This window comes from Impatiens glandulifera, unplaced genomic scaffold (genome assembly GCF_907164915.1).
Source record: "Impatiens glandulifera unplaced genomic scaffold, dImpGla2.1, whole genome shotgun sequence".
Classification (NCBI taxonomy): Eukaryota; Viridiplantae; Streptophyta; class Magnoliopsida; order Ericales; family Balsaminaceae; genus Impatiens; species Impatiens glandulifera.
The window spans coordinates 23,272-95,360 of record NW_025919140.1 but is presented as its reverse complement, the minus strand read 5'-3'; the positions used below and the strand labels follow the sequence as shown (position 1 = coordinate 95,360).

The 72,089-nt window shown below is 33.8% G+C and overlaps 1 protein-coding gene across 1 annotated transcript; it reads left to right on the top strand.

Annotated features, from left to right (window-relative positions):
* The first annotated feature begins 47,874 nt into the window (after nt 1–47,874).
* Nucleotides 47,875–49,200, top strand: LOC124917572 (CASP-like protein 4D1). Its single transcript, XM_047457968.1, has 3 exons — nt 47,875–48,041; nt 48,136–48,268; nt 48,835–49,200. Exons 1-3 carry the CDS (start codon nt 47,875–47,877, stop codon nt 49,198–49,200), a joined length of 666 nt encoding a protein of 221 aa, XP_047313924.1.
* The last annotated feature ends 22,889 nt before the right edge of the window (nt 49,201–72,089 follow it).

Sequence of the window (72,089 nt, the reverse complement as noted above, 5' to 3'; positions counted from 1 at the left end):
AATGAATATTAAATTGAGACTTCAAATGAAAGTAATAAAGAATATTTAATTATCACGAGTATCATCTCGGGTAAAAAATGATTCTTAGAAAAATTACCCGCAGTTTCTTCTTGATTATATCTCATAAATATAAGTTTTGGCGAAGTACATGTGGTTATAAACTAAAAGTTTGTCAATCAAAATAATTTTATTACATGGAATGATAGATTAGGACATTCTAGAGCTATTATGATGCGAAGAATAATTAATCATTCATGTGGGCATTCACTGAAAAACCAAAAGATTTTTCTACCCAATAAATTTTCTTGTGCTACTTGTTCACAAGGGAAGTTAATAAAAAGGCCATCACCATCTAAAATCAGGGTTGAACCCTTAAAATTTGATGGAAGAATACAAGGTGATATATGTGGGCCTATCCACCCACCATGTGAACCATTCAGATATTTTATGGTATTAATTGACGCATCAACAAGTTGGTCACATGTGTGTTATTATAAACTCGTAATCAAGTATTTGCAAGACTGCTTGCTCAAATTATCAAATTACAAGCTCACTTCCCAGACTATTTAATTTAATCTATTCTTCTTGATAATGATGGAGGATTCACTTCCCAAACTTTTAATAATTATTGTATGTCAATTGGGATAAATATTGAACATCTAGTAGCGCATATTCACACATAAAATGGCCTTGCAGATGCATTGATAAAATGTTTTCAATTAATTGTAAGACCATTGCTTATAATACAGGCTCGGGGACATGATTTTATACATGCGAAAACATTAATTCGTATCAGACCCACAAATTATAATGAGGTCTCCCCTTTAGAAATGGTTTATTGTCAGTAACCAAATATTTCCCATCTAACAATTTTTAGATGTGTAGTATATGTGCCAATTACTTCACCACAACGCATAAAGATGGGACCTCAAAGGAGATTGAGAATGTATGTTGGATATGAATCACCGTCTATAATTAAATATCTTGAGCCATTGATATGTGATTTATTCACGAGAAGATTTGTCGATTATCATTTCGATGAAATGATATTTCCACCATTAAAAGGGGAAAATAAGTAGTTGGAAAAGGAAATAATCTAACGTGAGTTATCATTAGCTCATTATAATCCTCATACAAAGAAATCTGAACTTGAAGTTCAGAAAATTTTTCACTTGCAAAATTTAGCAAATCAATTGATAGATATTTTTACTGACCCTAAGAAAGTTACAAAGTCCTATATTCCAGCTTTAAATGCTCCAATTAGGATTGATGTCCCTGAAGGACAACACATTACTGCTAAATAGCCTAAAATGCAAGTGAAGTGTGATAGACCAGTCGGTTCGAAAGATAAAAATCATCGAAAAATAAAATAAGCTCAAATTGAGGAAACAATTACTCTAAGAGAGTATCCAGTCATCGAAAAATGATTCTGGAGGAATCACAGGTACCTAAAAATGAAGAAATATCTATAAACTATGTTTTGACTAGAAAAAGATGGAATCGAGATGAAATTGACATCAATGAAAATTTTTCATATGCTATAGTATGCGATATTGTTAATGAAGATGAGGATCTTGAACCAAAGTCTGTAGAAGAATGCAGACGGAGAAATGATTGGCCAAAATGGAAAGATGTGATTGAAGCTGAATTAAAATTGCTCGCAAAACATAAAGTTTTTGGACATGTCGTTTTGTACCCTCGAAGGTATTAAACCGATCAATTATAAATGAATATTTATAAGAAAAAGAAACATAAAAAATGAAATTGTTATATATAAGGCACGACTTGTAGCCCATGGATTCTCGCAAAGACCTGATATTGATTATGAGGAGACATATTCTCCTATGGTGGAAGCTACAATATTTAGATATTTGATAAGTTTATCAATACACGAGAAGTTGCAGATGATATTAATGGATGTTATTACAGCATATTTATATGGCTCCCTTGATAACAACATTTACATGAAACTCCCTGAAGGATTTAAAATGCCTGAAGCATGTAGTTCAGATCGTCGAGACTTTTACTTGGTTAAATTATGTTGATCTCTATATGGATTGAAACAATTTGAACGTATGTGGTATAAAAGTCTTAGTAAATATTTGTTAAAAATGAATTTCAAAATGATCCAATATATTAATGTGTGTTTATCAAGAGATCTGGATCACAATTTGTAATAATTATAATTTATGTGGACGATTTGAATATTATTGGAGCAGCAAATGTACTATTTGAAACAATTGATTACCTCAAGAAAGAATTTGAGATGAAAGATCTCGAGAAAACAAAGTTATGTATTGATTTTCAACTTGATCATAAAGAGAATGAAATTTGTGTCCATTGATCTGCTTATACATCAAAAGTACTAAAAAGAAAAAGATTTTTTATGGATAAAGCACATCCCTTGAGTATTCCAATGATCGTGAGAACGCTTGATATAAATAAAGATCCATTTCGACCACGTATGAGTGATGAAGAATTAATTGGTCCAGAAGTAGTGTATCCCAGTTCCATTGGAGCGTTAATGTATCTAACTAGTCATACTAGACCCGATATATCATTTGCAGTAAATTTACTAGCGAGATATAGTTCTTCACCAACAAAGAGATATTAGAATGAAATTAAACATATTTTTCGGTACCTTCAAGGAACTATGGACATGTGATTATATTATTCATATGTATGTGAAACTGAATTATTGGGTATGCAGATGTAGGATATTTATTTGATCCTCATAATGGTAGGTCTCAAACGGGTTACATTAAGCATGAAAATTTGACTTACCTTATTTTCAAAATAATATTATTATGTTTAATAATATTAAAATAATATTTTGGATTTTTATATTCAAAATAACTTGAAAGAAAGAATTAAAACCTAATTAAGGATTAATTATTGTGATAATTAATCCTTAATTAAGGAAACTTTCCAAAATTCCAAAATAATTTTAGGATAAAATATTTGTATATATTTTATCCAAATTAGACCATGGAAGGGATTAAAAATATTTAATTACGATTTATTCATGATTTATGTTTAATTAATGACTTAAACCAATTAATTAAAATATTTCAAATTTCCCAAAAAATCCCAAAAAATAAAACATGATCATAATTGTTATTATGAATCTAGAAATATGTTTTGTGAAATTTTTGGTGAAAAAATGGATATAAAAGGATTTAAATTTGATTTTAGATAACATTTTAAATAAAATTTAAAATTGGATAATCCTGTGTGGCTGATTTTATGTTTAAACTTTGCAACAGGATCCTGTACCATCAGATGAGCGCCCAGATCTCATCCGACAGCATAGAGTGTGCCAGAAACCCAACTATAGAGAAACCACGTGTGCGCGCCCATACCGGATCAACTAACGGGATGGACTAACCCCGTTAGTCAATACCGCTGACCGCGGACGGAACGTAGATGATGTAAGGCGAAACGACGTCGTTTTAGCCGTCTTATTCGTTGGAACACAGGGGTCGTTGGAATCGTGACTTCGCCGGTACGTTTGTTCCAAAAGCTCTAGCTTTGTACACAGACGATCAAATCCGTTGATTTTTTGCCCACGTGATTCCCTCGTCAGTGCATATATTAAACCTTATCTTCCCCGGGATAAGACTATCACGATTTGGGGATAAGAACATCAGCAATCAAAATCAAGTCGAATTGGCTTTCTACAGTCGACATTCGAGCACTATAAATATTCTCATACCCCTCTACTACCAATCCATCAAACAATAACTCCAAATTACACTTCTAATCACCCCAATCGAAGACCTGCAATTTCTGGCCAAGAACAGTTTTCTACAAAACTTTCTCTGGTGAGCCAAACTTCAATCCAGGCGTCTGGATCACTTCCAACACTGCCCAGGAATGTTTTCCAGTTGATGGTATGATTCCAGAAGCCTTGATTTTCGATTTGTAATTGAAAATTTTGAATGTTTTCAAATTTTCTTGTTTGATCGATTTGATTTTTTTATGAGAGTTGATTATGGAATTTCTTTGTTAAGAATAGTTCTATATATCATATATATGATTTATGTTGAAAGAAGATAGAATAAATCTCCATGATCAAAATTTTCAGAAAATTAGCTTGAAAAATGGATTTTTTGAAATCTTGTGTTCTTGAGTTAAACTCGATTTTTTTTGTTCAAGAAGTTTCTATACATGTTTGAATAATTTCCAAACATCTGTAATCAAGTTTTGATCATGTTTGATCAAACTAAAATTTGAGAAAAAAACTTGAAATTTTGGAATTTAAAAATTCTGTGTTCTTGCTTTTAATCTGATTTTGTTTGTTCAATTAGTTGTATTACAAGTTTATAAATATGTTGGGATGATTTCTATGTAACTGTAATCATGTTTGATCAAATTTAAATTTTGAAAAAGTTTTAAAAATTGGATTTTTGAAATTTCTTGTTCTTGCTTCTAAGTTGTATTTGTTGATTCAATTAGTAGCTATACATGATTCTTAACATGTAGGGATGAATCCAAGTTACTTTTTCATCCATTTGAACATGTTTAATCAAATTTGGTTTTTAAAAAAAGTTAGATTTTGATTCAGTCTTAAAAAATCATTTTAATGATGTTCTTGTTTTGGTATGGATTAACTATATTCATCATTTCAAAGCTAATGTAACAAAAATTAGGCCTTAAATTGGCCTAATTTAAAAAGATCACAAAATTTGACTTAGAAATGGTGTTTTGAAATTGATCCTTCTATTATCTTCAAAATCGTATTTTATATTAGGGCTTTTCTTCTTCATTATCAAATGAACCTACTGCAACTTATAGATAGTGATTGGACATTCCAATCAAAATTTATGGCCTTCTGAAGTTTTGGACCAAAACAAGAACACCCAGTCCTGGAATTTTGCCTTAGGACCGAGGAAATTGACCCAGGACCGAGGGAAACTGTCCAGAACCGTGAGCCTAGGACCGGGGGAATTGGCTTAGGACCGAAAAAATAACCTAGACCAAATTAACCTACAATTTACCTTGCCACTTGACCTAGGATTGACATTGACACCTAACCTAGAACAAACAATTAAGCCTAGCCTCATCTTAATCAAGGACCAACAAAGTCAAGCACTAGCCCTAGCCTAGAATCAAACCCCCATTCAGCCTAAGACCGTTATGCCTAACCCTAGCCCTAGGCCTAAGTCTGAACCCTCACTCAAGATTGAACCTTTAAAACCCTACTTAGCCCAGATTGACAAGATCAGACTCAAACCTAAAATTTAATCCAAAACTATTTTGGAACAAAACCCAATTTTCTAAAAAAAGGTATTGTGAAGGTCAAAAAGTAACTCTCAAGAATCTCCGGGATGTTTCCCAAAGCAAATTTTTTTGCTAAAGTCTTGTGTTGGGTCAAATTATTTTGACTAAGGGTCAAATCATTTTGACTAACGGAATTTTGATGATGAGTTTGTGTAAAACTTGAATAAGATAAAAACTAAGTCGTCTTATTGTTTTTGTGTAGGTGTATCAAAAATATTCTAAATTAGACTAAATCTAAATGAAGCTCATTAGACTTATTAGCTATTAGACGCATTAAGTTAGACGTGCAGTCTAACAGATACGTAGTTATACATACAGTCTAACAGATACATAGTTAGATGTGTAGTATAAAAGATACATAGTTAGACGTGTAGTCTAATAGATGCGTAGTTAGACGTGCAGTCTAACAGATGCGTAGTTAGACGTATAGTCTAACAGATTCGTAGTTAGATGTGTAGTCTAACAGATACGTAGTTAAACGTGCAGTCTAATAGATACGAATTTAGACGTGCAGTCTAATAGATACGTATTTAGACGTGTAGTGTAACAGATGCGTAGTTAGACGTGCAGTCTAACAGATACGTAGTTAGACGGGAAGTCTAACAAATACGTAGTTAGACGTGTAGTCTAACAGATGCGTAGTTAAATGTGTAGTTTAACAGACGTAGTTAGACGGATAGTCTAACAAATACATAGTTGGACGTGCAATCTAACAGATATGTAGTTATACGTGCAGTCTAACGGATGCGTAGTTAGACGTGCAGTCTAACGGATACGTAGTTAGACGTGCAGTCTAACGGATACGTAGTTAGACGTGCAGTCTAACGGATACGTAGTTAGACGTGCAGTCTAACGGATACGTAGTTAGACGTGCAGTCTAACGGATACGTAGTTAGACGTGCAGTCTAACGGATACGTAGTTAAACGTGCAGTCTAACGTATACGTAGTTAGACGTGCAGTCTAACGGATACGTAGTTAGACGTGCAGTCTAATGGATACGTAGTTAAACATGGAGTCTAACGGGCGTAGTTAGACGTGCAGTCTAACAGCTAAAAGTTCGACGTGTTGTCTAACAGCTGAAAGTTAGACGTGCAGTCTAACTCCTTCAGATTAGTCTGAAGGGACTCGTAGTTAGACGTGTCGTCTAACTCCATTAGACTTGGTGGTCTAATGGATCTTACTATTAGACGGGGGCGACTAACTTCATTAGACTTATCAGTCTAATTGGAGCACGACTAATGTCATGCTTCAGTAGTTGCTTGAAGCTAGCATCCGTCTACCCACGATCAACTAGATGTACTCTACTCCTGCTCCACTATTCCGTGAAGATCAGTACGATAGCCAGTTGCATCCAATGAATTAATTCCACGTATGCAAATATTCTTCCCACTACTTGATTCTTGAAGGACAATCCTAGAAGAATATTCGGCGCACTACCAGATTGGTACGGCCACGGTCATGGTGCTTAGAGTCTGCTGTACCTGTGTACTATGGACGGTTTCTAATGGGTGTTCGTCACATGTCATTATATAAGATTTGACCGTTGGACCTGCTCTCTATTTAAGAATCCTCAAGGACAACGGACGAAGAGAGACACGCGAACATAAAAGTTGATACAAGAACGAACTACTGAACTTACAATTTCACTAATTGCTTTCTTGCTTTACTATGTTTGTACATCAAGAGAGAGGTAGAATCAAAGTATTGTCTAGCTGAGTGATATTTTTCAATATATTTCCACCTTCATTGTTTAATATAATGGTACATTTGCTTGTGCACTTGGCATTTGAGGCTTTGTTAGGGGGATGTACAGTATAGATGGATGTATCCAATTGAACAATATATGGGTACCTTAAAAAATTACATTCAGAATAAAAACTTTCCTGAAGGGTCAATCAGTGAGACTTACCTTTTGCAGAAGAGTATGAGTTTATGTGCTCGATATTTAGAAGATCAAGAGTCAATAAAGACATCGATATAATCAACTTCAACACTTTCTATATTCTTGGCGTTGGAAGATTTACCGATTGTGACACTTCATATATACGAACTGGGTGATCGAGAGCGTGCTCACGTTTACATTTTGAGAAATTGTATCGAAATTGAAAAATATTTCAAGAGTTCATAAGCTAATTAATGACTAAGGGTGATTTTTTTAAATAACTAATTACAATTAAATTTCATTATATTCAGCGAATTCACGCAAATCTTGACCGATACAGGGCGACTCAATCTTTCTAGTCTTGAACGCGATAAACTTTACATCAGTTTTTTCAAGATGAAAGTGGATCAATTGAATGATGAATCGGATCGAACTTTGAGTCTGAAGATTCTTAGGAGAGGCCCAACAATTTATGCTAAGAAATATAAATCATGTAAAAAAACGGGTATAAGTTCAACACCGAGAAGCATGAAGAAGGGTTAACCATGCAAAATAGTCGTGTCTTTGTAGTTGGCAACAATGGGGCCAAAACGATAAATTATTACAGAGTACTCACTGATATCATAGAAGTTCAATATTTTGGTGGTGAATAAGTGTTTCTTTTAAAGTGTAGATGGTTTGATATACAATCCAAAGACCGTGGTATAAAAATAGATAAATATGGGTTTGTAAGTGTTAATGTGAATAGGACATTGAGAACTCAAAGTCATGATCCGTTTGTAATGGCAAATCAAGCACACCAGGTTTTTTATGCTACGGATATGGCATCTCGAGATGGATGGAAAATTGTCACAAAGATAAATCCCGTTATTTGAATATCAAGACAGGTTTTATTTGTGTGTATCAAAATATGATTACTTATTTCAAAAATTAACTTTATTTTTTTCAGATATCATGCCACCTAAACGGGATCTTAAACTATCGAGAATATCGAGAGAGTTGAATGCGCTACGAATGCGAAGACTATCGAGACATTTGGAGAACCTCTAAGCTCGTACATATAATGGATCTTCTACAGATGATGGAGCTCGTACATATGATGTAGAGTCCGATGATCCTATGCAATTTATGGGATCAGAGCTTCATGATATTGTGAGACTTGATAATCCATATTACACCATTCCTAAGGAGTCTCGTACCCCGGTGGAAGATTCTCCCATTCCCGAGACTTCAGGTAGTTAATAATATTCGTTATATCTAAATCATTATATAAATTTTAACAAATATCGGTTTAATATTATTTTGTAGTAGCGACTTCATCGAGAAGGGGACGAGGGAAGAACAAAAACACGGTTCTTGCAAGAATGGGACCTAGAGAGAAGATGAGGTTGGAGTTTAGGGACTTGGATGGAAGGCCTATGTTAGGATCTAGGTCGCGGCTGGAGGACCGGGGTTGGGCCGGTTAACGCGTCTCACTCAAAGGGTGGTGATTAATCCGGTTAAAGATTAACACCGGGGTTTCAATACTACACAAACTGTCACAAACCCTTGAACCAGGTTCAAGCGCAGAAGAGGTTTGTTTCAGGTTGAAGCGGCACACTCTTAGGATAGGCAGAACCGGTTTTGAGTAGGATAGGTTTGGAAGTTGCTGGGTCGGTTTTTGTAACTTGATGATTCGGTTTAAATAGTGTAGAGTCGGTCAAAATGGTGTAGGTCGGTTAGTACAGCTCGGTTATAAAGTAAATCAGGCGGAAAGTGAATAACAAGACAGGTTTTATGGATGTTCGGAGATAAAACTCCTACGTCACCCCTTCCTCTCGAAACCGCGAGAAGGATATTCACTAAGGAATACAAATACAATTCGATCGAGACTTATTTCCTGCTCGATAACACCCGTACAATTTACACCGAAATTGTAAATACACACTTTAACTTAGCACTTAAGCTTTTCTAGAGAGAGAACACACTTTTATCACTTGTAAATTAATTGTTCACTGTGTCCCATGTGTCTCATTTTTTGTTGTCCCCCTTTTACTCTTCTTCAGCTGCTCCTTTTATAGGTGAAATATGCCAACGGTCATATTTCACTTCCTTGAATTTGATTGGCTGAGCAAAGGTTCATTGATACAGACCTGTCGGTCAATTGTTCAGACCTGGCGGTCAACTTTACAGACTTGGCAGTCTGTTCTTCCGGTGTGTAAGACAAACCTGCTAGGTTTGTCTTTTACTCAATGCGGTAACTGTTGGTTAGACAGTTGTCTGTACTTGGAAGATTGCCTTTCTGATTTATCCTGAAGTGGAAAGATCTTGTAGGACTGTCTTCTGCAGCCTGCAGAATTTCCTCAGACTTGTATGAATATGGAAATGTTCAGTCTGTTCCTCTGGTATCATTCTCAACAGATACCCGAAGTATCTTCTTTTGCTGGTCGGTCATTTGACTTTTCACCGGATGGCTTCCGGTGTGATTGGTTTTAACCGGACAGCTTCCGGTTATTCCTTTGCCTTTTAGCTGATCGGCTGTCTGATGTTTTCGGATTTTGGTTTTGGCCGATCCTTTCTTTGTACGGTCATGTTCCGAATGTTCCTGGTCGGTTTAATAACTTCATCGGTGGAGCTTCTTAGCAGGTTGAGTGATCTGACCGGCCGGTTTTCTCAAACCGGTTGGATACTTTGATTGGTCCGGTTCTTTGTTTCTGCATGAAAGGTTTATGTGTTAAGTTCTGTGAACCGGTCTAATTTTATCTAACAGCCTATATGTGATAACGCCCGTTATTGGTCTCTCCATATTGGTAGTGTTTTCTGGAAAAGCGAGTTGGTGCCACATCGTCTAAAAAACTGGTCTGATCTCTCCCAATCTCAATTGAACCATATATTGCAGTTTATCTCCGTGAGTTTTATATTTTTTAATGTGTTATCTTATCATTTGAAACTTTTATATCCTAAAATATTATGTTATTTTTCAGGATTCTTTTGATAGTTCAACAGACATTCCCATTGAAGCCTATAGAGATAAGACGATGCCACAAGAAAAGAAGGCATGTGGTGGGTGGAGATATGCAAACAAGAAGACTTACATCAACCCGTATAATAACGACGAGGAAAGAATCAAAACAAAACCTCCTCGGGAATTTATCACGAAGATTGGAATTATTTTCTTGACAATCACTACTTTGCGTCTGAATTTAAGGTATAGTACATAGTCATTTATATTTCATTTTATATGTTTTTCGACTATTAACTAACAACTACTATCTTGTAATTGCAGAAAAAATGTAAGACCAGCGCTGACAACATAAAAAAATTGATGTACCCCACCACACCGGTAGTAAACCATTTTCACAGAAAAATAGAGATATGGTAATTTTTAATAAAAGTATTCAATTTATATAATATCTAACATATGATATATGTATGTTATTTATAAAGGAGAGGGAGATGGGACACCCCCTAGTCAAGTAGAGTTCTTTCTACAAACACCCACTAGGAGAGCGACTATCGATGATTCGACTCTCACGCCTTCTCCGCTCGTTGAACAGGCCGTCGTAAGTTGTTATCATTTCTATCGTTTTAGTTTGAATGTCTATGTTTAAAATTACTAACATTAATGTTGTAAATGATTGTAGATTGTGATGCGCGAGCGACTAGAAACAAATCTTAATATGTCGCCGCTTGAGGTGTTTGAGTATACTTTAGGACGATAGGGACACGAGAGGGTGACAGGGATGGGATCGAGAATACCATCCACTCACTTCAGACTTGGTCAAAGGGAAAGTTTTTCTTTAAGCATTAACTCGCGTGTGTCACAACAAACGCTGATGGAGGAGAAAAGGATTCTACAAAAAGAGTTGAATATGATACGCGCAAAACATGAATCACAAAAGGAGGCACATGATCAAAGGATTAACGATATACATGCGCAGGTGTGCGCATAATAGGAAGAGAACAAAAGGAGGCACAAGAGCAAAGGATTAACGATATTGAGGCACAAGTGCGCGCACAACACGAGGCTTTTGAGGTGTTCATGTCTAGGAATCCCCTCCCTCCCCCTAATCAATGATTCACATTACGATTTGATTTCAGATTTTTGTAATACTATTTTAAAATTTTGTCAAATTTGGATTTAATTTGATTTATGAGTTGTTTTTTTTTGTATTGTCTTTTTTTCGTAAAAATATTTGAAACAGGTTTTGTGAAAATCAAAAAGTAACCGCGGCTTTTAAATTTTTTAAATTATTAACCAGGACGTTCTTCCAAAGCCGTAGTTAATAATACAGTATTATTAACCACGGCGTTACTCATTGTCGTGGTTAATAATACAATATTATTAACCACAGCTTTGGGAGAACGACGTGGTTAATAATACTTTATTATTAACCACGGATTTGGGAGAACGTCATGGTTAATAATACAGTATTATTAACCACGACTTTGGGAGAATATCGTAGTTAATAATATAGTATTATTAACCAAACCGTTCTCCTAAAACCGTGATTAATAAAATTATTATTAACCATGACTTCCTCCCCCTAACGTCGTGGTTAATAATCAAAAAAAATTTAACGTCAGATTTTAGTGTCGTCGTACGACGACTTTACGACTTTGTTCGTCGACGTTAATAATAATTATTAACGTCAGCATTAACATTTTTAATGACAGTTTTTGCCATCTTTAATAGTCAATTTTCTACAAGTGAGTGAATGTATTAAAATTTGTATAAAATAAAATAAAATTACATTTAATAAAATTTAATTTTGTTCTAATAAAGTGAATTATAGTTAATATATTATAGTATTATAATTAAATAAAATTATATAGTTTAATATTTAAAAATAGCTAGTTAACTGCAAAATGATCAAAGTTTGGTTCAAATTATAAAAACATCCAATTTAATTATTTATAGGACAAAATAATAATTATTGACAGTATATGAAATAATAAAGTTAATTAAATATATAGGTGACATTAATTATATGAATGCAAATGAGTTTGAAAAAAAATGTAATCAATAAAAAATAGTTATTTAAAGCAAACATGCATAATGAATGATTCAAAATGCCAAAGACTTTCTATAACCCTAATTATAGGTTAATTCGATACTATATGCATTACTTGTATTCATCTCATGAAGTGACACCTATACACAAAAGTGAAGCATTACCTCTCTCATTTGTTGGTTTTTTCTCTTTGTACATGTGACGTTTTCTTAATGGATACATGCACTACATGTACTGATAGCATTGAACTAACCCTAATTATATTTTTTATTTTCTTCTCAAAAATGAATACCATATTTCTTTCTCGGTAAACTGAACAAGAATGTGTATGTATATTTTTTCTTTTGTTACTAGATCATCATCATCTCTTATTATATTTTATTTCTTGACTACTACTCAATCATCTTTATTATTGAACTTTATTATTGAAGAACATTCATTTGTGAGTTAATTAACAATTAATCTATTTTATTTTGGTTAGTAACAGATAGAGACGGAAAAGACCTCCAAGATCATCTATCTAATTATTCTCATTTTTAACATTACCTTTCCAACTACTATCCAACTACTAGTGAACCGTAATGGGTATGTTTAATTTCTTTCACCTTTCTTCACCAACTTTTACCATCTAATTCATTTCTAATATAATATTTTAAGAAGGGCCGTGATAGGGAGGCCGATGCTGGGCCTCCGACCATACAGCGAATCCTACGTGGCTGCCATGTGTGCTTTGCCAGCGTGTAAAAAAAAAGCCACATAGATTCGCTTTATGATCTGAGAAAGAAATATAACCGCACGGAACTACTTTCTCTCTTTTCTCTATCCTCTCCAAGACAACCTTTCTTGTAAACCCTAGAATAGATTCAGTTCTTCCGGAGAACCTTATCGACGGCGGCCGGGATATAACTCGATATAAATACATTTCGACGGTGGCTGCTCCGGAGAACCATATCGACAGTGGTCGGGTAACTCCATATGACTACTATATTTTGATACTGTGTTTTTTCATCGTTATCTTTAATCGTTATCCTCACTTTATCTTCAGATTAATACAACTTTATATTGACATTGTTCGGGTAATCCATATGACTACTATGTTTTGATATTGTGTTTTTTCATCGTTATCTTTAATCGTTATTCTCCCTTTATCTTCAGATCAATACAACTTTATATTGACATTGTTATATTGAGCTCAATACATCATTATATTGATCTCAATACACGAATATATTGAGCTCAATACACGGATATATTGAGCTAAATACACGGTTATATTGAGCTCAATACACATATATATTGATCTAAATACACTAAGGTTAGAGTGAGGGATCGAGGTAGGCCACCAACGAAACAAAAATTATCTGCCGTAGAAAAAGTAATTAACAGGTCCAAACATTCAACAAAGGTTAGTTTTACCTCATTGAGTCGTTATATTGTGTTAGTTACTTTGTTATATTGAGCTCATTTACTCGTTATATAGAGCTCATTGCCTAGTTATATTGATGTAATATATTTAACTAATTGCCTTGTTAAATTTTGTTATAGAAAAAAATGCGGGATGAACCAACATATGCGCAACAATTCAATGACCCAGCTACTATACCACAAACAATAGTCTTCATTCAATTCTCTTTTACCACATTATTGTAGTTATATTGTACTTGTTGCTTCGTTATATTGAGATCATTGACTCGTTATAATGTACTTGTTGCTTCGTTATATTGAGATCATTGACTCGTTATATTGTACTTGTTGCTTCGTTATATTGAGATCATTGACTCGTTATATTGTACTTGTTGCTTCGTTATATTGTACTTATTGCTTCGTTATATTGAGATCATTGACTCGTTATATTGTACTTGTTGCTTCGTTATATTGAGCTGATTGCCTCATTATATAGATCTCAAATAAATTATTTGACTATGATATCACAAACAATAAACTATAGAGCATAATTCAACATTATATTAAGTTTTTTTTAGCTTTACTCGTCAATAACCATATTTTGATGGTTGCTCAGACTCAGGGAACACGTTAGTTTATCGAAGTGTTCAAACAAATACATTGCAATTGAGGATGGCAATTTGGAGACACGTAAGGAAAGGAGAGAGCCGAAGCCGATGTCCTTGACAGCTTGCTTCTGGAGGTCCGACAGTCCATTCACGAGTTTACATAGGCCCTGAGGAGAAGTGCGGATGTTTGGAATCGTTGTTTTCGGCAATCTTCTTTTTTTTGACAATTTCGAACTGAAAAAATGACAAAGGTGAACGCTCCATATAACTATTTATTATGATCCATATATCTACCTATTATGCTAGCTCCATATAACTACATATTATACTCCATACAACCACTTATTACGCTTCATATAACTACTAATTACGCTTCATATAACTACTTAGTACGCTTCATATAACTATATTTTACGCTCAATATAACTAGTTATTACAAAATATAACACGCAAAAGATAACTTACCTTCTAAAATCTTGGTTGTCAACATCGTTGGTCTTCCTCTTTCGTGTCTTCGGGATGGTCTTCCTCTTTCGTGCATTCGGAGTCGTTACAATGTCGGAATTAGGGGGACGGTAGATGGAATGTTGATATCGGTAGCAGAATCCATTGATCTTAGAGAATAGATAGCAAGAAGCGATTGGATATTGGAGAATACGTACGGCGAGAATATAAGAGGAGGCGAGGGGCTTCCACAGCGAGACGGATAACAAGTGGCGGCAAGAAGAGATTGATGGAAATGGTTGAGCGCTTCCACGGCGAGACAGAAAATACTTCACGGCTCGACTAGGGTTTACACAGGAGGGAGCGAGAAGAGATAGTAATGAGAGAGAATCAATGGTTAGACTGACGGCTCGACTAGGGTTTACACAGGAGGGAGCAGAAGAGAGAGTAATGAGAGAGAAGGGCAGGCGAAAAGTCACGGATTAAAGCTATTTAATTTTTAATTTTTTTTTTTAATTCAAAAAATCCAGCGTGGCAATGCCACGTAGATTCGCTCTACGATCGGAGCCCCACCCTCGGCCCCTAAATCATTATTCTTTTAAGAATCCTAATGATCAAAAATAAATTTGTCATATGACTTATAAAAAGTAACAGTTAATTATTTTATTCACATTATAAGTTAAGAATATATATATATATTAAAGATATTTACTTTTCTTGAAGTTAATAGGAAGTTCACAATTACAAACATGAATATTGATTTTAGTTAGTGTCCTATTAAAAAAATAGAAAGAATGAGAATAATAGTGTATGTAGATTATTATTATTATTATAGTAACTGTTTTTATTTTTTATTATATAATATTATTGTACTAAAAGTGTTCACATTTTTTTTTTCATATAGAAGGTTTTAGAAGAAAGAATATTATGTTTATGGTATATGAGGTATGATATACTATTTAAAGAATATAATATAATTTTTCATTAAAATTATTTATTTAATTTCATTCATAATAAGTTTACTAAACATTTTTTTTAATAATATGTATTTGTTTAAAACATTTATTTTTAGAAATGTAATTAGATGGAGACTGAGAGAATATGATAAAAATTTTGTTACTTTTGTTCATGATAAAAAAAAGGAGCAAGTAAGTTTTTATTAATTTAATAATAACAATTTACTTAAAAATATAATAATATATTTTTTTAGATCGTTTCCAGATTGTCGTTGGATTATCGTTGCGACTGCTATCAAATCATACTACACCATCCTCTTTGCAAACAAACATGTTGTACTTTTATCTCCGCATGAGTTATTAAAGTTTTTGAAACATAATACTACATATAATTTATTTGACAATTTTGGTGGCTATGCAACCAAGAACAAATAAGTATTTACTTACTTTAAGAATTATCACATTTTTAAAAAAAGGATTATGTTTTTACCAGTATTAGACAACAGGTGAATATTGAAGACAATATAAATAAAAAAAAAAAGATAAAAAAAAGAAAGAAATTAATATAAAAAATATTAAAAAATTTTGAAATAAAATAATTTAAATGATTTAATTAATTACAAGAATGAAAAAAAATATATTAATTAATAAATATATAAATAAAAAAATAAAAGTTATGTATGCTTATTAAAAGAGGTTAAATTATTATTATATATATATATATATATATATATATATATATATATATATTTTGATAGTAGGTAGGTTTGAATGATTTATATATATATTATAAAAAATTTGAATGGTTACATTTATAAATATATATAACTTTTTTTCATTAATATTGTTTACTATATATATATATATTATAAATTAAAAGTTAAAGGGTTACATTTATATATGCAACACTTATAATAAATCAAAATAGATAAAAAAAATATGTGTAATTAATAATTTATTGCTAGCTCAGGCCCATTAGTTTTGAATTTTTATATTTTTATTGTAATGGTTCTGCTGGGTTTTGTATTATCTCGTTTGGATAGTGGCGATTTTGATTGATTTATTTATATATTCTTTATACCAGTTTTAATTATTTAATTATAAATATTTTAATTTTAATTTGTATTAAATTTTAAATTTTAAATAAATAAAAAAAATATTTTAAACAAATTTAAAATAATTTTTTTTACAATTACTTTGCATATGCGGTAAAATATCTTTTAATTTTAAGATTTTAAAACAAATGTGGCAATAAGAGTATTAAGCATATATATATCTCGCAAACAAACTTAATTATTTAATCAGGCGTAGAATTTGTCGTCTCATGATCTCGAACTCATGACTTCAAAAGTTGGTTGAGGATATTCACGTTTTGGTAACGCTAGGCTTAAAAAGGGAATAATTTTATGTGTCACGTTCAAAATGTCATTTTTCTAAAAAAAAATATTTATATTATTAACAATTGTTTTTTTAAAATTAAAAGAGAAATAGTATTAAACTTAATGTGTTTTCAGATAAAATGAACCCGTAACTTTTTGGTCTTTTAAGTCGACTTTTATCATTGGACTACCTTGGTGGTTGGTTAATACTATTAATTAAAATTTATTACAAAAATAAACATGTTCGATCACTTGCTTTTCAAGATTTGATTTAAACACTAATTATAATTTGACAATTTTTTATTATAACAAATCACTTTTTAAAAGAAATTAAAAGAAATTAAAAATCAAATTTTTTAATAACATTATTAGAAAAAATATAAAAATAAAAATAATAATTTATATATATATATATATATATATATATATATATTTTTGAAATGTTAAATATAATATTTATGAAAAATGATTGAAGGAGAGAATATGAGAAAATATTCCGTAGCGCAATCTTATTCGTTGAAAAAATATTAAATTTTATCTTCTTCTCTTTCTTTACCCTTTATTAATTTTACTGCTAGTGATGTGTTGACACATCATTCCTTTCCACATTTTCACCCACAAATTATCTCCCTTTATCACTTTTTATTATTTATTTACAAGTCTAAGTTAATATATGGTATGATTTAAAAAAACATAGTAAGAGTGTCCTCATGCCCTACTTATTATATAGGTGGTCATGAAAATAGCATAAAATCTAAAAATTATCATAATATATTTTTTTCTTAAACCCCTCCTCACAAATTTTATCGATGAGTTGAATACTATTACTTAATTAATTTGTTGTAATAAAGACCAATATAATGTTAATAAAATAAAAAAATAAAAAATATTATTTTTTTTTAAAAAAAAACAACCATTCCATGTGTTAAAAAAAATCAAAATGAATAATGAAGAAGACAAGTGAAGTGAAAACGGTTTTTTTATTAAAATAATTTATTATCAAATTAGTCATTAATATACTTATATTGATAGTAGGTAGGTTTGAATGATTTATATATATATTATAAAAAATTTAAATGGTTACATTTATAAATATATATAACTTTTTTTCATTAATATTGTTTACTATATATATATATTATATATATATATATATTATATATATATATATTATATATATATTATATATATATATATATAATATATATATATATATATATATATATATATTATAAATTAAAAGTTAAAGGGTTACATTTATATATGCAACACTTATAATCAAATCAAAATAGATAAAAAAATATGTGTAATTAATAATTTATTGCTAGCTCAGGCCCATTAGTTTTGAATTTTTATATTTTTATTGTAATGGTTCTGCTGGGTTTTGTATTATCTCGTTTGGATAGTGGCGATTTTGATTGATTTATTTATATATTCTTTATACCAGTTTTAATTATTTAATTATAAATATTTTAATTTTAATTTGTATTAAATTTTAAATTTTAAATAAATAAAAAAAATATTTTAAACAAATTTAAAATAATTTTTTTTTACAATTACTTTGCATATGCGGTAAAATATCTTTTAATTTTATGATTTTAAAACAAATGTGGCAATAAGAGTATTAAGCATATATATATCTCGCAAACAAACTTAATTATTTAATCAGGCGTAGAATTTGTCGTCTCATGATCTCGAACTCATGACTTCTAAAGTTGGTTGAGGATATTCACGTTTTGGTAACGCTAGGCTTAAAAAGGGAATAATTTTATGTGTCACGTTCAAAATGTCATTTTTCTAAAAAAAATATTTATATTATTAACAATTGTTTTTTTAAAATTAAAAGAGAAATAGTATTAAACTAAATGTGATTTCAGATAAAATGAACCCGTAACTTTTTGGTCTTTTAAGTCGACTTTTATCATTGGACTACCTTGGTGGTTGGTTAATATTATTAATTAAAATTTATTACAAAAATAAACATGTTCGATCACCTGCTTTTCAAGATTTGATTTAAACACTAATTATAATTTGACAATTTTTTATTATAACAAATCACTTTTTAAAAGAAATTAAAAGAAATTAAAAATCAAATTTTTTAATAACATTATTAGAAAAAATATAAAAATAAAAATAATAATATATATATATATATATATATTTTAAATGTTAAATATATTATTTATGAAAAATGATTGAAGGAGAGAATATGAGAAAATATTCCGTAGCGCAATCTTATTCGTTGAAAAAATATTAAATTTTATCTTCTTCTCTTTCTTTACCCTTTATTAATTTTACTGCTAGTGATGTGTTGACACATCATTCCTTTCCACATTTTCACCCACAAATTATCTCCCTTTATCACTTTTTATTATTTATTTACAAGTCTAAGTTAATATATGGTATGATTTAAAAAAACATAGTAAGAGTGTCCTCATGCCCTACTTATTATAGGTGGTCATGAAAATAGCATAAAATCTAAAAATTATCATAATATATTTTTTTCTTAAACCCCTCCTCACAAATTTTATCGATGAGTTGAATACTATTACTTAATTAATTTGTTGTAATAAAGACCAATATAATGTTAATAAAATAAAAAAATAAAAAATATTATTTTTTTTTTAAAAAAAACAACCATTCCATGTGTTAAAAAAAATCAAAATGAATAATGAAGGAGACAAGTGAAGTGAAAACGGTTTTTTATTAAAATAATTTATTATCAAATTAGTCATTAATATACTTGTTAAATTTATCATTTAAAAAAATAATTATTCAAATTCAACATGTCTTAAATTAATAATGTATTTAAATTTGGGTAAAATTAAAAAAATTAACATTTACAAAAATTGGATTTTATTTTAATAAAAGTGAAATATATTTAATATATCATAATATTATAAATATATATATATATATATATATATATATTAATGTTTAAAAATAGCTAGTTAATTGATGCAGATTTTGGTTCAAGTTATAAAAAACATCAAATTTAATTAATTATATGATAAAAAAAATTAATGGCAAAATATGAAATAATAAAGTTAATGAAATATATAGGTGACATTAATTATATGAATGCAAATATGCTTGAAAAATAAATGTAATCAATAAAAAAAAGTTAATTAAAGCCTGAAAAATAAAAAACATGCATAATGAATGATTCAAAATGCTACTTACGTTCAAAAGACTATATGTAACCCTAGATATATAGATACCTACATGTCTTTGTTTTTTTCTTATATTATTCTTCTTTTCTAAAAAAGAATACAATCTTTTTCTCCTTAATAAATAGGACAAGAATATATTTTTTTTCTTAAGTTATTCTATAATCATTATCTCTTATTATATTTTATTTTTTTTTATCTATTTTTCAATTATCATGATTATTTAAGAACATATATCTATTTGTAAGTTAATTAGCAATTAATTCTTTTATTTCGGTTAATAACAGATAGAGATGGAAAAGACCCGAATGTCATTGATATAATCATTCTCATTTCAAACATTACTTTTTCAATTAGTAACAGTGTGTATTGGGTATACTTAATTTCTTTCACTTTTTTTTATCAACTTTCACATTGTAATTAACTTCTAGCCTTATATTTTAAGAATACTAATAATTGTAAAATTATTTATTAAATCCCAAACACAAGACACAAGGTTAGACACAGATATAAAATTTTTAAAAATTCACGGTTAATTATTTTCTCCTCATTCTAAGTTTAAGAATATATATATATATATATATATATATATATATATATATATATATATTAAATATATTTACTTTTCTTATAGTTAATAGTAAGTTCATAATTACCGACATGAATATTGAATTTTTTTGTTAGTGTACTTTAAAAAATATAAGGTTTTAGAAAAAAGTATTTATGTTTATGGTTGATGAGGTACCATATACTATTTAAAGAATATAATATAATTTTGCATTAAAATTAGTTATTTAATTTCATAATAAGTTTACTAAACAATTTTTTAATAATATGTATTTGTTATAACATTTATTTTCAGAAGTGTAATTGGATAGAAGAACTGAAATAATATGATAAAAATTTTGTTACTTGTTTGTTATAAAAAAAGGAGCTAATAAGTTTGTATGGATTTAATAATAACAATTTACGTAAATATATAATAATATAATTTTTATATATCGCTGCCAGATTGTTGTTACGTAATCTTTGTGGCGGCTGCTACCGAATCATGCTTCAACATCTTCTTTGCAAACAAACATGTTGTCCTTTTACCTCCGCATGAGTTATTTAATTTTTTTAAACCTGATACTCCATATAATTTATTTTACGATTTTTGTGACTATGACGCCAATTACAAAGAAGTATTTACTTATGTCAACAATTATGACATCTCTAAAGAAAAGGATTACCCTTTTAATGGTATAAGACAACCAGTGAATATTAATGACAAGGTAATTAGAATTACCCACGTGAGGAGTGGGTTGTTTGACTGAAGTGAAATGTAAGTCTCGAAATGAGTGGTTGAAGAGATTAGAGGATAAAAATGTGGAATGAGATGGTTGGTTAGTCGAAGTAAGTATGCCACACAATAAGAAGTCGATTAGGGATTGGTGGGACAAAGTGAGGGTAAAAGAAATTGATATTGTACCAAAGTGAAAGTATAAAGTCACAATATGAGAGGTCGATTGATATTGGTGGATAAATATGTGGAATGAGATGAGATGGTTAGTTATTCAAAGTGAATATGCCACGCAATGAGAGGTTGAATGGGGATTGGTGTGCCAAACTGATGATAAAAAGAGGTTGGTAATATACCAAAGTGAAAGTTTTTTTTGGAAAAACGATTTATCGTCATTTCATTAAAAATTCCCAAAAATGGGAAAGGTGAAAGTTTAAAGTCACTATGAGATATTGAGATTGGTGGGATTAAAATGTGGAATGAGATAGTTGGTTAATCGGAGTAAGTAAGGTCATGCGATGAGAGGTTGATTGAGGATTGATGAGTCAAAGTGAGGGTAAAAGAGATTGGTAATATTGGAAATAGTTGATTTGATAGAAATGAAAGTGGGTAAGGTCATTCGATGAGAGGTCGATTGGCATTGATGATTCAAAGTAAAGGTAAAAGAGATTAGTAATGTTGGAGATAGTTGATTTAACAAAAATGAAAGTGTGTAAGGTCACAGTATGAGAGCTTGGTTAGGGTATGGATAAATATATAATGAGATTTTTAGTTAGCCGAAATGAAGAAAAAAAGAAGTAATGTTGTATATTGTAAAATATGTGAGGAGATGTATCACAAGATAAGAGGTCAGTTGTGGATTAATGACTAAAGTGAGAGTAAAAGAGATTGGTAATGTTGGACATGGTGATTTAACCAAAGTTATTATTATGTCCCAAATGAACATGGCCTAGATTTGAAACGGTGTCTAGGTAAAATGTTCCATTAAAGTTATTGAAAGAAAGATCAAGATAATAAAGTTTTGTCATATTTGAATTATGGAAAGAGATTATTTATTGTCGAGGGATAATAAAGCTGCCTAATTAAGATTTGAAATAGAACGAGGGACGAGACCAATTAAATTGTTGGAACTAAATAAACAAATAATAAGTTGGGAGAGGTTTCCAATTGAACCCGAAAGGGATCCTGGAAGATTTCAATTATATATTGCATAAACTTATTTATGAATGTAGTATTTGGTTGCTTTTTGAATACATGACATAAGGACATGTGTTGATAATGTTCATGTCGTTACTCATAAGTTTCGTACAAAAGAAATTTAAATAGGGATTGCAATGGGGAGGTTCAGTTAGGAGAATCGCATTACCATCCTCGTCCTGATCTTCGACGAAATTTTAAATATAAACTATTCTCGTCCTGATCTAAAGACAGAATTTCAAGCGGTATACCAAAATCGACAAAAAAATAAACTTAAAATATGAAAAATTAATTTATATAGTTACAATTATAAATTATCAAAATATCAAATACTAAACAGAGATAACATTCAATATAAATACTTTTAAAATATTAAATACTAAACAAATAAACCTTATCAATCATAATAATCAAAATAAAATTTCAAAAATAATATAAACTTGTAATAATTGGATTAAATAAGAAAAGATAAAAAGTTTTTTTTATTAAAAATAATAATGGCATTAAATAAGTATATATATTAATTATTTTAAACAAATATCATTAAATAATGTAAATTTTTTTTTTGTTCGATTCGAGAATCAGTACAGGGCATGTAAATTTACTTATTTCAAGTTTTCCTTCCGCTCGATCCCTGATTAAAGCGGAAAAAACTACACAAATCAATTTGATTTGATTACTACTGAGCGATTTTAAATTGTCATCCTTAAATTTAACCTTAAATTTAAGTCAACATCTATCTTTTAACAATAAAATACTAAAGTTGATACAAGAGAATACTAATTCCGATTGAAAACAAACTTTCAGTATTTAGAAACAAATCTATGAAATTTGAAATTCAACCTAGTATTAAAAAAAGTTTTAAAATAAGTATTTTAGAGACATTAATATTAAAAATAAAAATAGATAAGTGAATTAAATTTTAATAATATATGACTTTATCCACTTAAGATAAAAATTATATTTGTTTAATCAATACAAATAAATTTGATCTTTTGTTTATTAATAATTTTTCATTTCTCTTAACTAATCATTTATTTTTTATATCTTCAATCTTAATTAATAATTTATTTATATTACCAATTTGTAATTATATATTTATATATTTTATTATTTAACTTATTTATTTATAAAATTTAGAATAATGATAGAGACAATAATAAATCAAATAATAAAATATATATTTAAAAATATATATTATATTTGATGATGGTGTATTTAAGAGAATAAAAAATTAAATATAAAAATTCTTAATTTTTTAATTAATTATTTTTGTCCTCTCTATATATATATATTTATTTGTGTTAATAGTTTATTTATTTATTAGTTTTTAAAATGAGTTATAATTGAGAAAATAAAAATTTATAAATAACTCAAATCAAACCATATTAATATTCAAAATAAATGTTAGGAACTAGATCGCCGATAGTGGACCGGGGTACGGCTAAGGGAGAATCTCTGATTACACTCAACGGTTAGCGTTAATCCGGTTAAGAATTAACACCGGTTTCAATACTGCACAATCTGTCACAAACTCTTGAACCGAGTTCAAGTGCGGAAGTAGTTTGTTTCAGGTTGAAGCAACGCACACACAGGATGAATAGAGATGCAGTTTGGAGAATATCGGTTGAGAATTAGTGAGGCGGTTAAAGTAGTATGAGTCGGTTTGAATATAAAACCGGCAGAAAGTAAAGCACAAGACATGTTTTTATGGATGTTCGGATATAAAACTCCTAGGTCACCCCTTCTTCTCAAACAACGAGAAGGATATTCACTAAGGAATACTCAAACACAATACACAATCGAGACTTATTTACTGCTCGATAATCACTCTCACAATTCTCACTGAAATTGTAATACACTTCAGAACTACACACAAGCTTTGAATCTTTTAGAGAGATAAGGGCTTTTGATCACTTTTTCGCTCTATGTTTTTGTTCGCTTGTTTCACACACTTGTTTGGTTCAGCTTCTCCAGCTTCTCCTTTTATAGGTAAAATATATCAACGGTCACATTTCTTCAACGGATAACTTCAGAGGTGCAGCATAGAATTAAATGCGGTTTAGGTTTCTAAGGCATGGAGCAGACCGGCTCGATTTGTCTTTGCTTGATTATGGCAACTATCGGTTGGACCGTTGCCCGCACCTGGGAGATTGCTCCTTTAACTTATACCAGAATAGTAACTTTTATTTAGACAATCTTCTGCAGCCTGCAGCATATAATCAAACTTGTACTAATATGGCAATATCACAGTCTGATCCTTTGATGTCATCTTCTGCATATGCCCAAAATGTTTACTTGCACCAATTTGTAAATTGTTCTATATTTGATATCCTTGAATTTTTTCTCTATATAGTCTTTTCGTTGGATTTGGATTGAATGTTTCATTTCAACTGATCATGTTGATCGTTTGTTTAGTTCAACCGGATAGCTTCAGGTTTGTTCATTTGCTTGTTTTGACCGGTTTGAGATCTTGACCGGTTTGAGATCTTTGTCATTCCTGCTTTCTGGAGATTGCTTCTGGATTTGGACAAGCATGCCTGAAAGCTACCTACTGCCTGCAGGTTGCTTCTGGACTAAGACAAGCATGCCTGACAGCTACCTGTTGCCCGCCGTTCATTTAATAACAGTGTTTACCACTACGCTACATCAGCTTCTTGTTATATTTAAACCAATTAATATACTTGATATGATTTATTTGAACTTAATTTATCTATTCATTAAACTTTTCATAAGTTATAACAATTATTTTCTAACAATTTCTCCCTTTTTGATTATTTAGAATAAATATTCAAAACTTGTAATCGTTGGCCGGTTTAAAATTAACTTACTTAATTTTTCTAACATTTTCACCTTTTTTAATTATTTACAATAAATATTCAAAACTTGTAATCGTTGGCCGGTTTAAAAATCTTATGTTTGTTTGGTCGATTTAAAAATCTTATGTTTGTTTGGTCGGTTTAAAATTCTTATGTTTGTTTGGTCGGTTTAAAAAGCTTATGTTTGTTTGGTCGGTTTTTGGAAAAACGGTTTGGTTTAAGGAGAACATTATTTGAAGAAGAATTTTGTATGAAAATTTTTGTAATCTAACAATTCTAAAATATTTCTAAGGGAAGAAAACTTAGACTCGAGAAGTGGCTTTGTGAGGATGTTAGCCACTTCATGCTTGTTCCCTTCATGTGATGTGTTTGTCAGCAGTCGGCTGTCCGGATGCAATGTTGTCTCTTCCAAGCTTTTGTCTTGATTTATCTACATTCATAGACAATAGAAAATCTGGTCCCATTTTTCTTTTGGTCCGTGGTTTATTAATCCCTTAGGAATCCATACTTCGATTATTTTGATGGACTTCCTATTGTGTATATATATAGTATATCTATATGCTGATGATTTAACTTTAAAGGATGATTTTCGGTAAACATCTCTTGACTTTTGGTCAAGTTTTTCTTTTCCATACAATCTGTCTGTCCTTCTCTCAAGTTTCAGCCAACTTGAAGTTGGCTTTACATAAATCATCTCATCCTTTGAAGTTATATCATTACATCTTGTAATTTCTTCCTTGAGCTTCTCGTTCTTAGATGAGATCTCACTTATTGAAACATGAACCTCTTTGATTTGAGATGAACAACTTGAACTATTAGACTTACTTTTTGAAATAGTTTGATTAAAAGATTTTGATAGTTTTATGTACTTAATGACCATATCATTGAGTGCAGCAATTAGATCATCTCGGGTAAAATCATCAAAGGAGAGATCAAATACCTCAGATTCTTTCTTAGCCGTGAAGCAGGTTTCAACTTTATCATCACTGTCGCTGGATGATGAGTCGTCCGAATCACTATCGGCCTATTTTCCCTTGCTTTCAGCAGCCATTAGAGCCTTCTGCTCTTTCTGGTTCTCCTTTATTTGGTCATTACCTTCAAATAGTTGGATCAACTTTTCCCACACTTCTTTTGCAGTTTTGCATTCTCTAACTTTACTGAAAGTGTTTCTGTCCAGAGATTTGAAGATGTGACTTCTGCAGTGATTATCCAGATTGTTTCTCCTTTTATCATCAGCTGTCCATTCCTTTATACCCTTCTCAATCTTTATCGGACTATCAGACAAAATGAACATCATTTCATCATCCATAGTGGCCAGAAGCAAGTGCATGCATATTTTCCAGTTAGCGAAATCGTCTCCTTCTAGCATTGGAGGCTTCTCGCTGAAAGTCATGCTTGATTGTTCTGTGTTGCTTGAGTATTGAAACTAACTTCTATGATAACACTTGTTAGGATCTAGATCGCCGATAGTGGATCGGGGTCCGGCTAAGGGAGAATCTCTGATTACACTCAACGGTTGGCGCTAATCCGGTTAAGAATTAACACCGGTTTCAATACTGCACAATCTGTCATAAACCCTTGAACCGAGTTCAAGTGCGGAAGTGGTTTGTTTCAAGTTGAAGCAACGCACACACATGATGAATAGAGATGCGGTTTGGAAAATATCGGTTGAGAATTAGTGAGGTGGTTAAAGTAGTATGAGTCGGTTAGAATATAGAACCGGTAGAAAGTAAAGCACAAGATAGGTTTTTATGGATGTTTAGAGATAAAACTCTTTCGTCACCCCTTCTTCTCAAACAACGAGAAGGATATTCACTAAGGAGTACTCAAACACAATACACAATCGAGTCTTATTTACTACTCGATAATCACTCTTACAATTCTCACTGAAATTGTAATACACTTCACAAATACACACACAAGCTTTGAATCTTTTAGAGAGATAAGGGCTTTTGATCACTTTTTCGCTCTATGTTTTTGTTCGCTTGTTTTACACACTTGTTTGGTTCAGCTTCTCCAACTTATCTTTTTATAGGTGAAATGTGCCAACGGTCACATTTCTTCAATGGATAACTTCAGAGGTTCAGAATAGCATTAAATGCGGTTTAGGTTTCCAAGGCATGGAGCAGACCGTCTCGATTTGTCTTTGCTTGAATATGGCAACTATTGGTTGGACAGTTGCCTACACCTGGGAGATTGCTCCTTTGACTTATACCAAAATATTAACTTTTCTTCAGGCAATCTTCTGCAGCCTGCAGCATATCATCAAACTTGTACCAATATGGCAATATCACAGTCTGATCCTTTGATGTCATCTTCAGCATATGCCCAAAATGTTTACTTGCACCAATTTGTTAATTGTTCTTTATTTGATATCCTTGACTTTTTTCTATAAATAGTCTTTTCATTAGATTTGGATTGAATGCTTCATTTCAACTGATCATGTTGATCGGTTGTTCAGTTCAACCGGATAGCTTTAGGTTTGTTCATTTTCTTCTTCTGGCCGGTTTGAGATCTCCTAACTAAGTTGGTTGACCGAACTCCTTGACTGAGTCGGTTGACCGAACTCCTTGACCGATCCGGTTGACCGAGCTTTTACTTCAAACCGAAGTCAAACAACCGAACCGGTATATATTTCCAAGATCTTGCCTATAGGTAAATTTTGGATTTTGCTCAGTTTCTCTGAAATAGAAAAACTTTAAATATTATTTACAGTCGGTGAGATTTGATCCCTGGTCACCTGACAGGCAGAAGTGTTTACTACTACGTTACAAAACCTTCTTGTTATATTTAAACCAATTAATATACTTGATATGATTTATTTGAACTTAATCTATCTATTCATTAAACTTTTCATAAGTTCTAACAATTATTTTCTAACAATAAATATAACTCAAACTATGATATATTAATATTCAATGGTAAATAATAATAAAAAAAGGTTAACTAAGAGGAATGAATGTATAACATTTTGAGTTTAATGATTGAGATTATAATACATTTTAAAAGAAAACCAAATTTAAAATAAATAAACAGAGAAAAAAAAACAACTAATAAAGAGTTTTAGTAAAAAAATATATATAATTTTAAAAATTATATATTTATATATTTGATTTATTTATTTTCTCTGGTATAATTCATTTTAAAACAAATATATATATATATATATATATATATATATATATATATATATATATATATATATATATGAGAGACATACTTAATTTAAAAAAATTAAAGAATTTTTATATTATTTTTTTATTATCTGAATTATATATTTATCAAATATAATATATATATTTAAAAATATTTTTTTTTATTTTTTATTTGATTTATTATTATCCCTATTATTATTATTCTAATTTTTTTTATAAATAAATAAGTTAAATAATAAAATATATAAATATATATTTAGAAAGTAACCATAAAAATAAATTATTAATAAAGATTGAAGAGATAAAAAAAATAAATGATTAATAAAATAAGAGAGAATTTATTAATGAATAAGAGAGATAAATAAATATTAGAAATGTTGAGTAATCGTGCTTAATTAGACTTCTACATCATTTCGTTGCATATTCGTTGCAAATTTTCGCTCCCACTATTATTACCCGATGAGTGATAGAGGTAGAGAATATGATATCGAGAAGTGATATGGGTAGAGAATCCGGATCAAACCTGATCACACTTCTTAAACGTTTACAAAATGAAAAATCAACTCGCATTAATAGCATTAGAAGTGATCGAGGTACCGAATTCACTAATAGTACCCTAGCCGCATATCTTGATGAATCCGGTATTAGACACGAGTTGTCTAGTGCTAGGACTCCTCAACAAAATGGCCTGGCCGAGAGAAGAAACTGGACTCTCAAGGAAGCCGCACGGTCTATGATAGCCGACTCGGGCATTGCTCAGAAATTTTGGGCTGAGGCTATCAACACTGCATGTTATACACAAAATCGGTCTCTGATTAACAAGTTTCATAACAAAACACCGTATGAGGTTTATTTTAACAGGGTTCTCAATCTTAAGTACCTCAAGATTTTCGGTTGTAAATGCTACATTCATATAAATGGTAAAACATATCTTTCTGCTTTTGATGCAAAAATCGATACTGGAATCATGCTAGGTTACTCGCCAGTGAGTAAAGCATATAGAGTGTATAACAATAGAACTTTAACCATGGAGGAAACACTTCACGTTGTTTTCGATGAATCGGTTGAAAGTAACACTGCATCATGCTTTGATCTACACAACAGATTGGAAAACAACAATATCCATTCTGATAGTGAAGATGAGACACCGGTCTTCAGACGGTTTGTCCATGACCAGATGAATAATATTGAAACCCAGCCGGATCAAGCTGTCCCACGACAGGAAGCTGACACTTCGGTTCAATCCGAGGAAGTCGGTCGGTCTGACAATCCTGCTCAGCCTACAGACATGTCTAGCCTTGATCAAACAAACGGTAATCTGGTAGACATCCCTGAACCGAATTTCAGAAGAAACACTAAACATCCTCCTGAGCAAATTATAGGTGACCCTTCAGAACCTGTTCGAACTAGGGGTCAACTTCTGGAGGAATACTTTAATTCCGCTTTTATATCCCAAATTGAGCCTAAAAGAATAGATGAAGCATTGTCAGATCCGGACTGGATCTTGGGAATGCAAGAAGAACTAAACCAGTTTGAGAGTAACAAAGTCTGGTACCTAGTCCTTAGACCGAAAGACCATCCGGTCATAGGAACAAGATGGGTATTTAGAAACAAACTCAATGAGGACGTTTTGGTCACGAGGAACAAAGCCAGATTAGTGGCAGAAGGTTACAAACAGGAAGAAGGCATTGATTTTGAAGAATCATTTGCCCCTGTAGCTAGGATTGAAGCCATTAAGATTTTTCTAGCCTTTGCTGCATTCAAAAACTTCAAGGTTTTTCAAATGGATGTTAAAAGTGCATTTTTGAACGGTGACCTACGTGAAGAGGTGTATGTTGAACAACCACCCGGTTTCAAGAGTGCAGAATTTCTAAACCATGTATACCGGCTAAACAAAGCTTTATACGGTCTAAAGCAAGCACTTAGAGCCTGGTATGACACACTAACCGCATTCTTAATCGCACATGACTTCACCATCGGTTCGGTGGATAAAACGTTGTTTAAATTTGAAAAGAAGGAACATATCCTACTTGTTCAAATCTATGTAGATGATATTATTTTCGGTTCAACCGATCCTAAACTGTGTGATGAGTTTTCAACCCTGATGACTAACAAGTTTGAAATGAGTATGATGGGAGAATTAAGTTTCTTCCTAGGTCTTCAGGTTAAACAACTCGAAGAAGGAACCTTCATTAGCCAACCCAAGTACACTAAGGAGCTCCTAAAGAAATTTGGAATGGACACATGCTCCTCAGCGGCTAGTCCAATGAGCTCATCGATTAAATTGGACAGGGATGATGAGGGCCAATCGGTAGATCAGATCGCGTACCAGGGCATCATCGGTTCACTCCTATATCTAACGGCGAGTAGACCGGACATTCTGTTTGCAGTCGGCGTGTGTGGAAGATTCCAAGCAAATCCAAAACAATCCCACTACACAGCCGCAAAGAGGATATTGAAGTATCTAAAGGGCACACCTGATGTCGGTCTGTGGTATCCAAAAGACCCGTCCTTTAATCTAACGAGTTACTCAGATGCAGACTATGCAGGTTGTAAGATTGACAGAAAGAGCACCAGCGGAACATGTCAGTTCCTAGGTGACCAACTTGTTTCATGGCATAGCAAGAAACAGACATCGGTGGCCACGTCAACCTCAGAAGCTGAATACCTGGCGGCCGGAAGTTGTTGTTCACAATTACTTTGGATCCAACAACTGACGGACTTCGGTGTCATAGCCGAAGAATCTCCGATCTTCTGTGACAACACGAGTGCCATCGCAATCACTTACAATTCGATTCTCCACTCCAGAACCAAGCATATTGACATAAGGCACCATTTCATTCGGGAACATGTCATGCTGAAGCATATCCGTCTAGAATACGTATCGACAGATCAACAAGTAGCTGATATCTTCACCAAGCCTCTACAGGAAGCTAAGTTCTCTCAATTCAGACTTACTCTCGGTTTAACCGACATTAGTCAAATCCTTCCTAAGGATGTTTAAAAAGGGAAACCGGTTCGGACAGACAAAACCGGTAGTTCTTTCTAACCTGTTGGACTTCAAATTTTCTTGGTATCTATGGAAGAACCGCCCAGCTTATCAGATAGAGTAAACCGACCGGCTACTTGGTGCATGCACCAAATTACCGCATCGGGATGAACAACTGATAGCTGACCGGTTCGGAAATAGGCTATTTTAGATTATTTGAATTTCAAACAAAAATGGAATAACTATCAGTGTTTAAAGATATCTGTTCTGAAATATTGTCTTTTCAAAGTAAAATGGTCACACCTAAAAAGACGTGAAGATCTGATGATATCTTTCACAGTCCAGGTCTATGACCAACATCCTAGACTGCAAACATACCTATTTCATGCAATATCCTTTATCCTGCAGTTATCAGATATCATTACATGTAATACCTGGACATTAGGATACTCTCCCAACTAGTATTTAAGAGAAGCAAACATTCACCAAAACATTCACAAGACAAAAGATCATTCTCTCACTAAGGCAAAAATGTCTCAGTTTCCTAACATCTTTCAAGTTGATTTCCAATCTTCTTTGAGCACCGAACACTATGAGGTGTACAAAGTAATCAAGTCCCTGGAAGATACTGGTCTTCGGTACTTCCTGGATGATAAGCAGACTATATACTCTGAGTCAGTCCTGGAATTCATGTATAATGCCAGGGTATTAAGAGGAACTCCCCATTTCGATACTCACATCCAATCGAAAGTAGGAGGTATAGTTTTTGACTTCACCGAGAACGACTTTGCTAGGTGCTTCAGCTTACCTAAGCAAAGGCTAACAGATCTTAATGTTCCGGCCGATGTCAAGGCCGAAATTTCTCTAGCCTTCGCACGCTCAAACGAACCGGTCGATGATCATGGCAGTAAATCACTCTTGAGAGCTGAATATCAGCTCCTCAACGATGTAATAGGAAGAAGCATCTTGGGAAGAGATGTAACAAACACTTATTGCACAGCGACTTTCAACATGATGGCAGCCATCACCACCGGTACACCGGTGAACTGGTCGAGGGTCCTGTTCGATGTCCTGATCTGGATGATTGGGGTGCGAACAGTCGGCCTGATTCCACAACTAAGCTGCCTACTAGTTGAACTTGGTGTTCCGACCTGTCCGGGCGAAGGTCTAAACCAGTCTCAAGTGATGACCAAAGAGATAACCGACTCCTTCTATGAGCGGTTCGAAAGAGCTTGGAGGAGAAGGAACCGCCGCAACAACCCCAACGGTGTCGTCAACTCTCATGAACACTAAATCACTCCTTCCTGCTCCCGGTCATTTTTCTGCATGTACCGGGTGCATCGTTGTCCATGTCCATTATGATCGTTCGGAGTTATCTTTGTTCTTTTCGGCTTTATCAATGTTATTCTCGGTCTCTTTTGATTAACCTCGTTTGTGTTGGTGCATTAATGAAAAGTAATATTTAATTAATGTAGTAACCCCCAACCACCTGAATAATTACTATCCAACTAACTTGGTTACTTTTCAACTAATACCTACCTCGGGCTCCGCAATCAGCCTCTTCCCAATAAACCTTGGAAACATAAAGATTCTCTTTTCTAATAAAACAAAACTGATAATCAATGCTCACATTTTCCCTCCAAGGCCGACCCTATATAAAGAGCCATCCTCTACTCAACTCATCACACATCACACTCTTGAAATTTTTTGAACTCTATCTCTCTCTGCAAAACTGTAATCATGCCGAGCCGAACTTTGGAGAACTTCTTGAGCGTTGATTTCAACTCATGTATGGAAGAGTGGGACGGAAATCATGGAAAGGAGTTCATGTTTCACTCTCTCACTGCAACCGTTCTTCGACCCTTTCTCGAAGAAGCCGGTCCCATTCTCTTAGAGGATGTCAAGACCTTCTTTCGAAGCGCTTGCATCAGGGGAAATTACATCGTTTCTACGGTGAGAGACCACACCTTCTGGCTTGATGAAGCCGAATTCGCTTCCTTATTCAACCTGCCCACGGAAGGGTTTTTTGATTTTCTAACTATAGAGGGACTTGCGGAATTTGAACACGCACTATACCTCTCTGCCACTATTGAACCGGTGGAACACTATGGGTTAAAAACCCGACTCGCTAGTCACGGTCAACTCCTTCTTGAGATTGTGACTCGGTCTATCCTATGTCAGTCACCGAATCAGCGGTACTCTAAAAATACTTACAACATAATGACTCACATTGTTGGCAAGACGACCATCAACTGGTCAACGGTAATATTTCAAAACCTGAAGAACATGGTGCTGACCAAGAAAGGTCTCGGTTATGCACCTCACATAAGTAAGCTGATTCTCAAGTACCGGCCAGAGTTTGGACCGGGTATACCGGCATCCCCTTTGAACATACTTGACGTGGATGCGGTGGAAGAGAAGTTCTCCAAAATGGTTTTTACATAAGTTGTAATTTTCCATCTTATGAATGTCTGTCTTCGCACCGAACCATCTTTCGGTTTTCTTTCTATATTGTTTCTTGAATACAATTCCATTGCAGTTTAAATGACCGGGTCTTCTAAATACCTTGAATATCTATCTAAGTAACCGGTTAACATCTTCAAAATAACCGCGCCCTAATCCGGTCTCAAAGAAAAACCGCTTAAACTCAAAAGATTGCAAAACTTTGCTTACTCAAAATAACCGGTTAACTTTAGAAAACCGGTGCATCAATCGGTCTCAAAAGAAGATTGCGTCATTAATGGCGAAAGCAAAATTTTTGGAAGGAAATTTCCCGCCCAAAAACTCCCGCCTCCTAGTTTACCGCCCATGGATTGGCGCCTTTTCATTCCCGCCCATGGTTTGCCGCCCTTTCGGCTTGGAGGGAAAACTCCCGCCAAATATTGATGGGACGGTTGGGTTTCCAAACGGCACCTATAAAAGGGGCTCTCGGCCATTTTATTTCATTCTCACGCGAAATTGCTTTCTCTCTCTAAAGCTTTCAAACTCTCTCAAAGCGGTTATCTGCTCTCATATTCTTCAAACTTTCTAAGATGGGGCGCGACTCGGTTCTGTTCAAACACTTGACTCAAGTGGATTTCGAGGAAATCCGACAGAAGGAAACGCCTGCGGCAGTAGAGGTTATTAACCGGGTAACCGGAGCCGGTCTGGAGTATTTTCTTGGCGGTCCTCATGTTCTCTATAAAGATGCGGTTGATGAACTTTTCAACACCGCAACTATCTTTGACGACAAGATCACCGCAACAGTAGGCGGTACTGAATTAGAGCTAACCGAAGAATCGGTGGCGGAGAGCCTACGCCTTCCAACAGCCGGCCAAGATGCAACGGCTGACATAGAGCTCAAAACGTTCGAAGCAGCATGCCAAATACTCTCGGCGACTAAGGAGCCGATAAAAGTTTCCGGTAACAAATCGACGTTGCGATCGGAGTATATACCGATTTGTGATATCTTCACAAAGGCGGTTCAAGCAAGGGGAGGAAAATACAAAAGCCTAACCAAGGACAAAATCAGGATGCTGGTCGGCCTGATAGAAGGCACAAAGGTGAACTGGGCGAAGGAGGTGTTCAACAATTTGAAGGATATGGTAAAACCGGATTCCACCCGGTCATGGGGATACGCTGTTCCTCTCGGCAAAATCTTCCTTCACCATAACCTCAAAATCGGTCCCGGCGTCACCATCCCATCAAGAAGCCTAATCAGAGCCAAACAATTCCTAGAAAAGAAGAAACCGGCCCCCGGTTCCACAGGTGGCCGAAAGAAGACAACCGACAAGAAAGCGGCCCCAGCTAAAGAAAAGGTCGAAGGCAAGGGCAAAGAGAAAATAATATTCTCAGATCTGCCCCAACAATTAGAGGAAGAGTCGGCTTCAACATCTGAAAGAACCGAATCAGAAAAGACCGATGACGAAAGATCGATTGATGAAGAAAAGCATGCGGGCCAAAGTCCCGATAATGCCGGTCCTGGCGCAAATCCTGAGACCACAGAAGGCGGTGAAGAAGGCGGTGAAGAAGGCGGTGAAGAAAGCGGTGAAGAAGAGGAGGAGGAGGACGAACCAGCAAAGGCCGACAAGATAGCGCTCAAAACCCTAAAAGTCATTGAACAGCGTGCTGGTAAGATTGACGAGATATACCGGGAATGGCACGAGCACCGGTTCAGCAAACGGTATAGGCACATCTTACCGGGCTACACCGACGAGGAATGTTTCCAAAGGCTGAAAGAAGTGGAGGACGTAGTCATGGATCTCACAAACTCCAATACCATTCACGAGGCCCTAAACCGAACCTACCTCTTAAGACCGCGAGCACAGCTACGGAAGCTAACCATACGGATCCGGAAAATTACGGCAAGGTTCGAAGAAGTAACATCGGAAGACACCTTAACACCGTTAGTGTTGGAAAGGCTTGAAAAAGCGAGAAGAGAACTCATCCAAGAAATTGAACGGCTGGAGGCGAGGTACGGACAAAGGGATATACCGCACTATACAGCTCCACGGATCGATAGGAGTCTAGCTCACAGTCCAACACCTCCAAGGGCGAATTCGGCAACAGATGAATCCGATGAAAGGACGGACCCTCCTCTCACCGGGCAATCTCCACATAAACAACCGGAAGTCTCCGAACCGGGCGTCACAAAAGAATGGGTTGAGAGCCGTTTTCAAGAGTTTGAAGACTCCGCGGTTCACCCATTGAAGGAGAATTCAAGAGAACCGTTAGCTCGGCACTCCGGTTCGCCAACACTACAAGGCAACTTTTAATAAGAACAGCGGACCGGTTCTCAAAAATTGATGATGATAAACTAGAAGAAGCGGTCCTGCGCAGCAAACACCTTAGGCGAACCGTAATTTTGGAGGATACGACCTCCGAGATAAAAGAGAACTTTGACCGGCTTGAAAGAGAGACCGATGAACGACTGACAGAAGTTACTAAGGATCTGGTCGGTACAACACTTGATAGGGTCTCCGATCTTGAAAAGAAGAATACGGGTCTCGAGGACGACCTCAAAGCGCTGACCGCACAAGTTGCCGAATTGCTCCAAGCCAAGATGAATGTGGATGCCGCGGCTGTAGAGGCTGATGCCCGAGCAGCTAAGAAGGTCCAGGATGCGCTGGACGACGAAGCAAGAAAAGAGAAGGAGCCACCGCAACATCCCGAAGAGGAAGAGGCCGAGCGAATACGAAGGACAGAGGCTAAGTTTCCAGGATTTGCAAAGACGGTAGCCGCTCAAGCTGCGAAGGATGCTGCGCGGTTAGAAAGGGAAATTCAGAGGCTAGAAGGCTTTGCAGCCGCCAACAAAAAGAAAAAGGAGGCCTCTGCTTCTTCGATACCGGCAAAGCGGAAAAGAAAATCGTCTAAGAAGGACCTAGTTCCGAGCTGCTGAACGAGGTCACTGAAACGGTTATTCAGAATCAACCGGACCCGACTACCCACAACGAAGATGAAGATGAAGAGCACCTGCAGCCCCGGTCTACAAGACAACGAGTCTCCGAATCGGCCAGTCGACTGCAACCAGCGAAGAAAAAGCGGAACAAGAATCTGATGGCCTGCTATGACTTCTCGGACTCGGAATAGGGGCTCTCCTTCTCTTAACTATGCCTATCTTAATGTTCCTATATAATATTTTCTATTTTCGGTTATCTATATATATAAAGTTATTTTTGAAAACTGGCCATCTTTTGCATTTCTACATTGTTTTGATAATTTTAAATAAAATAATCAAAAAGGGAGAAATTGATAAGATAAAAGATAAGACTTTTTCAAAAAATGTCTCAAAATTTTCCCAAACTTTTCGAAAAATTCTCCCAAGTCACTTTCAAAAATCCGGACAAAGAAAGAACCGACCTACGTTTGCAAACTTACATTGTTTTGATAATTTTAAATAAAATAATCAAAAAGGGAGAAATTGTTAGATAAAATTAGACCGGCTCACAGAACTTAACATAAATAAACCTTTTATGCAGGAACATGGAACCGGACCGGTCAAATAAAAGAACCGGCTAAGAAAACTAGCCGGTCAAGCTACTAAACCGACCAAGAATACTTGGAACATGACCGCACAAAGAAAGGATCGGCCAAAGCTTAAAACCAGAAACATCAAACAGCCGATCAGCCACAAGGCAGAGGAATAACCGGAAGAAGTCCGATTATACCACTCACACCGAAGCCATCCGGTTAAGTCGAATAACCGACCAGTACAAGAAGACAATTCGGGTATCTGTTGTGTATGATACCAAAGGAACAGACTGAACACTTCCATATGTATACAAGTCTGAGGAAAGTCTGCAGGCTGCAGAAGACAGTCCTACAGGATCTTTCCACTTCGGGATAAGTCAGAAAGGAGATCTTCCAAGTACAGACAACTGTCTAACAGACAATGTCCACATTGAGTAAAAGACAAACCTAGAAGGTTTGTCTTACATACCGGAAGAACAGACTGCTAGGTCTGAGATTGACCGCCAGGTTTGAGGAGACAACCGCAGGTCTGAATCACTGAATCACTGAACCTCTGCACCTCTGCTCAGCCAATCAGATTCAAGGAAGTGAAATATGACCGTTGGCATATTTTACCTATAAAAGGAGTAGTTGAAGAAGAGTAAAAGCGGGACAAGTGAGAAATTCTAAGAGCATTTAATCTACAAGTGAAAACAGTGCGTTCTAAATCTAGAGAAAGCCTGAGTGCTAGTGTGTGTATTTTTACAATTCTAGTATATATTGTAAGAGTATTATCGAGCAGGAAATAAGTCTCGATCGAATTGTATTTGTATTCCTTAGTGAATATCCTTCTCGCGGTTTCGAGAGGAAGGGGTGACGTAGGAGTTTCATCTCCGAACATCCATAAAACTTGTCTTGTCATTTACTTTCTATCGGTTCCACTATCTAACTTATCCGTACCGCTCCAACATACTTAACTTCATCTAAGCCGAATCACCAGGTTACCGAAACCGACCCACCATTCTCTTTAACCTTCATCATCCGAAACCGGTTCTGCCTATCATACAAGTGTGCTGCTTCAACCTGAAACAAACCTCTTTCGCGCTTAAACTTAGTTCAAGGGTTTGTGACAGTTTGTGTAGTATTGAAACCCCGATGTTAATCTCTAACCAGATTAACCACCACCCTTCGAGTGAGAACCGCTAACCGGTCCAACCCCGGTCCTCTAGCGGCTACCTAGATCCTAACAAATGTGTAATGAAATGTTGATGGTTGAAAAATGTTAGGAGATGGGTTGTTTGAAGATGTGAAATTAAGGTCTCGAGATGAGAGGTTTATTGTGAATTGATGGATAAATATGGAATGAGATGGTTAATTAGGTAAAGAGATGAGAAGTCGATTGTGGTGGATAAATGTTGAATGAAATGTATGATTAGCCGAAGTGATGAAGAGAATGACTCGCTGTATATTTTAAAATATGTGAGAAAATGGGTTGTTTGATAAAGTGAAATTAAGGTTTCAAAAGATGAGAGGTCGATGTTGATTGGTAGATAAATGTGGAATGAGATGATTTTTGATTAGTCGAAGTAAAAGTAAGGTTAAGATATTAGAGGTCGATTGGAAAAAAATTGATATTTGTGGTTAAAATATGCGAGAAGATTAGTTGTTTGACTAAAGTGAAAGTTAAGGTCACGAGATGAGAAGTCCGATTTGAATTGGTAGATACATGTAGAATGAGATGGTTGGTTAGTCGAAGTGTTTTAAGGTAGGAGATGAGAGGTCGATTGAAGATTGGTGGGCTAAAGTGAGGGTAAAAAAGAGATTGATATATTTAAAAAAAATTATTTGACCAAAGTGAAAGTGTGAAGTTACGAGGTGAATGATCCATTAAGAAAAAATTATGTGATGAGATATGAGAGAAGATAAGATGTTTTACCGAAGTGAAAAAAATGTGGAATGAGAGTGTTATATTTTTATTAAAATATATTATTAATTATTTATTAAAAAAACTTTGAATACATATTTTAAAATTATTATAATTTTTTATTGAATTTATTTTGTTTATATTTGTTAGGTTAAATAGTTAATTAATTTTTAGTATAAAAAAGAACTGAATTATGTTTAATTAATCTTGTGTAGATTGAAGAAAACACGAAAAGAAAGTCGCCCAGTAGTTGATCAAATCTAGCATTTAATCAAACTTCGGTTTTATAAAAGAGGTGCTTCCGGTTTTATCTCCAAAATCGGTATTTTACACTTCGGTATTATGTGAAAAGCGCTTCCAGTTTTATACCTCGGTTTTATGAAAATAAACATGTATCTGGTAGTTTGCAAGCATCCGATATTTTATACAGGATCGATTTTATGCTAACAAGCGTCCAGTTATATATATGACTTCGATTTTGAAATGAAGTGTGCCCAGTATTTTACAAACACGTCCCCGATAGTTTGTGAAGTCGGTTTTTTGCAAACACGCATCCGGTAGTTTGCATTTCCGGTATTTTACAAACACGCCTCCGGTAGTTTGTGAAATATGTTTTGTACAAACACGTATCGGGTAGTTTGCATTTCCAGTATTTTACAAACACGTATCCAGTAGTTTGTGAAATCGGTTTTATATGGAGACTCATCCGGTTTTGTATCAAGTCGATACTTTATGAAGCGCGTATGGTATTTTATACCTTAGTTTTTTATATTTGAAGAATCCGGTAGTTTATCTAGATCAGTTTCTGGATAAACGCTTATGGTTTCATCTCACTATCTAGCCTTCCGATTTTATATCAAAATCGATATTATATCAAAAAGGGGCTCCCGGTAATTTATTCCAATTGACAAACATTTCTTGTAATTCATCAATCCAACTTTATATTAAGCGTACCCGGTAATTTACTACTTCGGTGATATAAGGTGCTTCCAAGTTCAGCATTCTGGATAAACAGTTTCTTGTACCTAATCAATCTTATTTCCCGATTAATCATTCGTTATGAGTAGTCTGACACCGCAGTAGAATCAAATGCATGTAAGACTGCTATGAACCAAGATAAGTCAAACCTTCTAAAGCTATACGTTCCTCTTATAACACAATCCCATTAATGAATATTTTGGCTTACCATCAACCAAGTATAACCAAGATCAAAGACGATCCTCTCTGATGTACTATGCTGGAACTCACCCAATCAAATAAGGAATGACATTCTATGAATCAAATATGTATGTTATATGACCGTTACAGCTTGACTATTTAAGAAGAAGATAGATAACAGTTTGAGAAACATAAGCTTTCACGTCTCTCTAAACGAACAACTACCTTTACATTATTATTCATAACTCTCTCAAGCTCTCAAAGTCCTAAAATCTTTCAAGTTTGTTAGTGTTAAGATTGTATTACATACTATGTATTTTGTGTGAGTTGGTCAGTATTATAAGTTGACAGAATTTGTTTCTATTCAACAGAGTGAGTGTGCTAGGAGTTCGAAAACAGGCAGTAACTAAGTCCTGGTTGTTCGACTGGGTAGGTACAAGCGTTGTATTTAAACCAAATCTTCTAGTGAATATCCTTCTCAACATTGAGAAAAAGGGGTGACGTAGGAGTTTTTACTCTAAACATCCATAAAATCTCTTGTCCCGTGTATTTCATTCTTTCAATCTCATTCACGTATTGCTTCAAGTCTAAACAAACTATTTCGCACTTGAACTTTATTCAAGAGTTTGTGAAGGCTTGTGTAGAATATAAACGGATATTAACTTCTATCAGAGTTACTATCAAACGAAGTGTGTGTAAGCGTTCAACGTAGTTAGATCCTAATCTTTATCGTTGTACCCGATCCTAATAATATTTTTATCCGTGTCCATCGCACGAGAATAGTCCTAATTTATATAGAGATCTTTGTTCGGGTGAAAAATAGAGTCCATATAATTTTTAATGTTCACATAGTGTGGAAGGTTGTTTGATATTTTACCTACACTGGAAATAGTATATTGAATCATGCCACAATTTTGTGAAATTTAGAAATACAAATTTAACTCAATTCTTAATAAGCATGTTTTATTTTAATTATTTAATTAAGTATTATTAATTTTAATATTATATATTTTATATTTATGAAATAAAGTAATTAATGAGTTTATATAGATATGGATAATTAATAAGTTTAGAGAAAAAAAAAGTAATTATTGGGATTATTAATAGATTTAGAGCCAAAGTTGATATTTTAGATAAATGAATGAAAATGTGGGTATTATTGGAAAGAGAAATGATAAATTCAACGAATGATTAGAGAAATCAAGACTACGAATCATATGTGGTCTGCTACGTGGATAAGAGAGAAATAAATTCGGTAAAATCCAAAACTCTTCATTTATTTCTCTCTCTAAAACTTTTCCGGCGAAAATCTTCTCCTATTAAACCCTAACCCATGCTATCGTTTTTACAGATCTAGTTATTTAACAATATTGTTCAATTATTTTTGTATGAAAACGAACTATTTATCTTTTAGGAAACCAGCACTGAAGCACCGAACCTGAACAACGCAGTAGATGAAGCACCAAACCTGAACAAATCCCCTGTTGAACCTAAAAGGTACCCGATTGTTGGTATAGAAAATGTACATTTTCGATAAGATTTTGGGACATTTCGACGTCCAAAAAATGGAATTTCGGGGAAAAATATTCCAAAATGTCCTGAAACCATTATTCCAGGACCCAAAACCATCATTTTGGGACTAGAAAATGGAATTTCAGAGGAAATAAATGTCCTAAAATGTCCCAACCTATTATTTTGGGACAAGAAACCATCATTTAGAGAGCCCATAGTTAGTATAATATTAATTTCGGGTGATGTCTGGTCTTGAAATGGTGGTTTTAGGACCCGAAATTGTGGTTTCTTGTCACAAAATGGTAGTTTCGGGTCCCGAAATGATATTTTCAGGTACTGAAATGATGGTTTCGGGACGAGTTTCTTAAAGTTACACTTTTTTTCTTAGTGAAATTTCCAATGTTGGAATGACATTTTCCTCCGAAGAATAATTTTTTGAATTCTACACACCATATGTCCACTTAACTGGATTTAACATTACCAAGTTAGGGAGAAAAAATTGATGCGGTAAGAGGAAATATTTCAGAATTGGTTGTGCCAAGAGTTGTATGAAAGAATCGAAGGCCAAAAATAAATTTTATCAGTTTAGACCAATAACGAAGACAAATTGTAAAACAAAGATTAATGTTGTTGTTCGGAATGAAGGGGATATGTAATAACAAGTATTTGTCTTGAGCACACCCATACATTAAGCCCTAAGAGGATACGCCATGTTAGATCCTATAAAGTAATAGACAAAAATGTAAAGAGGAGATTGAATACAAACGATGAAGCTAGAATAACTGTGGCCAAAACAGTTCAATCCCTTGTAGTGGAAGATGGAGAGTATAAAAATATGTTTTTCGATGAGTGAACATGTAGAAATTACGTTATAAAAATACAAAAGTTGAGGTTAGGAAGTGGAGATGCTGAAGTACTCACTAATTATTTTTTAAGAATACGAACCAGTGACTCAAACTTCTTCTACATTATTTATTTGGACGAGGAATCCCGAATTAAAAATGTGTTTTGGGAAGATAGTATGTACAAGGCCGCCTTTGACGATTTTCACGATGTTATCTCTTTCGATACAACCTATTTGACAAATTATTATGACATGCATTTCGCTTCGTTTGTCGGGGTTAATCATCATGGTCAATCCATTTTACTTGGATGTGGCTTATTGTCAAGTGAAGATTCACATTCTTTTACTTGGTTGTTTAGACCTTGGTTAGAATGTATGGACGATCGACCTCCAAATTCCATAATCACAAACCAATGTCGATCCATGACGATTGCAATTGAGAAGGTATTTCCTAAAACTCATCATCGTTTTTGTTTGTGGCATATAATGAAGAAACTTCATACAAAACTTGTAAGTCATACTGAATACCATCTAATAAATGAAAGGCTAAAAAACATTGTATGCAACTCCATAAATATTCAATAATGTGAAGACGATTGGATTAGACTAATAGAAGATTATCAGTTGGAAGATATTGTCTGGTTGAATTCTTTATTTTTGGAAAAATCTAAATGGATACTTGTTTATGTAAAAGGCCAATTTTGGTCCGAGATGTCCACCTCTCAACAGAGTGAAAGTATGAACGCCTTCTTTGATGACTATGTGCAGTCTAAAACATCCCTCAAACAATTTGTTGAGAAATATGATAGGCTCCGGTGAGAAAATCCCTCAAACAATTCATTGAGATAAAAGAAACTAGATTTTCAATCGTTTAATTATTTGATACTAACTATCAATGGATTTTCCTTTGAAAGACAATACTATACCTTCTACACTCCAAATATATTTAGGTTGGTTCAAGAAGAAGTTAGAGGGTTGATGTTGTGCGACATCTCAGTCATTGAAGAGCAAGGGACAAATTGTATATTTAGAGTTGAGGAAATCATTTTGGGGGTTAATGAAGAACATGTAAGAGATGTTTCTTACAATGTGAATTATACTAAAACAGACTACAATGTTAAATTTCAATGTCGATTGTTTGAGTTTAGAGGTATTTTGTGTAGATATATCATGGCTGTGTTAAAAAATATGAGGGTGAATGATGTACCAATGTGTTATATAATGGACTGGTGGCGTAAAGATATTAAGCGTGGGGATCAAACTATTACCAACAATTATGATTCAGATATGTCTGTGGAAGAAAGAAAATGTCATAATAGTCTAACTCGATTGATGCAAGAGGTTCAATAAGTTAGAGTCAAATTTGAAAACTATTGTTCTTTTTGGATGAACGACATAAAAGGTTTGATGAAACAATTTATGTCACTTTATCATGGAAGCAAGCATAGAAGCATCTACAGACAAAAACACAGAAGCATCTCCATCTATATCTCCAGCTACATCCATTTTGATACACTCTCCTAACAAAGTTAGAAGTCGAGGACGACCACCAACAAAGAGGAACCAATATTTAATTGAGAAAATCCCTAAGAAGTTGTCTTCGAGATCAAAAATGAAGGAAAATACGGCCACAATATAAATAGTGTTAGATTGAACACAACAACAAAGGAATGATCCACCGTCGACTCATTTTTTCTTCATATCACTTTTGTCCTCTCAAATATATGTCGAATATAATGTGTGTGGGGGATAACATTCAACTAAGATGGTAATTATATGATCATGTTGTAACTATGAGTTTTTTTAACATATTGTAACATTGAGTTTTTGATGAGAATTTTGATATTTACAATAAGTATTTGATTATAACTTGTCCTGAAATTATGTTTTTTCGTCTTCAAATGATGATTTCTCGTCCCGAAATGGAGGTTTCTCGTCTCGAAATGGTGTTTTCGTGTCCTGAAATGGTGGTTTTATGTCCCGAAATGATGTTTTCTCGTCATGAAATAATGGTTTCGGAAATCGAAATGGTGATTTCCGACGCTTTTTTTTCTTCTTAAAATTGTGATTTCGTTAACACATTATCATTTTTGTGTCCCGATATTGTTATGTCACATTATCATGAAGACTAGAAAATACCAGAAATTTACATAATTAAAACCATAATAATTTACAATGTACTACTTATTAGCATACAACTTATTATACGTACGTTTCAAGATAATATTCTTTTATAATGTGTATATAATTCATAAATATAGTTCAACTTATTGTTTAAATTTGAACTAACAATGAATGCACATAATTTTACTCGGAAAGCATCAAGTAATCCTCTTGCCTACAAAAAAAATAAAATACAACAATAAAGAATTATAAAACAATCAAAATTTGAAATATGTAAATTACCTTTGTTTTGGTTATACCACAATCCCACTTTGCATCGCCCATATAAGTTTGATATGTCTCATACAGTTTATTGCGCAATCTGTTGTATTAGAATTGTCTTGTCAAACTAATTTTAAAACTTTGAACGAGAAATTAGCTATTTTGGTTCCGATTTTTGAGTCGAGAATATTGAAGAACTCCACAAAGGAAGCTATCTGTTTTACCAATGAAGTTAAAATTAAACATAAATTTCAAAACACTTCAACATACAGAAAGTTCAACTTAATAGTTTCCGAGTTATGACATATTTATCTTCCCATCGCATTTTTTTCTACAACAGGAGATGTTCAATGATTTCGATTACCCTCTTTTGTATAATGATGCAAACAACATAATATTGACTTTCATATAAAATTGGGAAGGATAACAAAAAAGTCATATTAAAATATGATAATACATTAGCAAGATTTAGATGATATTAAAATATTGGATTTACAAGATTAGCATGTATCATTCTTCCAGTGTTATCTTGAATATTCTCATTTCTTCATTAACGTTATCAATAAGAAGTTATGAATCTTCGTAAAAGCCATGTAAATGAAATTAACATCATAATAAGACCATTGGTTTAAAAATGAAATGAAACAACAATAAAAGATCTTATAGAAACCATTGTTGAAAATACAATTCTCCCCTGAGAAAATAGTTTACTATAATTAAACGTAATGTGTGCCCATGCATCAATAATACCACTTTCAACATGGCATCCATTTTTCATTGATTGAAAATGCCCTATGTTGATCAAGGTATGCTACGTTTCGTATAAAACTTCCTTCCTGAAAATGAAGAAAACACATAAATCCAAAAAATGTCCCGTATTGATCTGAAATGACCCGATTTCGGGTCTCGAAACCATCATTTCGGGTCTTGAAACCACCATTTCAAAATGAGAAACTACCATTTCAGGTCCCAAAACCCTGACTTCAGGTCCCGAAATTAACATTATACTAATTATGAAGATATCAACATCATTAATGACCTAATATTCTCATCATCTTCATTTGTAAAAATGAACCCCATAATGATTTCATCTCAGTTATCTACTTGGGCACAATAAAAAATTATTGAAAAAACATAAAATTTATAATTAAAATTAAATCATTTCAAAACATGATTTAAAAAAGTAATAGATTTTTATATATAAATATATTTTTATTTAATATAATATATATATATATATAACATTTTAAAAAATCCAATAATATATTAATAATATGTTATTAAAGTATTTTACCTATAGTAATATTTAAAATTATAATTAAAAATATTATTTTTAAAAGTAAATTGTATTTAAAATTATATAAAAAATCTATAATTTTTTAATTATTAAAGTTATATAATAATTTTAAATTTAATAAAATAAAATTAGGGAAGATATTAAATATGTTATATACATAATTGTTTTTCTTTTTATAAAATATACATGTTAATAATATTTTAAACTTAGAAAATAATTATTTAATATTTCAACAAATACAAAAATCGTCCAAAATTATTACATTTCACACAAAAAATCAACAAAAAATCTTTGAAACTAAATATCAATTTCGACCAAAACAGAAATATTGTCAAAATTTTACGAAAACATCAACAATTTCGAAACTCTATATTATATTTAAAATAACAAAGATTTTGAAAGTATGTAACAGATTTTGACCCAAAAAAAAATGGTTAAAATCATATATTAGATTTTGGCTGAAAAAAATTGTCCAAATTATATTAGACAAAACTGAAAATAGTCAAAACTATATATCACAGTTTGATAAAAACAAAAATGGTGGAATCTATATATCAGATTTCAACAAAAAGAAATTGTCCAAACTTTATACAAAAATGGAAATCTTCCTAAGTATATGTCATATTTAAATAATATCAAAAATCATCAAAATTTTATATAAAAATAATCAAATTATCTAAAGTTTATATCGGATTTTGAAAAAAAAAAGAAAATCTTGCTAAATATATAGCAATGAATTTTCAACCACTAAGATCTTGTGAATAATTTGTTGAAATATTTTTATAGAATTTTAAGGTAATCAATTTCATAAATGTGTAGGGATTGAAAAATTATTATCTAAACATTTTGTAAAAATATTTACCACCATAAACTTTTTTTTTGGGATGAAATCTAATATTTATCACAAAATAAGTCGAAAATTTCATCCCACATTTCTTACCTTCTTACTTATAGACGTCACAACACTATCCTTTACTTCCTTTTTTTATATTTAATTTTTTACAATCTAAACAAAACTAAAACTATTTCAAATGTGTCAGTTTTCATTTAAGCCAGCAGTCTAAAGCCTATGAGCCAAATTATGGACAAAAGACTAACCGGCAACTCTTATGGTACTTCGTAATGCACGTAATATTATTATTATTATTAATAATAATAATATTAGTTGTCAAATATTAATATAATTAGGACCATTTATATTATAAAACCTCAGAAATTGTTAACAAGTGAACACAATATACAAAATCAAATTATTATAGAAAGATGGCACAACTGCCTTCCAATGTGGTAACAGTTCTTGCATTGAGAGCCCTTAAGTTCATTTTCTTATTAGTTGCATTGGGCGTACTTGTAAGTGATACACTCTATGTCCCAAATGATGTCTTTGATTACGAATTAGAATACAGTTTTGACGATGTTTATGCTTATAGGTGAGTGGACAAGAAAATGATAGTGTTACTATATATATATATATATATTTTTTTTTTATTAAATATTGTATATATTAATTGTGAAATGTGGCAGATATGTGCTTGCTACAATTGTGATTGGGATGTTGTTTGCATTACTACAAATTGTCTTCACTATTTACAATTTCAAAACTGGAATCAAATTGTATGGGGTGTGTATTTTTCAATTCAACTTCTATGCAGATAAGGTATGTTTTGTTCTTATTTTTGTTCCTCTCATTTTTGTTTGGACAAATGCTATTTGAGATTTGTAGACCGTTTTATTAGATCGAGTTCGAACTTTTAATTAGGGCATATGAGATTTGAATTATCAGAATTTTAGTCATTTGTTGTTTTTTCAAATGGACAAAACGGTTGTCTTTTAATTTAACGTTTCATTTTCTTTTTTCTAACTAATTTATATTTGTAAATTAAATTATATTTAAATACGTTTTGTACGTTATTTTTTCTAATCATATTTTTTTTGAGTTCTACACATTCTAATTTTTAGAAATTGCTTTGGGTGACTAAAAGATTTGCTATCTAAGAAAACATTTGAGATAATCTGAAAATAAATAAATTTAATATTTATTTTTCACATAACATCGAAAAGTCATATCATTGTGTATAATCTACCAATTTAGACGTATTTGTTTTTTAAATTAAATAATTTTTTTTTATATTATAAGAAATTTTAAAATTATATTAGCATTTATGTCATAAAATTTAAAATATAAGGCTCGTGCTAATTTCAATTGTTTTTAATTTTTGGAAGGTGATTTCGTACTTACTAGGGACAGGAGCTGCAGCCGGATTCGGAGCAACAAATGAGATGAAACATATTCTCTTGTTAGCGGAGTATTTGATTGAAGGCAACAATTCCACAATAGACACAGATATTGGTTTTAATGTATTTGATAAGTTCTTTAACCAAGCAAATGCTGCAATTGCATGTGTATTTCTTGCCTTTATCACTTCAGCACTCATTTCCATTTTATCATCTTGGGCTCTCACCTCTATGGAGCCACACCAGGAGCCTAAGACCCTGACCCATCTGGATACAGAGGCCCAGAAGGACCCAAAAGCCCTACCTGAACCCCAGCCGCAGCACCAAACAACAATTGCAAGAGTCCAAGACTAATGGCTCCATACCATAGTCTTTTCTAGTTATTATTTCCAATTTATATTATTAAGCCTTATGCTGTAATTCTTTTCTAATATTAAATAAACACTTGTTTAATTGACTTTTAATTATTTTACAAAATATAATCTAATAAAAATAGAAAATATGTTTTCTCATACATGTTAAGGTTGTTATATTGCGATTGTGTTGGTTGAGCTTATTTTTAAACAAGTTAATTTTATTTAAATAGAAAATAATAGTTTGATAGTTCATTAAACCAAAGAAATGAAAGTAAATAAAGTATGCATGTTCATAATAGAAATGATAGGATTAAATTGATAGGAAAAGATAATATTGGGGATTCATATTGTAATGATATGCATGTTCATAATAGAAATGATAGTATTGAATTGATAGGAAAAGATAGTACTTCATATTGAAATGATAAGACTTTAATTCCAGAAATATCTGTTATTATAGGAATTGCTGAACTGAATGGACCGTTAGGGTGTATGTTGGTACCCTAGACCTGACCGGTCATTCTGTTGGGAAATTAGATTTGAAATCTTGTCTGGCTGAAACGGATGACAATCGGGTTGCTTGTGCTGAAAATTTGGTCCCAATGTTGGAGATAATCTGTCAAAAGGGCTCTAAGGTAATGCAGGAAAATGACATAAATTGTACAAGTTTATCGGGTCCTATTGAAAATAATATGTTGAGATCTATGTCTGTTTTGAATGATCCTCTTGAAGTTGGTATTGGGGTTCCTATTGAGGTAAATATGAAAGGGCTGAATAAACTGCTGGTCGAGAATCAGTAGGTTCAAAGAATATTACAGGGTCGGGGTTAGTTTCAAAAATAGAAAACATGACAGTTTAGGTTATTCAGGTGCAAAGAAAGATAAGAAAACAGAGCTTACCGGTCCTGCTAGAGAGGATGCTGAACTGGGCAAAATGGGTCATATTGAAATTACCACTAAAGAGTTGAAGATATCAGCTGCTCAGAATCCATTGGGTCCAAAGAAGGACATAATTTAAGAATCTTGTTATGCAATGGGAAATGTTGCAAAATTGAAAGTCTTAGGATTCATTGATGATCAGAATGCTATGTCTACTTGCCCTACTAGGAATCAGATGAAAATTCAGACAACTAGACTATGGACTAGGCTAGAAAAAGGTTGGACAAAAGACACTAAATGCGCCCAGGATTCTGAAACTGAGGCTAAAATTACAGGATCTTCTAAACAACCTACACATCTAGCTGAAGCTGTTGAAGGACATAGTCTAACAGAATCTGGAAACACAGAAGAAATTGGATCTGAGTTGGAGTTGGTCATGAAAATAAATTTAGCTAAATCAGAAAAGCCTAATAAAATAGATCTAAAGCATGATGAACTAAATTTGATTGGTATAGTCAATGGTGAAAGCTTGGTTCAGAATTATATTGATTCGTTGGTTGATGGCACCATGAATGACAATCTTTTGAAAATATGGGTCTGGGTATGGATGTTATGGAAGCTACAAATAAGTTGGGTCAGAATATAAGTCAGGGTATAAGAGGTGAAAATGTATGAAACTAGAAGAATTAACCAACGGTTTTCGCTTGGTCGGGTCTGATAAGGGGTTAGCCAACGGTTTTCGTTTGGCTGGGTTTGAAATAGATAATCTAGTTGCTCACATAAGCCCTGGTGCTACTCATCTTTCTGGTCATACAATTGCTTCTTCTTCCGGTCCTAATCGACAGGATGATAACTCTACAATCAAAGCTATGAGCCACCAGTCGAATCAAAAGAACCAAAGCATGGATCTTGATTTGGAATCAGACGATATCACCAACTATAATGAAACAATAATATGTGACCTTAAATATCATAAGTTCATGAAGAAGATGTCAGCAACAAATATCAAACCAAAAGCAAAGGGGAATAGTACTTCCAAAACAAGTGCTGAAATTGAAAGGATCCGTCAAGTAACAGGATCGAATAATTCTAAATCAGCTAAGAAGGGTAAGAATGGATTAAAATCAAAGAAAGGAAAAATATGAAGGCAAATAATTCAAGTTCCAAGAACAATGCTGAAGAAAATCCTAAGGAACCCGTGACACTCGAGACTAACCCTAAGATATTGAACATGGGTGCGTTTTCTCCACTCGTTAATCTGGATCCTGAAATTCCAATTGATAGCGTTCAAAAGAGAAAAACTGGTACACAAGAGAAGAGCACTAAAGGGGGTATTCTAAAGATGATTGGAACAATTGAAGGCAATGGTTTTGTGGGAAATACAAGGGTTAGATGGGCCAAAAAGAACAAACAAGTTAAGAAAGATAGCAACCCTGAAACAGTCATCTCCTCAGCTCCTCCTACTGCTGCAATTCCTAACAAAGAAAATACTCAGACTGATAACAAGGATCCTACTGCTGGTCCAACGTGGTCAATGAGGAAAAAGGAAATAGCAAATTTGGTAGGACTGAGAAACCAGATGAAGAAGCTATTTTTCCAAGTTAATAAATAAGAGATTACGATGCCCCATGAAAGAAATAATCAGTTGAATGCTCAGTTCAACAGTCATTATCTATAGAATTGGAATCTCTTCAACAAAGATCAATATGATGAAGTGATCATGTGGACGGTTGACGCCATAAAGGATATTTCGAAATGTAATAAAACAAAGGTGTATACAATCATGAGCAACCCAAACAAAACATGACAAGAAGGAAATGTGTGGAATGGAAATGCCCTGAACAATTCAGAAAAAGGAAAATTCTAGATAGATACCTTATAACCAAAGGTAATTTCACTTGATCATCCACAACGTTTTGATCTCCCACCAGAATTTGAAGAAAAATGCGTAAATGCATGGGAGTTTGTCATAGTTGGTCACTTTATGGGCAACATGAAGACACCATTTGTTGAGGTTAAAAGAATGCTGATGGGTCAGTAGGAATCCTCTAGTCTGGAGAGGATCACAATCAATGATCACGTATTGTACTTTCTATCCTTCAGGAATGAAAACGAAATAAAGCTGATCATAGAGAGCGAATATACCTTTATTAGAGGAAACAGATTCAAGCTATACAATTAGAGCGAGGAACTTAATACTAATCATAGATCGCCTGAACTTGAACAAATCTGGGTGAATCTCAAGAATGTTCCACCACACTTGTGCAACCCAATGGGTCTCGCCGAAATTTCAAGAATTATAGGAAAACCACTTATGTTTGACCCAACAATGGAAGGCTACGAGTGTGCATATGTGGCAGAGTTAGTGTCAAAATCGATCCAAGTAGCTCTCTTATAAATCAAGCTTGAACTTAAAGATAGACTGAGAAATTTATTTGACATTGGAGTACAATACGAATGGAAACCAAATTGATGTATATGGTGTAACACTTTCACACACGCTACGAATAAATGTCCAGTCAATAATAATCTAAAATCGAAGGCCAATAACAACGCTCAGGAAGGCGGTATCAATGACTCTAATCAGACTCAGGTTGAGAGAAATGTGAACAAGTCTGAACTTAACAGAAATGAACTCACTGATAATGATAAGATGAACAACAAAAAGCAAAAAACATATAAGGGTGTTGGGTCAAATTATTTTGACTAAGTGTTGAAATAATTTAACCACTGATATTTTGATGATGAAATAACTTATGAGTTTTGATACAGGTGTATTGAGACAATATGTTATAAGACTTAGATCTAATGGAGAGCATTAGACCGATTTTCGATTTCATTGCATAGAATTAGACGTAAGTCTAATAGAATTAGACGCACAGTCTAACTCATCGGAGTTAGATGTGTAGTCTAATAGATGTGTAAAGAATTAGACGGATGGTCTAATGAATACACGGAATTAGACGTTAGTCTAATAGAATTAGATGTACAGACTAACTCATCGGAGTTAGACGTGTAGTCTAATAGACGTGTAAAGAATTAGACGGATGGTCTAATGAATACATAGAATTAGACGTATGTCTAATAGAATTAGACGTACAGTCTAACTCATCGGAGTTAGACGTGTAGTCTAATAGATGTAAAGAATTAGACGGATGGTCTAATGAATACACTAAATTAGATGTAAGTCTAATAGAATTAGACGTACAGTCTAACTCAGTGGAGTTAGACGTGTCAGTCTAATGGTTATTGAATAATTAGACAGGTAGTCTAATTAGTGAAAGTTAGACGTGAGTCTAACTCCTTCAGACAAGTCTGAGGTAGAACCGGAATTAGACGTGCAGTCTAACTCAGTGGAGTTAGACGTGCCGATCTATGTGTTATTGAATAATTAGACGGGTAGTCTAATTAGTGAAAGTTAGACGTGAGTCTAACTCCTTCAGACAAGTCTAAGGTAGAACCGGAATTAGACGTGCCAGTCTAACTCAGTGGAGTTAGACGTGTCAATGTAATAGTTAGTTTATAATTAGACGGGTAGTCTAATTAGTGAAAGTTAGACGTGAGTCTAATTCCTTCAGACAAGTCTGAGGTAGAACCGGAATTATACGTGCCAGTCTAACTAAGTGGAGTTAGACGTGTCAGTCTAATGGTTATTTTATAATTAGACAGGTAGTCTAATTAGTGAAAGTTAGACGTATGTCTAACTCCTTCAGACAAGTCTGAGGTAGAACCAGAATTAGACGTGTAGTCTAACTTAGTGGAGTTAGACGTACCCGTCTAATGGTTATTGTAATTAGACGCGAGTCTAATTCTATTAGACCAGGCGGTCTAATAGACATTTCTTATTAGAAGGAGTTGACTTATTTCATTAGACTGATTTTCACAAATCCGTCTAACTGAAATAAGTCTAATGCTCAGTTTAAGTAGTACGCTTGAATCTAGCATTTCTCCTACCCACGTGCTATAACTGTACCCTACTTTTGCTCCACTTTCTTGTGAAGATTAGTACAATAACTATATGCATCCAATCAAGGAATTCCACGTAAGATAATTTCCCTCATATTACCCGTTTTGTAGGTACATCCCTAATGGAATATTCGGCGCACTACCAGTTCTGTACGACCACGATCCTTGTGCTCAGAACCTGCTGTGTACAATGGAGGCTTTCCAATGGAAGAGTGCCACGTATCATTCTTGAAGATTTGACAGTTAGTCCCTGCTTAGTATTTAATCAATCCTAAGGACAACGGACAATAAACCTCACGAACAAGCAATTACAAACGAACAAGCATTCCGATTTTTGCTGAGAGAGACTACTCAATCATCTTGCTTACTGAACTGTGAAGCTTCTTTCTGATTGTACTGTGTGTGAATCGAGAGAGAGAGCTAGAATCAAAACACCTTTAGCTGAGTGATATTCTTCATCTTGTAATTGAATAGAAAGTGTTATGTTCAATAGTGAGCTAAGTGTGTGTGTAAACTGTATTTAATTCTCATCATATTATAGTGAATCCTTCTGGTAGTTGGAAGAAGGGGTGACGTAGGAGAGTTTCTCCGAACATCCATAAACAAACTGTTGTGTTCTTCTTTTCTGTCATCTTTTCATATTTAATCTTGTGCTTCAAACCCAAGTAAACAATTCCGCCTTGAATCTGTTTCAAGTGTTTACACAAGTTTGCATAGAATAGAAAGAAATATTAATCCCTAGCAGGATTTCTATCAAACCGTTTTTCATAAGCCTTCATCCTTAGCCAGACCCCTGTCTCTATCGATAAAGTTGATCCTATCAATTGGTATCAGAGCCTTGTTTCTATTCTCAAGCATCTAGAACCCAAAAGCATGTCTTGTATCAATGAAATTCCTCTTCTGTCAAAGGACAACTACGATCTTTGGATGATAAAAATGCAAGCTCACTTGGCTGCTATTGACTATGATATGTGGAGTGTCATCAAGACCACTTGATAGATGAGGCCAAAGTCAGGAAAAGTAGAGTACTCATCCTCTCAAAGCCCTACCTCCGCTCTCAACTTCTGAAGAAGATGGCCCCATAAAGATTTCGAAGCCAAGAAGTGAGTGGACCACTGAAGAAAAGGTGACCAACAACCTGGATAATGTTTCTAAGAACATTCTGTTCTAGTCACTTAACACGAATATATTCTTTGAGATCAAGTCCTGTTCCACTGCAAAAGAAATATGGGATAAGCTCAGCCAGATCCATGGTGTGAGTTCTCAAGCAACGAACAACCAGAAAGCATTCATTTGCAGTCAGAACAAGTCCAGATGGGCTGACAGTTATTCTGAGGAGTCTCCCGCTGAAAAAGAGAATGAAGCTGTAACATGTCTGATGGCAGATGACCAATCTAAGGTAAATGATATCTCTGCACCAGAATTTACAAACGAGGAGTTAATTAATGCACTCAATGAAATGGCTATTGAGTACAATAAGTTAGCTGACTCTTTTTATGAAATGAAAGTTAAATATGAATCAACTGTTCTCTTTTCAAAGCAAGAACCTGAATCAAATGTTTTTGATGAAAATTTAACAAAGATCTCATCTGAGAATGAGATGCTCAAATAACAGATTCAAACTCTTTCATCCGAAAACAAGAGACTCAACTATATTGTCAATGCATGGACAAGATCAGGAGAATGGCATAAACGTTTGAACCATTTAAATTTTAAAACTATCAACAATATTTGTTCAAACAATTTAGTTATTGGTTTGCCCACACTTCAGTTTTCAAAGGACAACATATGCACTACTTGCCAGTTAGGCAAACATGGCAGATCATCGTTCAAAAGCAAAGGGAAATCACAATCCAGCCGTATCCTAGAACTTTTACATATGGATCTTTTTGGTCCAATTCCTGTAAAAAGTATAGGAGGAATGAGATTTTCTTTAATTGTTATCGATGACTTTTCACGTTTTACATGGGTTGCATTCTTACCATCCAAAGATAAAACTGCTGAAAACTTGATTAGGATATTTAAAGGGATTCAGAATCAGAAATCTTTAAATATCACATGCATCAGAAGTGATCAGGGAACTGAATTCACTAACAGATACCTATCATCTTATCTTGAGGAGACTAGAATTAGACACGAGTTGTCTAGTGCCAGAACTCCACAACAAAACGACATTGCTGAGAGAAGAGTGAGAACTCTGAAGGAAGTAGTGAGGTTTATGCTTGCTGAATCAGATGTTCCTCGGAGGTTCTGGGCAGAAGCCATTAGTACTGCTTTCTATACTCAAAACCGGTCAATAATCAACAAACGTTTTGATAAAACTCCCTATGAACTGTATTATGGGAGAATTCCCACAGTTTCTTACTTTAAGATATTTGGGTGTAAATGTTTTATCCATAACAATGGAAAGGTTTATTTGACTGCTTTTGATGCTAAAGCAGATGAGGGATTCATGTTGGGATACTCATCAGTAAGCAAGGCTTACAGAGCATACAACAAAAGAACACAGACTGTTGAAGAATCCCTTCATGTAGTTTTTGATGAGCCTGTTGAGAGCAAATCCAAGGAACCCATTGATCTTGTAGACAGACTACAAGCAACTAGTCTTGAGTCTGTAAGTGAAGAAGAAAAAATCTTGGACAAGCGGATGGCTCTATCTGATCCTGTGGCTGATCCGGTTGAAGCTCAACCAGATGTACAAACTCCTGCTCAACAAGAAGTTGAGAGTTTGGATGTCGCGGTGTCCCCGGTTCAGATGACCAATCCCCTTGGTTCCAACTTCAGATGGAACAGAAATCATCCACCAAAACTAATAATCGGAAATCCTTTTTCTCCTCGAAGGACAAGACGTCAACTGATGGATGAAATGGCCAATTCTGCATTTATTTCTCAAAATGAACCAAAGAAAATTGGTGAAACTATAGTTGATCCAGATTGGATTAATGCTATGCAAGAGGAGTTAAACCAATTTGATAGAAATAAAGTGTGGTATCTTACTCTTAGACCAACTGACAAGTCAGTTATAGGAACAAGATGGGTCTTTAGAAACAAGCTTAGTGAAGATGGATTAGTCATTAGAAACAAAGCTCGTTTAGTTGCTCAAGGATACAGACAAGAGGAAGGTATTGATTTTGATGAGTCTTTTGCACCGGTTGCAAGACTAGAAGCAATCAGAATCTTCCTAGCATATGCATCATTTAAGAACTTTAAAGTTTTTCAAATGGATGTGAAAAGTGCATTTTTTAATGGAAAATTAAGTGAGGAAGTATATGTTGAGAAGCCCCCTAGTTTCGTAGATCATGTTTTGCCTAATCATGTTTATAGGCTTAACAAAGCATTGTATGGTCTGAAACAAGCTCCTAGAGCTTGGTATGATACTTTAACCAATTTCTTGTTCAATCATGATTTTGTTGTTGGAACAGTAGATAAAACCCTGTTTAGATTTTCTAAAGATTCTCACATATTACTTGTTCAGATATATGTTGATGACATTATCTTTGGGTCAACTAACCCCAAACTATGTGAGAAATTTGCCAAGCTGATACAGGATAGGTTTGAAATGAGCATGATGGGAGAACTTACATTCTTCCTTGGACTTCAGATCCGTCAGCTGGAAAACAGAACCCTCATCAACCAAGCCAAATATACCAAAGAATTATTAAAGAAGTTTGGTTTGGAGAACTATTCTGCAGCAGCTACTCCTATGAGCTCTTCAGCTAAATTGGACAAAAATGAAGGTGGTCAAAGTGTAGATGTTAAAGCATATAGAGGACTCTTCGGTTCCTTGCTATATGTAACTGCTAGCAGGCCAGACATTCAATTTGCCGTTGGTATTTGTGGAAGATTTCAGGCTGCTCCTAAACTCTCTCATTTTATTGCTGCTAAACGTATTCTTAAATACTTAAAGGGAACTCAAAATGTGGGACTGTGGTATCTGAAGGATTCCAGTTTCAATTTAATTAGTTTCTCAGATGTAGATTATGCAGTATGTAAGATTGATAGAAAAAGCACAAGTGGAACTTGCCAGTTCCTTGGAGATCGTTTAATCACATGGTTCAGCAAGAAGCATACGTCAGTCGCCACGTCTATAGCAGAAGCAGAGTATCTTGCAGCTGGTAGTTGCTGTTCTCAAGTTTTGTGGATTCAACAACAGCTCAGAGACTATGGGATTGAGGCTGATGAATCTCTAATTTTCTGCGACAACACAAGTGCTATCGCAATCTCTTATAATCCAGTTCTGCATTCTCGGACAAAGCACATTGAAGTCAGACATCATTTCATCCGAGAACACGTCAATCAAAAGCAAATTCGTCTTGAACATGTTCCTTCAGATCAACAAACTGCGGACATTTTCACGAAACCTCTACTGGAAGCTAAGTTTTCTCATTTTAGAAACATGCTAGGTCTTGTTGATCTTGATTGACGTAAATATGTGCATAAATTGAGGGGGAACGTATTGTTCAAAACGAAACTGAACAGATATGAAAGACGGAGGCCTTAACTTGTCCTAAGGATTAAGAGTTTGAGAAACATAGCTACTTAGACGAACATCTACCTTAGCATTTTCATCTTTATATAAAATCATTGTCTTGGTTATTTTAACCTGCTTGGTTAGACGGATGCGTCTAATAGACGGACACGTCTAATATACGGACACGTCTAATAGACGTTAGACGATTTTACGTCATGAGTAAGAGGTTGCTCACGTCTAATCAGACATGCGTGTCTCACGTGCTGTTATAGCATAATTAGACATATACGTCTAATAGAATGATTTTCAAAAAGAAGTTGAAAATGTGAAAAGAAGAATAAAACGTCTAACTACTGGTGTAATTAGACTCTTCATCTTCTAGCATTTAGGACAACTGTCTTTTAATGATGTTTGTTTAAGTCATTTTTCCCGCTGAAAAATAAATCAGTCATTCCTCAAAAGAATTAAAGACACGTGTCTCTCAATATGCAAGGAATGACTAATATTTCTGACAACTTTTTCTTGTACACTTAACATTAAACGTTCTATTTCATGCTAACATTAAATGCTGTGTATTGGGAACTGTCTTTTGAAATTCTTGACGGTAGGAGCAATTAGTAACTTTTTTCTACATGATTTAAAATCCTGATATTGATAGGATCATTTATTCTGAGAAATAGAAAATCCTTGAAATCTATCTCCCTTTCTCTCTTTAGAAGTCGAATCGCTTAAACCCTTGTTCATCAAAACATAATGTTGCCCTTCCGACCAAAATCGATTCAAGTGGACTTTCAATCCGTATCCACTCTTGAATCTACGGGCATGCATAGGATGTTCGAATCACTAAAAGCTTCTGGACTGAGAAGATTCCTCACCCCTCATGAAACCTATCATGAACAACATGTTAACGAATTCTTCCAAACCGCTAGCTTCTATCAAGATAGTGTTATTACTGGAGCCGTAATGGGCTAGATGGTATAGATCACAGAAGAATCTTTTGGTGAGTTCTTCCATCTCCCAACAGAAGGTATTGATGATTTCTCATCCACTCATCCTAACTTAATGATTACGATGATAAAAGTCTTTTCCGATTCCCCTGAAGTAGATATTCATGGGAAGAAGAATTTGCTGAAGGTTGAATATGCGCTCTTAAGCGATATCATTTCAAAATCCCTTTTGGCTAAAGAAACTTCTTACAAGTATTGTACGAAGGTCTTTCAGATCATGGCGGCTATCACCAGGGGTGTTCCGGTGAACTGAACAAGCTTCCTCTTCGAGAATCTTGTTAGAATGGTTGTCGCTAGGAAGAAAATTTTCGGCTTTGATGGTCCTCTCAGTTCTTTTCTTTGTCATCGTCTGAACGAACCTTGTAAGAGTTTTTCCCTTCCTTCTAAGATCCTGAACTATCAGAAAGAGGTAGATTACATTCAAAGGGTGGAAACGCTCAAGTCTAAGAAACGAAAAAGTGAAGACTCCAACTCCCCTCTAACTACAGTCTTAGAGACATCTTAGGTTGAAGTCTATCCTGTCCAGAAGTCATGACCAGGAAGAAGAAGAAGAATACTAGTGATTAAATGTCTTTTTGAAGTTATTTTGAATGTTTTCATAATGTTTTTGGTAAACGTATCTTGGTTACATTGAACAACGTTTTGAGTGTTTCTTCTGAAAACACTCATATTTGATTAACATGGATGTTTTTGAATGATTACTTGCATGCTGTTTGTTTATTCATTTGTATGATGAATGCAAGTCTTGATATATGTATGCAGGTTTGCAATTTCTTCATAAAAAATGGGGAAATTGTTGGGTCAAATTATTTTGACTAAGTGTTGAAATAATTTACCCTCTGATATTTTGATGATGAAATAACTTATAAATTTTGATACAGGTGTATTAAAACAACATGTTATTAGACTTGGACCTAATGAAGGTCATTAGACCGATTTTGATTTTCATTCGCATAAAATTAGACGCAAGTCTAATAGAATTAGACGCGAGTCTAATAGAATTAGACGTACAGTCTAACTCATCGGAGTTAGACGTGTAGTCTAATAGATGTATAGAATTAGATGGATAGTCTAATGATTACACGGAATTAGACGCAAGTCTAATAGAATTAGACGTACAATCTAACATATCGGAGTTAGATGTGTAGTCTAATAGATGTAAAGAATTAGACGGATAGTCTAATGAATACACAGAATTAGACGCAAGTCTAATAGAATTAGACGTGGGTCTAATAGAATTAGACGTGAGTCTAATAGAATTAGACGTACAGTCTAACTCATCGGAGTTAGATGTGTAGTCTAATAGGTGTATAGAATTAGACGGATAGTCTAATGAATACACGGAATTAGACGCAAGTCTAATAGAATTAGACGTACAGTCTAACTTATCGGAGTTAGACATGTAGTCTAATAGATGTAAAGAATTAGACGGATAGTCTAATGAATACACGGAATTAGACGCAAGTCTAATAGAATTAGACGTACAGTCTAACTCATCGGAGTTAGACGTGTAGTCTAATAGATGTAAAGAATTAGACGGATAGTCTAATGAATGCACGGAATTAGACGTGAGTCTAATGTATTCAGAATTAGACGTACAGTCTAACTCATCGGAGTTAGACATGTAGTCTAATATATTTATAATTAGACGGGTAGTCTAATTAGTGAAAGTTAGACGTGAGTCTAACTCCTTCAGACAAGTCTGAGGTAGAACCGGAATTAGACGTTCCAGTCTAACTCATTGGAGTTAGACGTGTCAGTTTAATGGTTAGTTTATAATTAGACGGGTAGTCTAATTAGTGAAAGTTAGACGTGAGTCTAACTCCTTCAGACAAGTCTGAGGTAGAACTGGAATTAGACGTGCCAGTCTAACTTAGTGGAGTTAGACGTGTCAGTCTAATGGTTAGTTTATAATTAGACGGGTAGTCTAATTAGTGAAAGTTAGACGTGAGTCTAACTCCTTCAGACAAGTCTGAGGTAGAACCGGAATTAGACGTGCTAGTCTAACTTAGTGGAGTTAGACGTGTCAGTCTAATGGTTATTTTATAATTAGACGGGTAGTCTAATAAGTGAAAGTTAGACGTGAGTCTAACTCCTTCAGACAAGTCTGAGGTAGAACCGGAATTAGACGTGTAGTCTAACTCAGTGGAGTTAGACGTACCCGTCTAATGGTTATTGTAATTAGACGCAAGTCTAATTCTATTATACCAGGCGGTCTAATAGACATTTCTTAATAGAAGAAGTTGACTTATTTCATTAGACTGATTTTTACAAATCCATCTAACTAAAATACGTCTAATGCTCAGTTTAAGCAGTACGCTTGAATCTAGCATTTCTCCTACCCACGTGCTATAGCTATACCCTACTTCTGCTCCACTTTCTTGTGAAGATTAGTACAGCAGCTATATGCATCCAATCAAGGAATGCCACGTAAGAGAATTTCCCTCATATTACCCGTTTTGCAGGTACATCCCTGATGGAATATTCGGCGCACTACCAGTTCTGTACGACCACGATCCTTGTGCTCAGAACCTGCTGTGTACAATGGGGGCTTTCCAATGAAAGAGTGCCATGTATTATTCTTGAAGATTCGACCGTTAGTCCCTACTCAGTATTTAATCAATCCTAAGGACAACGGACAATAAACCTCACGAACAAGCAATCTAATTTTGCAAAGGGAAACTACTCAATCATCTTGCTTACTGAACTGTGAAGCTTCTTTCTGATTGTATTGTGTGTGAATCGAGAGAGAGAGAGCTAGAATCAAAACACCTTTAGCTGAGTGATATTCTTCATCTTGTAATTGAACAGAAAGTGTTATGTTCAATAGTGAGCTAAGTGTGTGTAAACTGTATTTGATTCTAATCATATTATAGTGAATCCTTCTGGTGGTTGGAAGAAGGGGTGACGTAGGAGAGTTTCTCCAAACATCCATAAACAAACTGTTGTGTTCTTCATTTCTGTCATCTTTTCATATTTCATCTTGTGCTTCAAACCCAAGTAAACAATTCCGCCTTGAATTCGTTTCAAGTGTTTACACAAGTTTGCATAGAATAGAAAGAGATATTAATCCCTAACAGGATTTCTATCAATTTGTTTTTTATAAGCCTTCATCCTTAGCCAGACCCCGTCTCTATCGATAAAGCCGATCCTATCAAAGGGTAAGGAAGAAGATATGAAAAATAATGAAGTGGGTAAGGGTACAACTTGGCCCTGCTAACGCTGATCCTATCGGTCATGTTCAGGGCACCGGTCCAAGGGATTCTGTTTTCTCATGAATAGGTCATATTCAAAACGTCGGTTCTGGTCATGGTATCGGTCCTGATAAAGATGGACATAGCCACACTTGTCCTAGAGCTTCTCATAATGCTATCGTACCTAGCCATATTGACATATTATTGTGGATGATACTATTATTCATGGACTGGAAAATCTTGGGTTTTGTGAAATTAAAAGATCAAGTGCAGAAGAAGACAATTTGGTCTTGAATAAGGTAGTGAGTCTTGGTTTTGAAGTAGGGAGAATTAAAATCGATAACAGAAATAAATCCAGTAGTGAAGAGGTTCAAAGTCAAAAAAGACCTACTAAAGAAGAACAATTTGAAAATCGAAGACAAAGTAGAAATATCCTGGATCCAGAAGCCACTAACTCTATCACGAGAGATGATGAGATCTATGTGAGGAAACCCCCACTCAATGGCAATAGTATTCCATGTAATTAAGCTGTAGCCATTGAGGATAGCGAGGAAAGTGATGCTTAAAATTTCTCTGATGAAGAGGTCCAGGATAGTCTAGAAAGTCAGGAACCCAACACTTATATTCATTCATGAATATAGTGACATGGAACATAAGGGGACTCAATGACCCTCTGAAATGCAAAGAAATCAGGAGGATCATTGAGAACCAGAAGATCACTATTATGGGTATTCTTGAGACAAAAGTCAAAAGTCGGAATGTTGAAAAGGTTAGAAAGGTGTGTATTGATAGCAGCTGGGAAATCATTCACAACTTAATTGACAAAACGGGCAAAATCTAGATTATCTGGGATAATAAAGTTGTTAAGGTCAAGGATCTCTTTTCGAATAATGAAGCAATCCTGGCGGAGGTCAAAGACAGAATCACAGGAATCGTGTTTAATCTTTCTATTGTCTATGGTAGCAACTCAAGCACTAATAGAAGACTCCTCTAGAATTGTCTTAAAAACTGTATCGATAGTGATAAATCTTGGGTTGTCCTTGGTGATTACAACGTAACTAGAAATGAATCTGATCGTAGCCTCAAGACATAGCTGACTCTCGTTGGGTGACAAAAACACAACTTTCTTCTATAGAAAATGCAAGGCTAGAAACATGAGAAACAATGTATACAAACTGAAGAATGATGATGGTGAATATGTTCAGGGTGAAAAGGGTGTACAAGATTTGGCTATCGATTTCTATAAGCAGGTTATGGGTACAAGAAAGCAGCATCAAAGTCACCTGAATACCTTGTATCAGATTATTTATAGCAAAATCTCTGTACAAGATAGTCGCGAGCTGATAAGGGTGGTCACGAGGGTTGAGGTTAAAGAAGCTCTATTTAGTATTGATGGGAATAAAAGCCCGAGTCCTGATGGGTTTAATGCCCAGTTCTTCAAAGACAATTGATCAGTTGTTAGAAAAGACGTTACTGATGGGGTTCTGGAGTTTTTCAAGAATAGAAAGATGTTAAAGCAATGGAATACAGCGGTTCTAACCTTGATCCCTAAAACTACGGTACTCGAGAAAATACAAGATTTCAGACTAATTTCCTGTTGTATTGTAATTTATAAAATAATTAAAAAAATAATTTCTAAACGATTTAAAAATGCCATTTGGAAAAATTATAAATCTTAATCAATCTGCATTCATCCCAGATAGGACAATATCTCATAATATTCTTCTCATGCAGAGCCTTTTAAAAGGCTACGGAAAAAGAAAATATCTCCGAGAGTGGCTTTCAAAATAGATATCAAGAAAGCTTTCGACTCTATTAGATGGAAAGCCATTCAGGACTTTATGGTTGTTTTTTCTTTTCTTATGATTTTTATTGATTAGATTATGTCGTGCGTTTCATCATCCTGCTTTGTTGTTAGCGTCAATGGAGTCTAGAGAGGCTATTTCAAGGAGGAAAACGGGGTAAGGCAAGGGGACCCCTTCTCTTCTTACCTTTTCGTAACTATCATGGCGATCTTTGAGAGCATGTTCGCGATATTCTGAAAGAATCGTCCATACATCTTTCACCCATTCTGTGAGGTAGAGAAGGTAACCCATTTATGTTTTGCTAACGATTTGTTCATTCTAGCGCACACATACATTGATTCCATTAAAACTATTAGGGTTGCACTAACGTTCTTTTCTAAGGTTAGATGTTTAACTATTAATGAAAGCAAAAGTGTGGAATTTTATGGAGGCGTGAAGGACGAAACAAAGTAGGACATCTTCAACATCATGGGCATTAAGGAACGCAACTTTCCCATAAGGTACTTAGGAATTCCGCTAACCGCAAAGCAGATCTAGATCTCACACTACAAACCGCTGATTTAAAAGGAAAAAAAACATGATATCTGGCTGGGCAGCGAAAAAACATTCTTATACAGGGAGGATCAAACTTATCAAAACCGTGGTCATGGGAATAGTTGGCTATTGGACGCTGTAGATGGTCATTCCGAAGAAGGTAATGAAGGAGCTCGACACGCTGATGAGGAACTTTATCTAGGGCAGTAGCGGAAGAGGAGGAAAGAAAGTCAAATAGACCGCTCTCTACAAACCGAAAGACGAGGGAGGCATCGACTTGAAGAACTGTATCGAGTGGAACAAATCTCTCACCTTCAAGCATCTGTTGGATTTGGAGCACAATCAGGAGTCATTATGGATCAAATGGGTGCATACGAGGTTTATAAAATATGAAACCAGCATCTGGACCTACAAAATTCATGAAGATATGAGTTGGTCTCTGAAAAAGATTCTTAAACTAAGAAGCGATATTGCAGATCTTTATGACATCCGACTAGGGGACGGGAAAGGAACTCTATTCTGGAATGACTCCTGGTTCGAAAACCATCCTATCATCCACAAGGAGGAGTTTCAAAATACCCGTATCAGAAGGGACTGCGCAGAAGCGAAAATCAGAGACATTAAGGACGAGAATTGAGACTCATTCCTGAGAAGAAATCTAGAAGGACAGAGGATACGTGATCATATAAGTAACATACAACTTCATGAAAGACAAGATATTCATGAATGGAAAGTTGAGGACAATGGTAAGCTAGTATTGAAGAAAATATGGGAGGTCACCTGGAAAAAGCGTAGAAAGTAGAATGGGCTCCTTTTGTATGGTCAACGATGATTATCCCTCGACACTAGTTCATCCTATGGCTCGCCTTCTAGGAAAGACTCAGCACTCGTAATCGTATCAACAAGGATATGAGCATTCCAGATGCGAGCTGTCTTTTATGTAGAGGAAATGAAGAAACCATAGATCACCTATTCAGGAGTTTCTGTATTGCTTCGGAGGTTTAGGACAGATTCTATAAAAGCCTGGAGCTGATCAGTTTCCCGAGCAAATGGAATGAATTCAAATAAGCGATACTACTCAAAGATAAGGGAAATAGATTTTCAACAAGCGTGTTCAAGTGCGGTTTGGAGTAGTGGTGTATAACATTTGGAAAGAACGGAATGCAAGGGTATATGGCAGAACCCGTAGAAGCATTGAAGAGTTATGGAAAGATATTGTATCGAATTGCAGTGCCTCGCGGGAACGTAGAGAATAATTTCAAGCACGGAGCAGAACTGGAATATCTGCATGAACATGAATTTTCCATTTTTTGAACGCACTAGAATTGAAAGAATTATAATCATATAATTCAATTACGTTTTTAGATTTTTATCTTTTATTCAGAATGTTACGACTTCAAAATCATTCTAGACCTATCAAGAATGATCTCTTAAACTCGTGTTTTTTCCCGTTTTTGGGAATATTTAATAAAATGACGCTAAGTCGTTTTTCCAAAAAAAATTAAATAAAATTGCAACAATCAAGACGAATTCTTACAAGAGTGAAAGAATGAATACACATCCTCGCAAATGTACAATCTTTTTTTCTATATGACGCGAGGTGCGATATTCAAAATTAGAAAATTGAAGAGTTCAAAAAAAATATCTCACAAATCTTGAGAAGTACTCCGAGCTCACGGGATTTTCAATTGACACAATGTCACGTGGTCATCTAAAGTCGCATCAGACACTAATTTTTCATTTGACTTGCGCATTATAAGAAACTCAATACAAAAGACAAAATGAGAAATAATGGTTATACCGACTACACACTTTGTCTTATGTACAATAGAGATTGAGACAATTCCCCCATTTCTTTTGAATGTTGTTAATAATTCACAATCGATATATGAAGGAAGCTTACAAAAACTATGGGCATTCTTAACTTCCCAAAAAAATGACACTTGATCCAAGAACTGATTGATAATAAAATATAGAAATAACATGTTTTTAGTTAGCATCCTCAAGAGTACATTTGGAGTTATAATATACTTAATATATGTGGAATTTGGAATAAGATTTAAGGCCCATTTGGTGTGCCTCATTGTTAGGTACAAAAAGGGGAAGGAAAATATTATTATTATGGAAATATCAACTAAATTGCCACGAGTTCATATAATGGTGAAGATGTTAAAAATATCACATGATCTTTACCCTAAATATGAATTCTAAAAGCCTGTATATATACATTGTAAACGAGAAGAGAGCGTTAGACTAAAAATCTAGAACAAACATATAGAGTTAGAGTTTGTAATCGATATTATAACTCTATTAAATTGTTTCTCCGAAAATATGACGTAGGACATTGATGGTCTGAACCTGGGTAAGATTCTTGTGTTGTTATTTGGTTCTTTCTTACTTTTACGTTATTGTTCTGCATTCTACTACGGTTATTATTATTCCACTTTCATTCTTAAGGTGATAGTTTTTCACCACAATATCAATAGAAAGAAATTCAAAATTCTTCTTAGGAATTAGACAAACAAATTAATAAATTTGGCGAGATATTCGAACCGATATGCATATCACCACTCGCATGTGGAGAAGAATCTCAGTCACCTAATAGACTAGAAAATATGTCAAAATCTGAGTATTGATTATGTCAAAATTACAAAAATCACCCAATATAACGCGAGATAACTAGATTTACTTTATATATTATTTTTATGCAGAGGGCATGGTTGTGGAGTAACGTGCTAATTTTTCTTTAATTCCAAAAAAATATTCCGATGTAATTGCTTATTCTGTTTGAAAATCGTGAATATGTTGAGACAAATATTTGTTTTGCTCAATGAAAACGATTATATTATTTCCCTATGAACATTTTAATAAAAGGGTTATAAGTCACCTTTGTAAAAAAAATTATAAACAAAATGAATATAAAAAAAGCAACAAAAACAACTAAAAAACAAAGAGCAAAGCCAAATTAAAATGTGTGAAAGACTTGTGAGATAATGAATGATGATCTACTCATTCATATCCAATAATGATGCATATTATAACAATTAAGACTCTTTACACTACAATTATCTGGATCTAGGCTCATAAAAGAGATTTACTATAATATTATATTTGACATATGTGTATCATCCATAACAACATGTTTATAAGCTATTTTGAAATGTCAAAGTCGCTTGGGTAGCTCATCGCTATTTTTAAAGAATTTGTGTACATTAATATCTTGGTGTTCGTGATTTATTTTATTTGTTTTCTTCTTTTATTTTTATTAACTAAATCTATTTTTTATTAATATCATTTTTTTCGTTGCACTCAAATGATTATAATATTTTATGAATCATTTCCAAAAATATTAAACTATATTTGAGCGATAAAAACGACATTATTATCTTTCAGTGGGAGAGTATACCCGATTTAAGACAACCAAGTTAAAAGTAGCAAATGGTATTGTTGTGAAAAATATAGACATTTACACACAACACAAGAAAAAAATTGAGTAAAAATCTATATGATTACTATTATTGTATTCTTACATTAAAAAAAGAAAGGTATATAATATTATATAGAGAAATGATAGAAAGAGCGACTCGGGAATGACTCCCCAACAACTCCCCATGTGACATACCATAGTGAAAATTTTAAAAAAAAATATTTACAAAATTAGAAGTGCGCATATTCTGGACATTCAAACCTTAACCATTCAAACGCCTCTTCGTATTCTCATTATGCCTCTAGACATTCAAACCCTAACCTCTTCCCCTTCCCGTTCTCCACTTGTGATTTTCGTTCGACGTTCTCCATTCTCCGTTCTTTCTGTCCGACGTTCTTTGTTCTTCGATCTCGATCAAAATTTTAGACTTTGTTTGCTTTAAAAGTGGTAAGAAAGGTTGATTCTTCTCAACTATTTGCGACCCTTTAAGACTCACCTGTCAAAGAAGATCTGAAGGCGAGCGTCAAAGCTCTAGTCCAAAATTTTTGACCAGAAATCATATATTTCATCCGTGGATCTTATTCAGCTTCTGATATCTTCGTCTCTCTAAAGCATCGCATATCCGCAATGCAAACTCTTTCGAATTAACCATTTCTAAAGAATCAATAAAACAGGATCGTTGTAGACTTATAGTTAACAGGTTTGTCGAAATCTAGTCATTTATTGTTCAAACACTTTACAAACATAGACATTTGATTTAGAAATTGATAATTTGTGTGTAAGAAATGTTAGATCTTTCTAAAAACGTTTTGAAAATATTTATGTAAATTGTTAAAATGCTTAAACTTGAAACGTGCACGTCATGTTTCTTAAACTAAAATATCATGTTCACAAAAAAATAGCGTGGTCATTTTCTCAATCTAGTGGTGTCAAGTTTATTGAACTGCGATATCATTTTGTGTTAAATTGCGTTTTCATGTTGTCATTCTTAGTTTATTGAACTGCGATATCATTTTAAACTGAAATGTTATATTTTTTAAACTGAAATGTTATTCTGTATTAAACTGAAATGTCATTTTATTAAACTAAAAATGTTGTATTAAATTGAAATGTTATGTTTTTTAAACTAAAATGTCCTGTTTTTTAGATTGAAAGTTATGTTGTATTAAACTGAAATGTTATGTTTTTTAAAGTGAAATGTTATGTTTTATTAAAGTGTAATGTATTATAAATATAATAATAAATGGATGTCATTATGTATGACCTTTGGTCTTAAATATTTCATCATTAATAAAGACCTTTTATTTCATATACTACATTTATTACTCTTTGTTTTAGTCCTATAAATAAGATATGTATGGTATGTAGTAATGTGTCTCAAGAATCTCTCTTCCTTGACTCTCTTGTTCTTTGTATTATTCGTTTATAACATGTTATCAACATGAGTCTCTCATTTTCGATGCAAAGGTCTAGGCTCCCTCCTCGTCCGTGGTAGCCAAATTTTGCACCTCATTTACGAGAACTAAATCGGTCAAGGTTGACAAAAGGTATCTTCGAAAACATTTCAAACAAATTTATTTTTCTCAAATTTCATGTTAAACCTCACGAAATTGGAGTTTACGGCTCTTGACAACACTAGAAAGAATTATCTTTCATGGATTTCTATGCTTAAATTCATCTTGCCGCCAATGGTCTTAGAAATACTATCAAAGATGAAAACACCATGTCCGACCAAGATAAGACAAAAGCAATGATTTTCTTTAGTCGACATCTTCACAAAGGTTTAAAAATTGGGTATCTCACCGTGAAAGATACATTGGTCCTATGGAATAATCAAAAGGAAAAGTATGATCATTTGAAAACGATCATTCTTCCAAAATCTCATTTTGAATGGAATCATTTACGCCTTCAAGATTTTAAATTGGTGAGTGAATATATTCCGAATTACTTATAAACTCAAACTATGTGAAGAAGTTATTTCTAATGGAGATATGTTAGATAAATCATTCTCCACTTTCCATACGTCGAATAAGCTCTTGCATCAATAGTATCATGCAAAAGGATTTGAGAAGTATTTTGAATTAATATCATATATATTATTGGCCGAACGGAATAATGAGCTTTTGATGAAAAATCATGAGGCCTTCCAACTGGATCAACTCCATTCCCTAAAGTGAATGTGACATCATATAATTATAGAGGACAACATCGTGGTCGTGACCGCGGTCATTTTTCAGGTTATTCCTGCAAAAATTGTCGTGGACGTGGTGGTGGTCAGATGATAAAAGATAATAACTATAATTATTCTAGTTATGGTGCGCATCTCCATATAAGTCTACTACGTCATTTCTCTGCTCATTCTCCATATATACTTATTCTTATTGTGTAATCTTTATTTGAACGAACCCATGCTAATCTGATTAAAAAATATTCTTTTTTCAGGATTTCAGGATTCTTATCATAAAAGAAGTTTCAAGATTATTGTATTTGCTTCCTTTAGTTTCATCTATGATATCATCTACAAAAGTCTTGGTAACCTCTACTTCAGCTTGAAGATTCCGAGTATCATTCTCTCTAGTTTCCTGTATTACAACTTGATATTTTTGAGAATCAACTTCCTTCATCCTCTTTATTCTCTATTTCATCGCTACCTTTATTCTCTTCTTCAACAGAAATCCCTTAACATATTTCCTTCAATTCCATTGCTTTCTTCATTTTCAGAGTCTTCATTGGTTTCTACTTCTTTCTCTTCCTTCACATTTTTCTCTCTACTTTTAAACTTCTCTGTTTCTTTTTCCTGATTTTTATTCTTAATCTTTCAGTATCTTTTGCTCTTTTACCATAGCTTGAGCACATTTCGTACTGGTATGTTGGAAATTATTGCAAAATGAACACCTGTCTAGTCTTCACTCATAAGTGATTCTCATGACATTGTATTTTCCTTACATGTCGATCATTGTCATATTATTCGGCAATGTGCTACGAGGATTCACCTCTATGCTAATTCTAGCAAAAGATAAATGCTCTCCTCCTTCTGTTATTGAGTCCATGTATAATGGTTTTACCAATAACCCTACAAAAAAATGACTAATAACTTCTACTTTGTACATGTGTGAATGGATATTTCAAAGATTGAACCATATTTGTGATGTCTTCTTAAGTTTACTTAATAGGTTCAAATCTTCAGACCATCTTTCTAACTCCATGTAGTTTAATCCATTATATGTATGCCAATTTTCCAAAATTTCATCCAAATTCGACCCATTCTTGAATTGAAAAAAATATAGATCATGGATATTTGTAGAGATTTTCTCTAGCCATTTTCCTTCCACTATTTCATTATTTTTTTAGTGATTGAGAATGATACTCTGTGTTTCCCAATATAATTCCCTACCACCATATTTTCCCATTCCTTTATGCACATTTCTTCTACTTCATTGGGCAATTTAAATTTAAAAGGAGAATTAAGTACCTCCATTTTTGTTTTAACATCTCCAAGAAGATTTTTCATTTATAGACATGATCTTCAACTTTATTTTCTACAATTTTATTCCATACCTCATCTACTTTCTGTTAGATAAAATTAGACCGGTTCACAGAACTTT

What these genes read in the sequence shown, in the direction of transcription:
- LOC124917572 (XM_047457968.1), top strand. Translation starts at nt 47,875, where the DNA reads ATGGCACAACTGCCTTCCAATGTGGTAACAGTTCTTGCATTGAGAGCC. An exon ending in GACGATGTTTATGCTTATAG is followed by an intron (nt 48,042 to 48,135) that starts GTGAGTGGACAA and finishes GAAATGTGGCAG; the next exon opens with ATATGTGCTTGCTACAATTG. An exon ending in TCAACTTCTATGCAGATAAG is followed by an intron (nt 48,269 to 48,834) that starts GTATGTTTTGTT and finishes AATTTTTGGAAG; the next exon opens with GTGATTTCGTACTTACTAGG.